Source organism: Adiantum capillus-veneris, chromosome 17 (assembly GCF_014529385.1).
Source record: "Adiantum capillus-veneris isolate H3 chromosome 17, ASM1452938v2, whole genome shotgun sequence".
Taxonomy (NCBI): Eukaryota; Viridiplantae; Streptophyta; class Polypodiopsida; order Polypodiales; family Pteridaceae; genus Adiantum; species Adiantum capillus-veneris.
In genome coordinates, this window is record NC_140947.1 from 27,093,735 (window position 1) to 27,154,682 (window position 60,948).

At 43.1% G+C, this 60,948-nt stretch overlaps 1 protein-coding gene across 1 annotated transcript; it reads left to right on the forward strand.

Annotated features, from left to right (window-relative positions):
• Nucleotides 1-18,161: 18,161 nt before the first annotated feature.
• On the forward strand, nucleotides 18,162-53,848 carry LOC147436962 (UDP-Glycosyltransferase superfamily protein). Its single transcript, XM_086486359.1, has 8 exons — nucleotides 18,162-18,356; nucleotides 21,681-21,797; nucleotides 21,885-22,075; nucleotides 50,813-50,918; nucleotides 51,618-51,780; nucleotides 52,449-52,609; nucleotides 52,679-52,845; nucleotides 53,442-53,848. The coding sequence occupies exons 1-8, from the start codon at nucleotides 18,284-18,286 to the stop codon at nucleotides 53,730-53,732; spliced, it is 1,269 nt and encodes a 422-aa protein (XP_086342485.1). The 5' UTR covers nucleotides 18,162-18,283; the 3' UTR covers nucleotides 53,733-53,848.
• Nucleotides 53,849-60,948: the final 7,100 nt, after the last annotated feature.

Below are 60,948 nucleotides of genomic sequence, written 5' to 3' on the forward strand. Positions count from 1 at the left end.
TGGTGTCGGTTAGGGAAGCCACCTCTATCTGAGAGTATTATCCAAGTCAAGGGTGTCAACAAGAAAAAAACTGCAGTTTTTGGAATCTGGCACACTTCTGTCAGTTATGACAATGGGGTTGTAGCTCAAGACTTTTTGGTCATGCCTGTTGGAACTATGGAGGGTAATATAAACCTAGGACGCACGTGGATGATAGCCACCAAATGCACTATTGATTGGGGGACAGGGGGTGTCACAACATAGAAACCAACTCTTAGCCCTGCCACGCAAGCCATAGTCCCTGAGATATTGCCTCTTAAGGAAATAAAACCCAAAACATTGCATGTCCAAGAGGTTGAACCATATGTCCCCATAGCCCAAGTCTCTAGAGCTTCAACTGATGTAGCTGAAATAAAGCTTGAGACACACAAGACCCATCCCAATATAACAAAGAAAACATACAAGTGGGTCCCTAAAGCTTCTTTAGCAACCATAGCCAATGCTAAAAGATAGGAGCGTGGTAAGAGACGTCCCATTCGCCCCAAGAAATGTAAAGAAATGTTGCATTGGATTCCTAAAAAACTATTGGAAGCCCAAGGCTACTATGAAGGAAATGATCAAATATGGGTGCCAAAACGTAAATTGTGCTCTTACTTGTCACCGGGCCCATGTGAGCTCAATCCTGTGGCTCCAAAACAAATTGAAGATCGTGGAAAGGAAAAAATCACGGAATGCGACACACTCGCTCCAGAGCTAGTTTGGGTACCAAAGAAAGAACGATTTGTTCCACCTAGCTCAGGAACAGGGAAAGCAAATGAAGCTTCTTGCTCTTCATGTAGTTCCTATACGAAAATAGAAGCTTCGACACAACCTCCACCTACCATTGTACATATCTATACAAGCAAGAAAGAGTTTACACCTCCCATTGTAAGTTCACCACCTACAACGATGTTGCAAATAAAATCATGGGAGAGTACCTTACCACCCTTGCAACTAGATGAAACGCATAGAGCAGTCGAAAACTATTGGTTAAAGCCTTCACCTATAACAACTTGGAACAACTGGTTTCAAAGGGTGACGACATCATTTCAAACGGTATGATCTACCCAAGGAAGGGGGGAGTGTTTGTTGACATCCATCATTCACTTGCTTCCCTCTTAACCTTTCTCCCTGACCTCTTAATCTCCAATCTTAGGCAGTGTATATATAAAGCCTTATACTCACAAAAACAAGATAAAAAAGTAAAAGAGCAAGAGCCATAACACAAAATCATAAAAACACATTATGCACAAGAACACGAATATTTGCACTCTAACCATCATCTATTTGCGTGTACAGATATGGCTAGTACGCTAGAGTTATCCACTCCTGCCTTGGGTGAGAGGTACCCTCGTTACTTTTCACAAATGTTTCACATGGTCTTTCCGGTGCTTGCATGTGAATGGGATTTGGTAAGTACGCTAGCATGTGAGAGGAATTTTGAGAAGTTAGAGTGGCTGATACGTCTCTTGACCACGAGTGGTCCATACTTAGTAGAGAGCGTTTCTCCCATTGCACAAGCCTATCCTTTTGACCAAGATGACTATAGGCCTTAGTAAACATGGGTACCTATGATGAAGAAGAAGATTTACATGACTACACGGATGGCACATATGGTCTCATGGATGATGACTTTGTTTATCTCGACGACGAGGATAGGGGTTTAGCCTTAGGGTTTCCCCCCAATCCCTACAATATCCTATTCCCTTGACTCTCTAGGGGAAGTGCAAATAATTAGGTTAGGATTACTTATGTTTTTTTTTGTTGTGTTCAATAAGTGTTGGTACCTTTTCCCACTGATGTGCCTCTTAGAGGTATTCTTTGTGTTTCTTAGTGTGTACAGGAACGTGTTGCTGTTGTTAGGATTTGAACGTTCATGGAATCTTTCTCTTGTTCACACTTCAAATCAAGCGCAACCATCAACAAAAACAGGTGTTTCTTGTCCATTAACATTGCCCCTTATCTTTTTTGCATCCATGTTTGTCTGCTTTAATTGTGGTTGGTAGCATAATATTCAACGCATTTGCTTAGTATCAAACATTAAATTCAATGTAATTTTTTGTCATAATCACTTGTTTAGGTTTAAAAATTAAGCAGTCAGACTAAGCTAGTTTGACCAAGTTAGGTGTTAGAGATCTTCTCTTAATACCATGGGGAATGCCTTCCTAATGATCAATGGTTACTTAGGTTCTTAATCCGATTTAGGCAGCATTGTGTGAAATGTACTAGGGCTTTCTAGTGGGCTTAGTCCCTATTGACCTTTAGCTTAAGTATTATAAAGGGATTTTACTAGTGTGATGAGCATGGGGAGGTGTAACAGTGTTATATGACCCCCCAAAAGTTACAAAATTAAAATGCTGAACACGAACAAACAAAAACAAATCAAAGTGTCAGAATGTAAAATCTTAAACTGGAAGAGACATCTCAGCTTGATTTGGTACTTCACTCACATGTATCGCCTATGGTACTAGAGCCCTAGAGGTTCTTAGTGTGGGCGCTTTTCCTTGAAAAGCAAAAAACCCAAGGCATACAAAATAAGCACACACATCAAAATTGAATCACTGTTGTGAAAAGACTTTGGGGGGTCAAAGAAAAGGTAATCAGTCAGGCGATGATTTCATGAGAAATTCCTTTTATCGTAGCTTAACTACAAGGTCTTCTAGGTATAGCCTCTAGTCAGCCCTCGAACATGAAATACTTGGCTCTCGCGATTAAACAACTTAATTGACCAGAGAAAGTTAAGAAGCTTACCCATGGTATTAATAGTCGATCTCTAGTGCCTTTCAACCGTTAAATTAGCGACCCCAGACTTGTTTAATTTTTTACCTTTACATCTGTTTATGCATTTGATTATATTGCAATTTAATGTTTATTGCTGATAAATTGTTTAAAATTCTGTTACCAATCAATTTGTCTGCCTAAAACTGCATATGCTTTTTAATCGCTTATGAGAATGCAATTACTGTGCCAATGTTGTTTGATTTTGCAGTGACTGAAGAAGGCTAAGGACATTCATCTCAAATGCTCTTCCACCTCAACGAACGAGCTTCAACTTAAAAGCTTCCGAGGACGAAATCTACATCAGGAAGGGGAGCAAGTTAACCCTCACGGCTCACGGACACCCTATCACCTACGACGGACGTTGTAACCTACGACGGACGTTGTAACCTATGACGGACGTTGTATTATTTATTTGGTAGAGTCAGGTACCGGGCTTGTCGGTCCAATAGGAAAAGGGTAAGAGTGATCGCCGATGAGAGGCGCACTCTAACTGGAACATTCAAGGGATTAGTTGGTTAAGCATGGGCGCCCAAGTGTGAATGGGGCAAGCTCGTATAAAAGTCAACTAAACCTAAAATTCACTCATTCTCTCATTTGTGCAATAGAAGAGTGCTCTTGCTCCATCCATCTTCTTCTTCTTCATCTCCTTGTGTGTGTGTGTATGCGTGAGAGAGAGAGAGAGAGTGTGCGATCGAGCATTGCGACGACGGCACGGCGGCGGTGAAGCGGTTGAGCGCGGCGAAGCGGCGGCTCCTTCTTCTTCACGGCGAGGAATCCTCCACGAAGCAAGCGTAGAGCGTGAGTGACACACCATCGCCTTCTTTGAGCTTACTAGTTTAGGCTTGTTGTGTGCTTGGAGCCATTTGTGGCTCGCACACAGTGTATCGGCAAGTTCCTTGCATTGACACGTGCGACATAAGCTCACAATTATTCATTGACTCAATTGGGCCAACTGTTGCCACTACAGGGCATGGATGCTAGGCCAAAGTCTATGACTAACGATGAGTGGGAGGACTTGGATGATCTTGCACGTTCGACGATCATGTTACACCTTGGTGAGTCTGTCTATCGCATTGGTTTGGATGCATGTACAACTAGAGATTTATGGTAAAGATTGTGCAATGCTTTTGGCACAAATGAGACAAGAGATGCCTACAGTTAAAGGACAATATTGCAAACATAGAGATGTTGTGTGTTGGCATTGTGGTCATACAAGGCATGTACATAGGTGTTGTTTTTGGCAACCGAGACAACGCATGAGACATCACAAGAGGGATGTTATCACTTTGGATGATGTGGGAGTAGATGTAGCATATGTGGCTACACATGATGGAGATGTTGACTTTGCTTCCATGTTTACTCTTGAATTTCTTTTGTCGATTTTTGATGACATAAGACCTTCACATTGGATACTAGATGCGAGTGCTAGGTTTCACGTCACGCCGAGTCGTGAGTGGTTTAGCACATATGGTGGTGGTATGGTTGGATGTGTGTGTCTAGCTTATGGTTCAGTGCATGACATAGTTGGTGCAGGAGATGCCAGACTATTGTTGCCAAGTGGTGCATCATACATGTTGCGAGATGTACACCATGTGCCAGGTTTGACGTAGGGCTTGATCTCTATGAGTCAGTTACGAGATAGCAGATGCCAGGTAGTGCTGAATGAGCACAGTTTCAGATTGCATCATGGACAGCTAGTCATAGCGAGAGGTGCTAGTGTTGGCACGATTCATGCGATGCGAGTACGTTACATGCAAGATGACATGGTGTTTGTGATTACGGAACCGTGCAGATAGACGAGGCATGTCTCCTTTGCGGATAGGTTGCATGATGCTCTAGTTTGTGAGCATGTTGATCCAGTTGTGCAGACAATTGTGCAGCAAGGCATGTCATTTGTGGATACGATGATGGATATGGATGGTTTGAGTGCTAAGGATTCAACTGTGATTCAATCATTCATGGATATGCTTAGGCCGAAGGCTGATGTGTGTGAGTTGGAGCGAGGCATTGCTCTTGCCACAGAGGGTTCAAGACAACCAAATGCTCTTGGTGCCAATGGGACATGCAATGAACACAAGGATGGATTCCAGGAATCGAAGTTCGAGTGTCAGGGTGATTGCCATGAGTGGAGTTGTGAGTCAGATTTGACTGAGATGGTCAGATTGGCACAGATTTCTAGGATTGCATTAGCATTTGGGAGTCTCATGTACGAGATACTGATCTCGAGACCCAAGATTTCATTTACAATAGGTAGCAGTCAGTCATGCAATGACTGACGGTGGCCTTGAGTATAGGGGCACTTCACAGCGTATGGTGAGATACCTACAGGATGTGTGCGGCTTTGGTGAGGAGTATGTAGTCGATCGCTCTATACTTCCTCTACAATTAGAGCTGGATGAACATAGATTTAGTGAGCCAGTGGGCGTTGGCCGAGGTCATACTTGTGATGGCCTTGTACAGGTTTTGTATGGTTTAGGACTATCTCAAGATAATTGAACAAATCACAATGAGACATAATGTGCTTAGTTGCAACACTGTGAAAGTACCACACATGATCCACAAATTCTACAATACATGCATCATGAATAGATAGGTCATAATGACATTACACACCAAAAGCCCATTGTGTATTTTGCACAACCTGCATGGAAGAAACATCTACAATGGTTGCATTTGACTCTTTCTTTTGAGCCTATTAAGCCTTAAGCTTAGGGTATTGCTTGATATGATGATCATTTATCTTGCAGGTAATTACATTTCAACTTCTTTTTGCCTTTGTCATAATAACTAATATCTAATTCTCCTAAATGATTTTCTCATGTTAAACTGATCATTTAAAATGGGGAAGTGCCAGGGGAGAAAAAGCTAGAATATTGGTTAAGCTGGCAAACCGGCCACAGTAGGGATCCAAAGGAGGGAAAATAGGGATCCAAAGGGGGGCCATCTGCAAAAGAGCTATGTGCATGGAAGAAACATCTGCAATGGTTGCATTTGACTCTTTCTTTTGAGCCTCTTAAGCCTTAAGCTTAGGGTATTGCTTGATAAGATGATCATTTATCTTGTAGGTAATTACATTTCAACTTCTTTTTGCCTTTGTCATAATGACTAATATCTAATTCTCCTAAATGATTTTCTCATGTTAAACTGATCATTTAATATGGGGAAGTGCTAGGGGAGAAAAAGCTAGAATATTGGTTAAGCTGGCAGACCGACCACAGTAAGGATCCAAAGGAGGGAAAATAGGGATCCAAAGGGGGGGCCATCTGCAAAAGAGCTATGTGCAACAATGGGCTCCAAAGACCTTAGGGTTCAACCCATTAAGACTTCCAAAATGCTAAGGTTCCAAAATTCAAAGGTTGTGTCCAAAGGTCAAAAGCCTAGGGAAATTGGATGCTTTGTGTGTGTCCCAAAAGTCTTTCTCAAGCCCTACAAAGGAGGGGGTGAGCCCAAGAAGTAGGGGATGAGAGAGAAACTCACACACACACACACAAGCTTCCTTTGTGCACAAGGGGAAAGAGGGACACATGTCAGCTCCCTAGCCCAGATGCCCACAAGGTGTACTCAAATCCTATTGGATGGCCTTGGAGGTGGACCAATGAGAATTATTCTAGAGTAAGTCTAGCTTAATTAATTTAAAAACACTTAATAAAAGAACCAATAAGAATTAAGCTCTCTAGAAGACTATTAAATAGTCTCCCTAGGGGTCCAATGAGCATTCAACAGCTCAATGGCTTGCCTGATTTCTATTGGCCAGGAGACAGAGGGGTCCAATGAGAGTTTAGTTGCATTAATTAATTATGAAAAGCTCTCACAAAAGGGGAAATGGGGACACATGTCAGAAGGCTATCACTTATGCTGCTTAATTTCCATTGGCTGAGCCTGGGGAGGTCCAATAGGGAGTGAGCATGAGAAAATAGCAAGAGGGGTCGACCAAGAGAGAGAGCGGGCTGATTTTTCAAAGGCATTATTCAATTACACACTCACAATATCTATGTGTGGAGTAAGAAGACTCTCTCTCTCTCTCTCTCTCTCCTTCTCAAGCTTTAATGGAAAGCTTATCACCTACTCCAAGCTCGTGAGAAGGGAGGCCTACACCAACAACTCTGGGCTTTGTGATGCAAATCCAACCAAGATCCAAGCTTCAATGCATGCTCATCTCCTTTGCCATGCTAATTACTAAGCTAAGCTATGCTAATATGGGTGATTATGTGAGGAGATGTACATCTTTCTCGTAAGACTACTCCTTCTTCCTCTCAATCTACTCTCATATACCGCCAGCTCTCACCATCTTCGAAGGTGTGTGAGGTCTTGGGTCTGAGACCATGAGGGAATTGATGTTGTGTTTGATAAGTGTAATGCTTAGTGCTTGAAGTTTCCAGCTTCATTGCACTAGCTAGTATTGAAGGAACACAAAGAATTGTATTGTAAAATGTCTCTCTTGATGGGAGAAACCATAATACAAAGCCTTTTGGAGGGGGACCGGCTCCATGCAAATCCGGTCCTCAACTATTGTCAATTGCTTAATTTCTCTCTCTTTTGAAGTATTGTTCATGCTATCTAACTAGGTGTTATGATTTTTGTTGCTCTCTCCACCCAAGCACTCTTGTTATTCTCATTAGGAATCTATTCTAATGAAATGCTCACTATGTGCATGCTATTTTCCACTACACACAAGTTACTAAACCATTAAATGTTACATTGGTATCAGAGCACAAGGTTTCTCTTTTCTTGCTCAAGAAGAGAGGTCCTCAAGCTAGCTATAAATGGTTGGTATTATTAATTGTCTGTGAGTAAGTAGAATAGGGATTTTTCATCCTTGTAGTGCGCCTGCCTTTGTGCAGTTAACGGGGCATCACTGTGGAGAGCTATGGTCTTAATAGTGGAGTCCTACGGGGCTTGCCTAAGGCTTAACCACTATGGAGCTATTAGAATCTTGACAGGAGCCAGTGTTGTTTTGGGGTTGAACGACCCTCTGTTCTATTCCTTGCAATTAATGGTATTCGAGCCACGGGTACAGTAGCTTGAGTGCTTTTCCTAAAGGGGTAAAGAGGAGTAGCAACTAAGGCTTGAAGTGCCAAAGTACACCTAAAGGTTGTTAGAATGGCTGACAATAGTAAAGAGAGTGAAATTAATGTTGATAACTTTGATTTTGCTAATGAGCAGGCTATTAATGATGCCATGATGCTTGTTAACTATCTTGTTTCTAGGCTTCAACAAGCCATGGGAAATCCATCCCTCCAAAGTGAAGTGCAACAGCAGCTTCGTGCTCATGGGATTCTCCAAGCTCCCCACCATGACGAGAGAACACCTAGGAAGCCTCCTTGTGAGACTTCCAAAAGAGGTCTCTCTCCGATTCGGGAAGAAGAAGAGAATCCATATGAAGGGCTCAAAAATTTTCTCCTTGATGACGCATCTCCTTCTCAAAGAAGAATTCAAGAGCCCCCAACGTAGGAACGAGAAAGAAGTGAGTCTCCTGCCACCTTGGCGGAGATGGCTCCACGAAGACGGCGGGCTAAACGCTCTCCATCACCTCCAAAACGGAGAAGACCATCGCACACTTCTCCACACCATAATTCAAAGAGGGATGACAAAAAGCAAGAGAAGAAAAAGGCAAGAAAGAGGACACCTTCTTCTCCATCTTCTTCATCCTCTTCCTCTTATGAAAGTGATGGTGAAGACAAAGAAGATCAAGGCAATAAAAAGGCAAGAAAGAGGTCGCCCTCTTCTCCATCTTCCTCAAATTCTTCACCTTCTGAAGAAAGTGATGGTGCAACCTTTGAACCATCAAAAAGAAGAGGCCATAGGAAATCCTATACCGCGTGGAAGAGGTCGTCCAAACTCAAGAAGTTCAAAGAGGGAGGGAAAAGCATCTCTTTCCTTACCTACGATGGCACCTTTGGTGCTACGGACAAAGTCTTGGCCTTTATCCAACAGTTCGATGCGGCGTTTGGAGATGAGGTCTCCATGGAGTCCTCTAAGCTACGCCATGTGGCTATGCACTTTCCAAAGTCCACCAGACAATGGTGGTCTAGCCTACGGGCCAACAGTGATCCACGAACATGGAAAGCTTTAAGAGCTTCCATTATAAAGCAGTTTTTGACCACCGATGCCAAAGACAAAGTACTCACTGAATGGCAAATCTTGAAGCTCTATCCCTATGAATCCATTCACAAATATGTAGACAAGTTTTGGGACTTACGACTCAAAGCCACTGTTTTCAAGAAGTTGGATTTTGGAGAGCAAAAGCGACAATTTTGTGCGGGCCTAACTGAAAAAATGGCGGACTCCCAAAGGCCACACACCATATCGGCGGTTATACACCATACTATGGTGGCTTCTCGAATCAATTTCCAAAATGGGGGCTAAAAGAAATTTTAAGCCCACAGAAAACAAGGGTTCCAATGAGCCTAAGGGGAAGGACAATGTCCAAAAGTCTCCTAAGGGCAACTCCAACAAAGCTAAGGAGAAGGGAGTTTACAAAGGTAAAAACAAACTCTTTCCTGAAGAGCTTGAGCGTTATCGCAAGGATAACCGTTGTTTCAAGTGCGGCGAGCAAGGGCATGCATACCGCACTTGTCCCCAAAAGAATACCCACCATGAACCTCCTAGAGCTACCTTGGTCGAAATCCAAGAGGAGGAAACTCACCACAAAGGATCTCCTCTATGCCATGCTTGAGGAAAGGTAAGAGAACATGATGCTTTTATTCTCTTTAACCCTGGTTCTACTCACAATTTCATATCCACAGAGTTGGCCACCAAGCTAGGCATACAAGCTTACGAGATGGGAGATGTCCTACCCGCAGATGGTGCTTTCAAGGGGCAAGAAGCTTCAGTCACTCCCTTAATTGGGAAATTGAGGCTCCATGTCCAAAGCTATATGGACAAAGAGGACTTCTTTATCTCTCCTCTCAAGCATGAGGATGTAATCCTAGGGGCACCATGGTTTGATTGCATGGCTGCCAATGTTAAATTCCCTAAAAGGAGAATCTCCTTTAAGTTCAGGGAAAAAGATATGTACATAGATGCTAAGGAAATGGGTAACACCATACCCCTTATACATACGCGAGCTTTCAATAAGCCAATAAAGAGCTCTATTTCCATGTACATGACTTTTGTTAAAGACTCTCAAAATGAACTTAATGTTTAGCAAAAGAAAATATACTCAAGCAAAAGGAATTAGAGTTATCTAATTTTCTCAAGGGGTTTCAAGATGTCTTTATTGACGACATCCCTTGTGAGCTACCTCCTAAACGAGGCAATGATGACCATGCAATTGAACTTCTTCCAGGAAGTTCACCGCCTGACAAACCTCCTTATAGAGTTTCTCAAGCTCAAGAAGAGGAGATTATGCGGCAAGTGCATGAGTTAGTCGAGAAGGGCATGGTTAGGCCTAGCTCATCTCCATTTTGTTCTCATGTGCTATTAGTGCAAAAGAAAGACGACACATTCATATGTGTGTCGACTATAGAGCACTAAATAGGACCACTATCAAGAATAGGTTTCCCCTTCCACGGGTAGAAGACCTATTTGATAAGCTACAAGGGTCTACCTACTTCAATAGGAATGACCTAAAACGTGGCTATCATCAAATAAGGATAGTTGATCAAGACATTGTACAGACTGCATTTCGCACTACGTTTGGTCTTTACGAATACATTGTCATGCCTTTTGGCTTGACCAATGCACCAGCCACATTCAACCGCTTGATAGAGAAGCTCTTCAGGCCTCACCGAACCTTTACTGGAGTGTTGTTTGATGATATCATCATCTACTCTAATTCATTAGACAAACACAAGCAACACCTCCAAGTAATATTTCAAGTTCTAAGAGAGAATAAACATTATGTTAATTGAAAGAAAAGTGAATTTTTCTTACAAGAGATTTAGTATTTAGGTCAAATTATCTCTCAAGATGGCATCCAAATGGATTCATCAAAGTTAGAGGTAATAAAAGGATGGCCTAAACCAAGGAAACTTCATGAACTAAGAAGCTTTATAGGTATGTGTGCATACTATAGACACTTCATCGAAAAGTTATCACTAATAGCAGGACCATTACATGACCTAACAAAGAAAAACGTTAGGTACACATGGTCTGCCAAGGAGAACAATGCTTTTGAAAAGCTCAAAGAAAAGCTTATCTCTCAACCTGTGCTTACACTACCGGATCTCTCAAAGCCATTTGAGGTCCAATGTGATGCTTGTGGTGATTGCCTTGGAGCTGTTTTGCTCCAAGAAGGGCACGCCATAGGCTATGGCTCGACCCTGTTGAGCAAGCTCTAGGCATATATGAAAAGGAACTCATCGCAGTTCTACATGCCTTAGACTCATGGAAGCACTATTTATTGGGGACTCCCTTCATTTTGCAAACGGATCACCAGAGTCTTAAGTACTTCATGACGCAGACCAAGCTCTCCGACAAACAAATGAGGTGGGCAAATTTTCTTTCGCAATTTCATTTTCATATTGCTCACATTGCAGGCAAGCATAATCAAGTAGCCGATGCACTCTCAAGAAGGCCGAGAGTGAATGTGGTTTCCATAGAAACTCACAATGATCTATCTTGTATGATAGATGAGTATGCTATTGATCCCGATTTTAGAGATGTGATTTCAGCCCTTGCACTAGGGAAGAAAGAGGAACCCTTTATTTTACAAGATTGTTATCTTCTCTATGGTAATAGACTATGTGTTACTAACTCACTCTGTGAGAAAGTAATGTATGAATCTCATGCTCCTCCTTATGCGGGGCATAGAGGGATTCAGTGTTCCCTAAAGGGGATTGAAATATATTTCTATTGGCCTACCATGAAAGCAAACATACAAGAGTATGTTCTAAATGTGTGGTATGCCAAAAGACAAAGTTTGATAGAGGGAAGCAACCTAGATTGCCAAAAGACAAAGTTTGATAGAGGGAAGCAACCTGGATTGCGTCAACCTTTGCCAATCCATAATTCACCATGGGAGAGCATATCCATGGATTTTATCTTTGGATTGCCTAAGTCTATCCATGGGAATACGGAATATGGACGATAGTGGAAAGGTTTAGTAAACAAGCTCATTTTATACCTGTCAAAAAGACTATAAAAGCCCATCAAATGGCAACCCTCTTCATTTCACAAATCTTCAAGTACCATGGCTTGCCAATGTCTATAGTGTCGGATAGAGATCCTAGAATGACCATCAGTTTTTGGAAGGGTCTCTTTGAGAATTTAGGAACAAGGCTAAATTTCTCTTCAGCCTATCACCCGCAAACGGATGGCCAAAGTGAAATAGCTAACCTAACAATTCTGGATCTACTAAAAGCCTATGTAACGGAAGTAGATCAAAGATCCCAATGGGAGAAGTACTTACCCTTAGTGGAGTATGCCTACAATAACAGTGTACATACTTCCACGGGAAAAGCACCTTTTGAGGTAATTGAGAGAAGATCAAAAAGTCCCCTGCTACTTAAGGTACACGAGAAGATCTTCATTGCAGATGAGTATAGCCGAGACCTACAAGAATCTTTCCAAAAGATTAAGGATGCTATCTCTATCTCACAGCAAAGGAAAAAGGTTGATGCGCTGTTGACAAGCACAGAAGAGCCCAAGCCTTTAAAGAAAATGATTGGGTCTTACTCAAATTTCCCAAGGATCGATTAAGGCACACGACGGGCAAGAATCCTACGGGACACCAAAAGTACTATGCTAAGTTAGCAAAAAGGTACTATGGTCCCTTCCAGATTCTTAAGCCAATCAATGAAATGGCCTATCAACTCAAGTTGCCCAGCCATTGGCTCATACACAATGCTTTCCATGTGAGCCTATTAAAGCCTTACAAAGGAGAGCCACCTCAAGAACCAACTACTGAAGACCCACCAGAGATCGAGGACCAAGAAGAGGTGCCGCAGCCCGAGTCCATTCTCCGACATGAAGACAAGGTACTAAGAGGCGGTAAGACTATCTGACGATATCTTATTAAGTTCAAGAATTATCCTTTTGAAGATGCTAGATGGATGCAAGGCATACAATTAAAGCATAACCTAAACCTTGTCAATGCTTACAATGCTTCCCAAGAGTAAGCAAATGTACAAATGTTTAAAATGAACAAAGTTTTTGTCTTATAAGACTCTCTTTTTCTTTATTGTGCACAAATGTGAAGTAGTATGCATGCTTGGATCAAGTTTGCGGAGACGATGTCTCCCAAACACCAAGTAGAGCTTGTCACTCTACTATGGAAAATTGATAGAACTAATGTGCAGACATGCTTGCGACAGCTTAGGCTCTCAAGCGCCAAATGGACTAGTCATCCATTCTGGAACGATGTTGTAGGGTAACATAGGGATCCTCTACCTGCTAGAAAAAGGACTAATGAATATGCTTTATCTTCTCTACCCCATAGTTGAGGACGACTATGATTTCAAGAGAGAGGTAATGTCATAATAACTAATATCTAATTCTCCTAAATGATTTTCTCATGTTAAATTGATCATTTAATATGGAGAAGTGCCAAGGGAGAAAAAGCTAGAATATTGGTTAAGCTGGCAGACCGACCACAGTAAGGATCCAAAGGAGGGAAAATAGGGATCCAAAGGGGGGGCCATCTGCAAAAGAGCTATGTGCAACAATGGGCTCCAAAGACCTTAGGGTTCAACCCATTAAGACTTCCAAAATGCTAAGGTTCCAAAATTCAAAGGTTGTGTCCAAAGGTCAAAAGCCTAGGGAAATTGGATGCTTTGTGTGTGTCCCAAAAGTCTTTCTCAAGCCCTACAAAGGAGGGGGTGAGCCCAAGAAGTAGGGGATGAGAGAGAAACTCACACACACACACACAAGCTTCCTTTGTGCACAAGGGGAAAGAGGGACACATGTCAGCTCCCTAGCCCAGATGCCCACAAGGTGTACTCAAATCCTATTGGATGGCCTTGGAGGTGGACCAATGAGAATTATTCTAGAGTAAGTCTAGCTTAATTAATTTAAAAACACTTAATAAAAGAACCAATAAGAATTAAGCTCTCTAGAAGACTATTAAATAGTCTCCCTAGGGGTCCAATGAGCATTCAACAGCTCAATGGCTTGCCTGATTTCTATTGGCCAGGAGACAGAGGGGTCCAATGAGAGTTTAGTTGCATTAATTAATTATGAAAAGCTCTCACAAAAGGGGAAATGGGGACACATGTCAGAAGGCTATCACTTATGCTGCTTAATTTCCATTGGCTGAGCCTGGGGAGGTCCAATAGGGAGTGAGCATGAGAAAATAGCAAGAGGGGTCGACCAAGAGAGAGAGCGGGCTGATTTTTCAAAGGCATTATTCAATTACACACTCACAATATCTATGTGTGGAGTAAGAAGACTCTCTCTCTCTCTCTCTCTCTCCTTCTCAAGCTTTAATGTAAAGCTTATCACCTACTCCAAGCTCGTGAGAAGGGAGGCCTACACCAACAACTCTGGGCTTTGTGATGCAAATCTAACCAAGATCCAAGCTTCAATGCATGCTCATCTCCTTTGCCATGCTAATTACTAAGCTAAGCTATGCTAATATGGGTGATTATGTGAGGAGATGTACATCTTTCTCGTAAGACTACTCCTTCTTCCTCTCAATCTACTCTCATATACCGCCAGCTCTCACCATCTTCGAAGGTGTGTGAGGTCTTGGGTCTGAGACCATGAGGGAATTGATGTTGTGTTTGATAAGTGTAATGCTTAGTGCTTGAAGTTTCCATCTTCATTGCACTAGCTAGTATTGAAGGAACACAAAGAATTGTATTGTAAAATGTCTCTCTTGATGGGAGAAACCATAATACAAAGCCTTTTGGAGGGGGACCGGCTCCATGCAAATCCGGTCCTCAACTATTGTCAATTGCTTAATTTCTCTCTCTTTTGAAGTATGGTTCATGCTATCTAACTAGTTGTCATACTTTTTGTTGCTCTCTCCACCCAAGCACTCTTGTTATTCTCATTAGGAATCTATTCTAATGAAATGCTCACTATGTTCATGCCATTTTCCGCTACCCACAAGTTACTAGACCATTAAATGTTACAGCTTTTATCACTAGACTTCTCATACCTGTTGTTGTTTGAAGGAGTGATAGCTATGGGGGCAGGCTTGTTACTTGTGGAAGCATTGGAAGTGGCAACATCGGCATTCTTCTTTTGTTGTGGAGCCACAAATGCCTATTCAACAACACACTCCGTAGCCCTATTTTTTGTGAACTGGGCCTCTTGCAGCAATATAGGGACAAGACCATTAAACTTCACATCATCTTTATCCTTTGTCACAAGCCTAAAGGTGGAGGCAAAAGTTAGATAAGAATCTAGCAAAGCATCAAGAAATGTCTACACAATTGTATTGTTAGGAATAGTCTCACCAATAGCAGTTCATAGTTTATTAAGATCTTTGATCCCTGTAAGAAATACATCCATATCATTCTCCTCTTGCATAACCTTTGAATTTAGCTCCTTATGTAGGTAAGAAACTTTTACCAAATTCGTATCCGCATGCCAAGAAGCTAGCCTATCCTATGCCTGATATGCTATTCGTGTTGAGCAAATGTTTGGAGTAATGGAATGTTTTAACGAAAAGTGCAATCAATGCATGAGCATGCACATCCTTAGCATCCCAACATGCCTGCTAAGCAGGAGGGAAAACAACAGTCGAACTGCTAGAACCTGCACCCTCATCCACGGAGCTTGTATACATAGAACATAGTCTTAAATCATAAACCTACACAATGTTCCAAATGCCTTTGCAAAAAGGACATGTTGCATCATATATGCCCAGAGTGGGTAGTTGTCCCCATCCTGAGTAGATAGCATGCAAAAAATATCATTGTTATAAGCCATAGTCTATGACTACACCTGATGCAAGAATTGCATGTATCAAAGAAAAAGTGTATAAAATCAACGTGAACCCACATTAGGCGCCGTGCTTGTTTTCTAAAAAATTATAATGTGGGAAAACTTGCGCAAAAGGACAACATAGCTTGTGGAATACTGTCATTAGTGGAAATGGATACTGAAATGAGTCCCAATCAAAATTTTGACGGCCCCAAGAATGAAATATCTCTCCCAAAGATCACGTCAACTTGCAAATCCTCACAAAAATCATCTCAATCAAAGAATGTGCGTCAGTGGGTTGTTGGTGATGTTGCCTTGGATGTCGAAGCCTACTTTAATACCAATTGTTGGAAATACGGTTATAGGAATGCACATGAAGATGGAGAAGATGAACGAGAAGCTCAAGGGTGAATACAAAAATAAGGCTTGCCCTAAAGTAATGGCGTGTATACAAGCTGTGGGAAAAAAACTCATGACGAGAGAAAAAAGTGCCCCGACGGTTCTAAGTGTGTTCACACACATCATGACCATAATATAGTAACATAGCTGCACCATCCATTTGTTTGTGCTTACTAAGACAATTAAAGCAAAACTTTTCCTTCTTAACTCTCTCAAACTCTTTGTTTGAGAGTAATCCTCTAGGCCCCTTTGCTTTCTTCAAGGATTCTCTTGTTGGAATTAATAATTTTCTTTTCTTATTAAATGCAGGTGATTGTGCATATGCTTGTGCAAGTGTTTTATTTTTTGCTTTCTTTTCATGTAAAGTATCATCGTAAATTTATGCATGTTGAATGTTTTTTTTTTTTTTGCAAAACTCACAATTGTGAGTAAATTATATTAATCAACCCAAAAAATTACAATGTCTTGTCATGCCCATGTTGAGCCATGACATCATCCAGGGACCATAATTACATCCCAACCAACTCGCCCCCTTATCCTTGATACATAAGGTCCATTATCATGTTCTTTTGAGAACTTTTAATTACTGATAGCCAAGAATTTTCCCCTATCCTCGGCATACCCTCTGCTAACAACAAGGCACAAGTAGTCCTAGACAATCCTCCGAGTATTGCTTGCGCCCGAGCGTCCAAATTAGCACTTTGCTTTCTTGTATAATTTCTGCGAAGCTTGCCACCTCAAGGCCTCCTTCAAACACACGACGTTTCCTTGTCTGCCATACATTATGCAAGAAGAAGTACCTGACGATTTGAGTGCTGATGAGGATGGCAGGACCCCCTGAATTCTTCCCTCCAAGGAATAGAAGTCTTGTAAAAACCAATTTTCCATGTTCTTTGGACCCAGTTGCATATTTTCCCTGCGAGGCCTTTGATAGTTAAGCAATCCATGAAGAGGTGGGCCAGATCTTCACTAGCCAACTTGCACCCTAAGCATCGATCTGACCCAATCCCTCTTTCCCGAATCTTCACCCCCGTCAGTAGAGCACCCCAAATTACCTTCCATAAAAATACCTTCACGTGCTGCAGAACCTTTGGCTTCCATATGTTCTCCATTACTTGCTCCCACCTTTCCTCTGGCCATTGGTTTTTCCATACCTTGTTAAGGGGGCTAGACCAATTCTTCATTTGCATCATTGTATGATAAATGTCTTTAGGATGGGGTTTCCCTAAGAGACTACTTCCGGGCCATTTCCAGTTCCAGTCAAACTCCGAATCACAGATAGGCATCACTATATTGTCAAGCTCTTTCCTCACTTTGTGAACCAGCAAGACCTCCAAGCTATTCAGTTGGAACTGGGTAACCAGCAGATCAACGGTTTTCCAATTCTTGTTGCCACTGTCCCAGAAGTGCCCTAGTCAATTCAGACCCTTATTATTCAGCTTTCTGGCTGTCTCTATCCAATAGGGAATTTGTGGCGGATCTACAACTTTGGTAAGCCAGGGGGATCATTGCAAAATGGTGTTCTACATGTTGAATGGCTTTAGACAAAAAGTTTAAAGTGATGGGTTTTATTGTTAGGTTGATATTCTAGATCAAGCCCATGGATAAAACCCCACACCTTCTAAGCTCACTAATACCTTTAAGCTTTAGAATAACTTCTCTTTCCTTTCTTTTTTCTTGTTTAACTCACATCATGTAGACCTCGTCCAAGGCAATGCTTTTACATTGTTTTCAAATTCAAAAACATTATTCAAACAAGCTTCACCTAAGAAAACTAAATAAAAGATATCATAGCAAGCATATACGTGATGAATGTTGCAACTTGCCCCTGTCAAAACATAGCTTAATGGAGGATGTTGAGGGTGAGTTGGACTGTTAATCGCAATGCGATACCAATGTTATGTGATTAGTGCTATAATTTAGAAGAGAGGGCAACATGTTGAGTTCACCACCCAACTTGAGGAGGCATGAAGAAAGCTTCCTCATCGCTCGAGTTCATAAGATTCAACGTACTTACGATCTTTGGAGGCCCGAGGGACTCCACCCAATCCCTTTTGCCCCCTAAATTTTGGTCTGCTTGTCGTCCATTTGCCAATAGGTATGAGATAAGTGAATATGTTTATATGAAGTTCGCTATGCACAAAGAGGGTCGTCGAAGTTCGCTAGGCACAAACAAAGAGATTGAACTCGGGACGTCGCCTTGTAGATTGATTTTGGTGTCGCAGTTCGCCTGCTTTGAAGTTGCTCTTTCGCTATAGTATGTTTGCAGACCATGTCCAACACGTCATCTCCATCATCTGAGAAGAAGCTGAAGATCGCAATTTGTCACCCTGATTTAGGCATTGGTAAGTTCACTCGACACACACACACACACACACAGAGAGAGAGAGAGAGAGAGAGAGAGAGAGAGAGAGAGAGAGAGAGAGAGAGAGCATTGTACCAAAAGCATGCAATGGATCCTGGATACAACGGTGAGAGTAGGAGATGGAAGAAGTCATTTGCAGGTTCTTCACAAGAGTCAAATGAATGCCAAATTTGGGGAGAGTATAGGGGAAATGGGCCAGCTTGCCAAAGCTCGTAAAACATCTATAACCTTAAAAGGCCTCATTATTGAGAACTGCTAACTGCAGTCATGTATATCCTGTGCACCCTAGCCCAAACTATACCATGAACAACCCATAGTACATTGCATATCGAAGGTGAGACCACATTGCACCTCAACAGCAGATGCACAATTATTGAAGAAAATGCCTCCCCTTGACAAGCTAGAGGAGAAAAGCTCTAACTTTGGAGTGACCGACAAATGGACAAGTTATTAAAAAGTAAAGGGCTGATTTTGGAAAAATAACCCACCAAGGAGATCACCACTGGCTAGGAACTAGAATGAGCATCATGGAGAGTAGAGACAAATGCTAAAAGACCCCCTTGAGGCTCGAGCACAAGCGTGATCAAAGGACTAAGGGCTGCTGAAGACAAGACTATCCTAGTGAAGAGTCCTTGTGTGATAAAGGAAGAAATGGATGGGAGAAGACAATATACCCTTGTTCTTGTGAGAAAAGATGAAAACATCCCATGGAAGTTGCATGCTTCCATCTGCAATAGCTAAGAGGATAAGTATCACAAGACAGGCACCACGTGCCAATAGAAAAGAACAGACTGAACAAACTTTTAGCACTTCAATAACAACTGAACTGAGAGAGACAGACGACACACGACACGGAATGGCAGAATTCCACCCCAGAGAGTATTGGCCCAAAACCTTGGCACTCCTTTCGGTATTTATTTATATTGCATCAGCTCAGTACAAGCCAGTACTCCAGACTCTGCACCTTGTCCAGGAAGCATGCCCGAGAATGAGCCCATGGCCTCATATTTAAAGGCCGTAGGCCCCAAAAGCAGTTTACAGTGAAAAGCCTTCAAACTCAAAAGCATCTGGTCCAAAAGCAATGCCAAAAAGCTGCCAACGTAAATCACGGAATTCCGTACAACTGTCATGTTAGCACTGTCACTGCGTTTTGCGGAAATCTGCCACGTCAGCACTGTCAGCGAAAAATCCAAAAAACTGCCACGTCATCAGCTGCTATGCAAATCCTTCTTTGTGTGTGTGTGGGTCTTGCTTTATTTTAATCGTTTATGTCACCTGGGCCCCATCGGACGGGGTCCCATAAGTTGGTAGGACTCTTTCTGTTGCTTGTTCTTCTTAGGGTTTAGGCCCCTCTGCCGTGATCTGAAGGTTGGCTCTCCTCTTTAGTGTCTGGACACGTCAGTAGTTTGTGACATCCCCCCTTCTTGAAAGAGAGTAATCGTCCGTGATTACAACAAATCTGCAAAACAACTCAAGTTAGCTGAAAAAAAATTTGAGGGACAATCCGAGGGACGATCAGGTTGCTCTTTCGATCAAGGAGTTGGCTTCTCCTCTGGGCTCTTTTGATCAAGGAGTTGGCTTCTCCTTTCGGCTCTTTTGATCAAGGAGTTGGCTTCTCCTTTCGTCTAGATTGGAACTCTTGATATTCCGGCGTAGTAAATTAGTCATCACACCTAGACCGCACTAATCTTCGTCTTGATGCACTAAAATTACATACCCAGGCAATCTCATCCAATTAGGAATATTCAGTAGTTGGCGCATCACAATGCAACACAAATGATCACATATGCATGTTACAAGACATAGAAACATAAAGCCGTCGATGAACACTCCCCCCGCAAATAACCATCTAGGTTCGGGCCATGAGCTGTTCAATGACTCCCTCGTCCCCGCAAATAACCTAAAAAGGTCCGGGCCCTAAGATATAGAGGCCTTTTACAACCAAACGCCCTCCAGACCTTTTGGGGCTCTGCTTTTGGCATCCCTTGTAAACTTTTACAACCAAACGCCCTCCAGACCTTTTGGGGCTCTGCTTTTGGCATCCCTTGTAAACCTTTAAATAAGTGGACAGGCTTCCCACTTCTCAGAGCATCTGGACGCAGAGTCTGAGAGTGAGAGCCTCCCACTCGCTTGCAGATTAATACAAAAAGAAATACCGAAAGGGGCGTTAGTCTTTGGGGCCAACATCTCTAGGCATGGAACTCCGCCGGGCCAGTGTCAAATCAATTGTGAACTTGAACTGTTTGAAGTGATTTCTTGTGGCGTTGCGGTAGATTCTCGACTTGGAGTCTCCAAGTCTGTTACATGTACAGGTGGCCAACCCACAACCATGGGCCAGTGCATGTGATGAGAAGCCTGTAAGTAGGAGGAAAAGCATGTGGAAGGGGAGCTGTAACCCCCGTCACCCGCACACCCCTGTGGAGGGCGAAAATCACAGCTTCTTTTAGAGAGCTGCCCTAGTCCTACCGCGTGATCTTCAAAGAGGGGTCACCCTACAATAGGCAAACATTGTTCAAGTCCGTAGATGCCCTAGAATACAGGGATACTAGGCCCAAAGAGTGCATGATCGGGCCATTCGAGAGATCCGACTATGGCATGAGGAGATCAGATAGAGGGAGATAGAGTGGGCTTTCTCAGACCCTGCTGCTATGCTATGAGGACTCTTCACCCCTTACCCATCTCTGCATGCCATACTACACCCCTGGTTTGGTACCCCTATAGAGCTAGCTAGTCTTTTGCTTATCATGGTTGTACTCCCCATGCATATAGCTCCACATTGATCAGAGTTAGAACTCCATTTATACACACTTACATGCCAGTTTATTTTATTTTCTAGCAGGTTTATTTTCAGCAATTTTGTCCCTTCTTTCTCGATAGCCTGAAGAGACACACACATACATTGTTCTGTCTCATAGGCTGCCTTTGTGCCTATTTCCAGGACTTTTGATTATTTACACACGTTTATGTTCATTATTATTTTACATTAGCTCTATACGGACAGGTGATTTTGTTACTGCAAGCTTCTCTCAGGGGAATATAAACATGTTTTGGATTCCTTTTTGTGTTTGATGAGCATCTTTGTGCTGTATTAAAGCAGCAGATAAGCAGGAATAGGATGACAAATTTCAGGTTATTTTAGAGTGCTTTGTCCAGATGTTTTAGCCCTTCTCATAGATTGTAGGTTCAGACCTTGGCTTTATCATGATGTATGTTCTTACAGAGTGGTTTCATGCAGTAATTTGGGCTTTAAAGACACGTAAGTGAGAGTAAATTGCGTGTTTTTTGGTTCACGTACTTAAAACAGGCGGTGCAGAGAGGTTGATAGTAGATGCAGCCGTAGAGCTTGCATCGAGAGGTCATTATGTACATATTTTTACAGCTCATTATGATAAGAACAGATGCTTTGACGAGACGAAGGAAGGTATAGCTTATGTCTCATTACAATCAGAAACCTTTTTGTCATATTTATCAATGTCATTCTTTGCTTAATATGATTATCTCTTTGCAGGAAATTTTTCTATAACAGTATATGGGGATTTCTTACCCCGTCATATCTTCTACAGGCTTCATGCTCTCTGTGCTTATCTCCGCTGCTTATATGTAGCTCTATGGATGATATGGCTATGGCCTTCATTCAATATCGTTTTAGTGGATCAAGTTTCAGCAGTGATACCTCTAGTGAAACGTACATATTCAAAGGTGTGTTTCAATTCATTTTTCAGACATTGCGCATCGAGAGCCAACAAAGCTGTATAGATCAAACGACTTCTAATTCGTTGTGTATCTGGATGAGTAGGCTTTTTTTTTATTGCTTCCCCTTTTCCAGCTACACCTTTGGTGGCTTGCATACTCAAACTTTGCTTTTGTAGTTGTTCTTGTTGTTGTTGACATCTTATAGTATTGCAAGCCTCCATGCCACATTTGGTTTGTGATAAAGGTTGGACATGTACATACACATCAAGTTGTTAGACTCAGTGCTAATTCTTTCTATCTTTCGTGGTGTGTATGCCCTATCAACTACCTCATTTTTGTGCTAATTTGATGATTCTTTTAGTGCTAGGCTTCATTATGGCTGAGTCTGCCCTTGATCTCCGGAATCATGACAGAAACTCAGTACGTTGATCTATGTGTTGATGTGTGCTCATGTGTGTGTGTGTGGTGTGTATTGTGTTTGGGAGCATATGTTAGTACCTAGTTCTACACCCACTATTGGGCACTGACGACGTTAGTGGGGATGTCATGGTATTTAGTCGATACTATGCATGATGGAGCTGATGGTTATATTGTCTTGTGGATGACTACCATGGGACCTCATTTTTGTGCTAATTTATCTGATTTAATGTTTCTTTATTGCTAGGCTTCATTATGACTGAGTCTGCCCTTGATCTCCGGAGTCATGACGGAAACTCATTACGCTGATCTATGTGTTGATGTATCTTCTTGTGTGTGTGTGTGTGTGTGTGTGTGTGTGTGTGTGGGGTTTGTTGTGTTTGGGAGCATATGTTAGTACCTAGTTCTATACCCACTATTGGGCACTGACGACGTTAGTGGGGATGTCGTGGTATTTAGTCAATACTATGCATGATGAAGCTGATGGTTATATTGTCTTGTGGGTGACTACCATGGGTCTATACCTTGCACTTTCCTTTAAGGGTGAATCTGGGCTTATCCTGGATTCATCTAGGTATACTTTTTTAGTCGTATAGCGGACATGCAGACTTCACATTGTGAAGTTTTCATCTGAGTTACGACCAGTTGATAATGTGCTAATTCTTTCTATCTTTCGTGGTGCGTATGCCCTATCAACTACCTCTTTTTTGTGCTAATTTATCCGATTTAATGATTCTTTTAGTGCTAGGCTTCATTATGGCTGAGTCTGCCCTTGATCTCCGAAGCCATGACAGAAACTCAGTACGCTGATGTGTTGATGTATGCTCATGTGTGTGTGTTGTGTTTGGGAGCATATGTTAGTATCTAGTTCTACACCCACTGTTGGGCATTGACGACGTTAGTGGGGATGTCGGTATTTAGTCAATACTATGCATGATGGAGCTGATGGTTATATTGTCTTGTGGGTGACTACCATGGGTCTATACCTTGCACTTTCCTTTAAGGGTGAATCTGGGTTTATCCTGGATTCATCTAGGTATATCAATGTTAAGGTACACTGTTAATCCTTGGAGGGCTGCAAGTGCATTAAGATTGGGAATCATTTGGTTTTGTTGAGGCAGGGTGGCAGATTTTGGTGCGTTGTGTATGTAGATTGAATTTGTGTGTGTGCACACGTGCCTGTACATGTGTTTTCCTATGACGGGTTTTGCATGCGTGCGTGTGTGTATGTAGAGTATGCATGCTTGTAGCTGGGCCTGAAAGAGGGAAATAAAAATTTTATTAATGTTTTCTAGAGGCTGACTTGGCCTATGAGACAAATCAATGTACAACTGTGGTATCTTCACTATGTAAGAAAGCAAACATGCTGTGACAAAAGACCAGAACTAAGACTCTGGAATGAGAGGGGGTAACCGACTAGAGTGTAGAATGGCTAAGGTGATAATATGGTAGTGTAGTGTAGAGGAGGAATGGAGCTCATAAGTAACAGCTGGAGAATGCAAACTATATGTGTATACAAGCATGGTATGCATAGCCTAACTAGCTCCATCTAGTGCCATAATGAGGATGTAATATGGTGTATGTGGGTGGTGGGGGTGTTAAGAGCTCCTTGAGGAAGGGGCCTGATTGGGGCTGAACCAATCTCTTTGTAACGTCTAGCTGTGATCTCTGTCATCTCTCAATGGTAGAGCTAGGGTATTTGTCAGGTGCAACAGAGTTGAAATGGTTGACAAGATCTAGACTTTACACTTTCCTTGCTTGAATGCGTGCTACTTCGACGAATGATTGTTCCTTTTATTTCCTTGAGGGGGACGGGGGGGGGGGGGGGGGGGGGGGAGAGAGAGAGGAGGAGCATCGTGTGTTTCCCTTTTCTGTTTGGTTTAAGTTCCGGCTTTGTGCGTGGGTTGATGTATATGTTTCTTGCATGTCAGTGTTTCTGAGAGAGAGAGAGAGAGAGAGAGAGAGAGAGAGAGAGAGAGAGAGAGAGAGAGAGAGAGAGAGAGAGAGAGTGTGTGCATGCGAGCGTGTGCGCCTGTTGTGTTTGTGCGTTGTGCATGCATGCATGGCTTCTCTGGCACTTTTGCTTCTCACTCAATCTGGAGCTCTTCCAAGCTGTCGGAATGGAGTTGTCGGTGATTGATTTGTGGGCCTTCTTCCCTCCACTGATGAGTCGTCTGGCAGAGTGCTTATCGGATTTGGCCTCCCCAACATTATCACTTGTTCCTCTGACCTGTCGTTCGTTGCTTGATAGCAGGCCTTACCGAGCAATTTGCCGGTTCCTCCGTACCTCAGCCTGTTCTGGCTTGTGGTGTTGCTGCAGCTCTCTCAAGTGTCTACATAAGCTTCTTCTCGTCCATCCTCCTTGCCGGTTCAGTTTGTTCCTAGAGCACTCTTACCCTCACTAGGAGGGGTTTTTTCCCTGGTTATTCTTGTTATATATTTGTTATAGCCTACGGCTGTTATGTTATGGTTTCTTCAGTTTCTGTTGGGCCCTGGCTATCTTCAGGTTCTATACCTACGTGCAGCCTTGTACTTTGCCTTCGGGGGTTTGTATCAGCTTTACTTCTCTATAGGTGGGCACGGTTACAGTGGGTCCAAGTAAGAGAGAATCAGCAATGTGCTTTCTTTTGAGAGAGAGAGAGAGATGAAATGTTATATTAACGTCTTCAAAAGGCCAAAATGACCTATGAGACCAGAGCGTTACAATGTGGTGGATTTGATACAAAGTCAGAGTAACAAAATGAAATGAAATGACAAAATGATGGAATATAAATACTGTGAAATCCTAAGCCGGTAGGTGTGAACAAAACAGCTAGTCGGGATAGCTAAACCACAAATCACAAGAGATCCAGCATTGGTCGCTGGCGGATCTCATCAATCTCCTCCATGGTCAGCAGTCTAACTGGGCATCGTGCATGTCGGGCCAAAGTGATCCAAATCCTTTGATGTAGCCTCCGTCGATGCTGTGTAGTCCTCTGCAGTTGTGGGCGTCTGGATCTCCCCAATTCAGTCGCTCGGATGATCAGTGTGCCTCTCGTGTGAGGCGACAAGATCTATTGTGGTTGTAACTCCTCCGGGTGTCCATTGTCTGCACTAAAGAAGTCTGTGATGTGTCTCTGAGATTGGCTGGCCTCTCCTCTCAGCAGGCTCTCTCTGTGTCTATGCAGCTCGAGTAGAAACAAACCCAGGCATCTCTGTTCTTCGTACCCCATGACTTTGGAGAGCTGTAAGGTGCAGCGGAAGTGAATGTTGAACTTTGCTCAAGATGAGTGCTCCGAACTGTGCTCAAGGTTTCTTTTACTTACGGAAGGGAGAGCCTTCCGTTCCTCTAGTGAGAGAGTGCAATGGACACAAACAAAGTGGATGAACACTGTGAATGGAAGTGCATGAGACTGAGAGATAGAGAGGGAAGAATACGACACCGGGAAGTTGTCAAACCCTCCTCCAAGGGCCCCACTCTCTATGGCGAGAGCGGTCTACTTATGATTGCACAATCTCTACAATGCTTGGACTTGCCGATGATGTCGACGACAATGATACGGGCTGAAATCTGAAAATGCTAAGGGCTGAAATCGCAAATCTTTATCTGCTGAATTTTGACTCTATGTCGGTGACGATGTCGATGACGACGGTACGACGACGACACGCTGAAAACGCAGATGCTGAAATTTGTGTTTTTTCCTCAGCATCTACGTTTTCCGGTCTGAATCTGTAAACCTTGCGGAATCTGACCGTGCGGCGAGGAACTGCTGTGGGAAGGTGAGATCTGCGAGGTTCGGTGGTTCTACTGTGGAGTTTGACTGCTGAAAACTGAAAACGCTGATGCTTGTGGGTATGCCGTTGCGAAGATATGCAAAAACGCTGAAGAGCCTTGCAGATGCAAAAACGCTAGGGTTGAAAATGGTCTTGCTGTGGAGAATCTGCTAAGCTGGGAAGTCTGCTTGGTCTGCTATCACCAAGAATCTGCAAGAGCAAAAACGCTGGCTGATCTGGTCCAAAAACGCCAGCCTTCTGTTGTGATGCAAAAACGCTAGGCCTCTTAGGGGCTCTGCTGAGAAGTTGCCTGTTGAGCGAGTGCTTCTGCTGCCTCTTCTGCCAGAAAGTGCTAGCGCTAGGTTTGCTTATATACAAACTTAGCAAAATTGACCTACCCACTTTTCAACAAAAGTCTCTTAAAAATATTAAGTGAAAAATGTCAAAAATAGGGAAAATAGGTCTATGCACTGTAAAAATGCTACTGATGGGATCTGACTGGAATTTGATGGTCATGTTGTGTGCAACCAGGGGATATGCATCTAATCTAAGTGTCTGGACATGCACGGTCTGCGAACAGACTCACAAAAGTGCCAGATCACTTCCTATTCTAGACTGACTTGACTGAATTGAACCCTAGTCATGCTGTAGCTTGTCCACGGACACATAGGGTTGGATGTGTCACGTGACATCCCCTCCTTTTCAAAGTGAGGTACTGGTACCGAATTGTATGGCGTCGAGGGAGATTGCCAATAGCATCCGGAATCCTGGAAAGGACTCTTCGCCGGCCCACTCTAATGTGTGAGTCGTGCGGTACTTGAACTTCATAAAGGTCTGCAACGCTTGCTTCTTTGGGCCTCGCCGAAAGCGACACAAAGTCTTCTGTGGATCCTTCAATGCTTCAACTTCGTATAGAGGCATGCTTTTTCCTTCTTCAAGAATCTCCATGGCTAAAAATTCCTGAAACCACTTCCAACACAAAACCATGAACATATCTATTCCATGTAAAGTGATTGGAAAAAATCTCGTCTTCCTCAAAAACTGTGCATGCAATGTAGATGAACAAATAGACGGAGTGCCAAATCGTTCACCACAAACACGCAAACAATGAGATCGAATCTTGTCTTTCTGATATAAATCAATCAACTGTGGCAATTCACAACGGAAATGCCCATGCTTGGTGCTCAATTCTTCTTGTGCTCTTTCTACGACTATGTCATGCCAAGGAAGAGACATGGAATGTGACTTCCTTGAATGTATACTTTTCAGCTTTTCATGAATAATCCGTATACATCCGTGCTCATTCATGAGTGAAACGTGCTCAACGTACAAGATGTCATGCCTGCGGAAAGGGATCACATAAAGACACTGACTAAAATACAGGAAATGATCACGAATGAAACACTCGAACAATGCGTGTTGACTAATCATTCGAACACATAGTACTTCCTGTGAGGGTTCTTTGGACCTAGGCTCGAGAGCGAAGATCGGTTCTTCGAGATCTATCGATTCTTCTTGTGGGGGTTCTATGGACCTCGACTCGAGAGCCAAGATCGGTTCTTCGTGATTGATCGAATCTGCAATGAGGTTAGCTTCACTAGAGAAAGTAGCAACTAACACATCATCTTCATGCAAATCATCATGCTTGTGAGAAATCACATCTTGATCATGCAATTCATCATGCTTGTCATTATTATTCAAATCATCATGCAAATCCTGTGTGTCATGCTCTGGAGAAGACGAGACTGAGAGAGTCTCCTTCTCCCAAATCCTTTCAATCTTCGCCTGCACATTAGAAATGAGAGATGAAGAATGAACAACTTTCTTGCGATCCAATTCTGTTTTTCTTTATGCGTACTTGCAATCAAATTCTTTGGCCTCCAAGCGCAATTGCTCGCGCTCACGCTCCATGGTTGCCATTCTTGCTTCGTGCCACGTTGTCATCATGTCCATCATTGTCTTGCACCAAGCCTCTATAGGATCTGATGCAATCCTTGGCGTAGATGGGGAAGGGGGAGGGTCAGAAAAACCTCCCGATGGGGAAAATTCTTCTTCGCCTCTCTCATGCTCATCACCTCCAAGTGAAGTATCCATTCTGCTTCGAGTGATGACCATCCACTGAAGTCTTGGGTTCTTGTGGGTTCTTGTGGTCTTAGGTTCTTGCGGGTCTTGAGGTTCTGTCACAAACGGGAGCGCATAACAATATAAAATACATTCGGATAAATAGGATTTATCACTTATTACTGAAGCAAGAGGATATAGAGAGAAATAAATAGAGAGAGAGATAGAGAGTGAGAAGATCGACACAGTACTGGGGACCAGAAGATGGGCTGGTCCCCCCCCGTAATAGTATCTTTATTACTGAGGAGAAGTCTATACAAGCACTTGAACCGAACGTATTACCACGTTCGTTCTAGAATAAGACTTGATGGTTCCTGGAAGCCTCAGCTTCCGATTCCTAGGGTAAAACCCTATTCCAAGGAACTTTCGTTCCTTATTCCAATTCCTCGAGAATCAAGGTTCTCGCCTCTGGATCTCACCTTCCAGACTCAGGGCATGGCATCCCTGCAACTCTTTTCCAACTCTCTTTCCAGAGTCCTCTTCCCGCAGAACAACTCTGCTTTCCCGGACACGAAGTCCTTACTTGGGAATCCCAACTTCCGGATCACAACTTGAGAGACTACCTCTCTCCGATCCGTGGATCTACTTCCCAAACTCGGGTACAAAACCCTTGGGCTGATCTGACTCTAGTTCCTCAGAGCGCTTTTCTCCTGCAGAGGCTCATGCCTTTCTCTGCTCCTACTCCCTCACGAAGAGGAAGTACACCTGCAATCAAATACTCAAAGATCAGAACATGAAAATTGTTACCTTCAAAGTCTCGACGTTCGAAACGCAACTCGATTCTCGAAAAGCAATTCCTTGGAAGAGATCTCTCCATAGAAAATCCTCTCTTCCAATCCTACACACAAAAGAGGTGTGTTCTCGGGTTCCTTCTCGTGAATCAGCCCCGTCTACGACGTTTATGGGCTGAAAACAGAGAAAAACAGCAACTTGTCGCGATGGAAACACGCTTCGTAGGCACTTCTTCGCGAGGGAACTCGCGCATTGGGTCTTGGCGACATCTGGTACACTTGGGGCAGCCATGGGCATCACCGGCAAGGTCTTCTTTACGGCTGAAATCTGCAGCAGCATCTCCTCCTTGCAAAGATTGGTCCTCCCCTCCGAGTGAGGGCACGTGATGCTTTTATAGCTCCTAGCCACGGGCACGAATAGTTGCTCGCGTAGAGATCGCGGCCGTTTTTTTTTTAAAATAAAAAATAAAAAAAATAAATAAATTTCTCTTTTCTGTTCTGCCAGAAAAAGGGAGAGAAAACGCTTGCTGATCTGTTGCCTTATTTATCAGATGGCTGCCCACTTATTAAGTGGGCGGCTGGCGTATTTTAAAAATAGTCTGAACTTGCCCAAAAATTCAATAAAACCTTATAAGTTAAAAACAATGCTTTCACAACACTTCCTAGGCGTCCCTGGATGCAATCACATGCACAGTTGCAATGCAGACATAGACTTCCTCGTGGGAAAGCATCTGCTTTCCCGAAAAGCAATCCCGCTTTCTCAGAAAGCATCTGTTTTTCCTCAAAGTTTCCTTTGAACCCATCTTCATTCAAGTGCTTGCTTTTCCTTGTGCACAATTCTAACACAGTTCGGAATTTCCTCCCGACTATGGATATTCCCTTTCCGATGCACCCGTCACCCACCTTGTGACGCATCAGGAATACCCATCACCTAGTCCTTTCCTACCGAACTTACGGTACAATCTCCTTCACGATGCTCTATGTCACCCATCCTATGACGCATCAGAGATGTCCGTTCCCGGATGGTCGGATACTTCTTTCCGATGCTCCCTGTCACCCATCCGATGTGACGCATCAGAAGTACCCGTTCCTGGTGGCCTTACAGATATTCCCGTTCTCAGTGTTCCCGTCATTACTTTAAATGACGCACTAGGAATACTCTGTACTCGGATGTCTCCAGTGAGAAAAACGCTCTCACTTAAAATTCCAATAATTCATTTAGAATTATTTTTTCCTTGGTGTTCCAAGCGAGAAAACCCTCTCACTTATAAATCCAATAATTCATTTAAAGTTATTTTTCTGTTAGATAAAGCCAATTTAGCAACATCCCTCTCACTTATAAACAGTTGTCCTCAACTGTAGAGGTCCAACTGAACTGTCGGGGAGAAACCGGAAAATTTCAAATCTTGCTCAATGGTGAGTTGAGCTAGTCCTTTCTCAAAAGAGAACTTACAAATTAAATTAAACAAAAATTCAATAATTCAATACTTACCTTACCGGTTCATGTCCTTCCTCTAGTACCTCGAGGATATCCTTCACCATCGTCAAAAGTTACGAGCTGTGGAAGAACTCGTCATTCGCGTCTTTCCAACAGATCGAACGTTTCCTCATTCGAGAGTCTGTTAACTCAATTCCACCTTCTCAATCCGAGAAGAATAATCCTCCTAGAAATCAATCTAGTTATCATCCTTACGCATAATCCTGCGCTGTTAGTCTAGAGGGTATTAAACCTCTTGTGTCCTCCCACATAGGGAATGCTCAAGTCATAGAGCATTGAGCTCAATGTCTTTTCTTTCACAAACAAAGTTTGCGATCACCTTAAAGAAGGTTCTTGTTTCGGGCCGTCGCTCAACGTAGGCGGACGGTTCCAATCTGAAGATTCTTTGTGCACGGCACACTTCCTTCCAATCTTTTCCTCCTTGCAACCATCAATGACGCCTCGCAAAATCTCAGGCAGATAGGATTCTAGCCATAGCATTTTCTGAACGTACGTTCAAACCTAGTTCACAATAGAGCGAACCCTCTTTGATTCTCAGGGATGTTCTCCCATATGTAATTCTTACCATTTTGAAACGGTTGGCGAATTATATTCTTACGAACAGAATAGTTCGAATTTATTCCAGCAGCGTGTAAATGCTACTTGACCCGCTCATGGAGAAACATATACCGCAACCAAAAGTTGCTCTGTAATGGTAAAAGCACATAGCGTACTCAATGATCAATGACCATCAGAAAATCTCTTCTCCGAAGAGAAACTCAAATAGAGATTCTTGTGTCGGAATATCCTTGCGCGCAAAAAAGCGCTCAAGAGAGTATAACAAACTCTCGTCCAGTTCCTTGGCATAGGTCTGCATCTTCGTGCATTATCCATGTACTCAAAAGTGTATATAATTCTTAAGCTGTGTTAAAGTTTCGGTGAACCTGGGAAATTTCCTTCCCTTCGTAAGATCCTTAGAGCGAAGACGCTCAACTTAACGATCCCTTGGCTCGATCTTAGAGCAAAACCCGCTCATCAAATAATCTAGGATTTTAATCCTTGGATTCCTCAAGCACAGGCCGTAGTTGTCGCTTGTTCCTTCCCTCCTAAAGAGAGTGTTCATTCACTTGTGCAAAAAGCACTACCATATCTTCCCTTACCGGGTAGGGGTGTTGGTTCATAAGGTACTCAAGCTTAATGAAAGCTTTTCTTTGTTGGAAAGCTCAGAATGGTTCCTTCATAATTTCCTACCCGCAGTAGCAGGTAATCTGTTCGAGAATTACCGGATACCAGATCAATCATGGACCTTTCGGATGGTTAAGCAAAGCAGTTCATTGTATAAAACAATGTTCTGACTCAACCTTACTCTCATAAACACTCGAGAGTGATTGTCTTGGTTAGACACGTGCATATCTCGTGCATAAAAGCAATAGGCAGTTGATGAGTTTCTCAAAGATTTAACTTTGATCAAAGACCTGTCCTCTCACTTAGAGTTTGAGGGTCTTCTATTCAAGCATTCAAGAGTTAGATTGAATTCCCTTACTCCAAACTTTCTCCGGATAGCAATGTATCCTTTGAGGAGAGGTAACAAAAATTCGTTGTTTCTGTGTTCAATGGTTCCCATCCCACTGTGGGGATTAGATTCTATGTACACTGAGGTGTACACTTCAGCTTGTACTACTGACTCCACCATCCACTACAAAGTATCTTGCAGATGCGTCTACAAAATTCGGGTAAAAGTCTTTCTTCATCTTTCTTTCCTCAGAGAGGGTCAAGAGTGGAGCTACCTTGGCAGGAGTGAACCACTACTTGCTTTGACTCACTCATGTTTCTATTGGGCAAACCGATCCCAATCTTCTTGGATGCCTTCTTCAAAGCATAGAAGAAAAAAATTTGTCAAAAAGTTCAGCCTTGAATTGAATCCAAGTCTTGTTGTAAGTTCCTTGCAGAGCTTTGGTATACCACCAAGTACTTGTAATCCCCTTGAGGTGTTTAATCACATGCCTCATCTTCGACGCTTTTTCAGAAATTGCCGTTAGCAAAGGCAACTTCAAACTTGTTGAATCAATGCGGTAGCTTTCGGGGCATCTTTCCTTCCGTCAAAAGTATCAAACTTGACTGGAAGTGTTCCTAGGTCTAGAGACCTTCTTCATATCCTTCCCGGAATGACGGGATTTCATGGCTATAGTTCTGGATTGACGTTCATGGATATTTTCTGGATTCTGAAGAATCTCGAGCATTCCGCTCCTTGGATTCTCTAGGTTCTTGAGCATCATGCTCTTGTCGCCTTCTCAGAGAATCCCAAGCCTTGTGTCGACTTCTTGCTGAGAGAAAAAAAATTCCAACTCTGCGAGCTTTTCCTTGCAAGACTTAGGGTTCCGCCTGCTTACTTCTCTCTTGGCTTGTCATGGCTTCTTCCCGTATCTTCCCAGAGTCGTCCTCCTTTACAGAGAAAGAGAGGAGACCATGCTCTGATACCACTGTCACAAACTGGAGCGCATAACAATATAAAATACATTCGGATAAATAGGATTTATCACTTATTACTGAAGCCAGAGGATATAGAGAGAAAATAAATAGAGAGAGAGATAGAGAGTGAGAAGATCGACACAGTACTGGGGACCAGAAGATGGGCTGGTCCCCCCCCCGTAATAGTATCTTTATTACTGAGGAGAAGTCTATACAAGCACTTGAACCGAACGTATTAACCGAACGTATTACCACGTTCGTTCTAGAATAAGACTTGATGGTTCCTGGAAGCCTCAGCTTCCGATTCCTAGGGCAAAACCCTATTCCAAGGAACTTCCGTTCCTTATTCCAATTCCTCGAGAATCAAGGTTCTCGCCTCTGGATCTCACCTTCCAGACTCAGGGCATGGCATCCCTGCAACTCTTTTCCAACTCTCTTTCCAGAGTCCTCTTCCCGCAGAACAACTCTGCTTTCCTGGACACGAAGTCCTTACTTGGGAATCCCAACTTCCGGATCACAACTTGAGAGACTCTACCTCTCTCTGATCCGTGGATCTACTTCCCAAACTCGGGTACGAAACCCTTGGGCTGATCTGGCTCTAGTTCCTCAGAGCGCTTTTCTCCTGCAGAGGCTCATGCCTTCCTCTGCTCCTACTCCCTCACGAAGAGGAAGTACACCTGCAATCAAATACTCAAAGATCAGAACATGAAAATCGTTACCTTCAAAGTCTCGACGCTCGAAACGCAACTCGATTCTCGAAAAGCAATTCCTCAGAAGAGATCTCTCCATAGAAAATCCTCTCTTCCAATCCTACACACAAAAGAGGTGTGTTCTCGGGTTCCTTCTCGTAAATCAGCCCCGTCTACGACGTTTATGGGCTGAAAACAGAGAAAAACAGCAACTTGTCGCGATGGAAACACGCTTCGTAGGCACTTCTTCGCGAGGGAACTCGCGCATTGGGTCTTGGCGACATCTGGTACACTTGGGGCAGCCATGGGCATCACCGGCAACGTCTTCTTTACGGCTGAAATCTGCAGCAGCATCTCCTCCTTGCAAAGATTGGTCCTCCCCTCCGAGTGAGGGCATGTGATGCTTTTATAGCTCCTAGCCACGGGCATGAATAGCTGCTCGCGTAGAGATCGCGGCCGTTTTAAAAATAAAAAATAAAAATAAAAATAAAAATAAATTTCTTTTTTCTGTTCTGCCAGAAAAAGGGAGAGAAAACGCTTGCTGATCTGTTGCCTTATTTATCAGATGGCTGCCCACTTATTAAGTGGGCGGCTGGCGTATTTTAAAAATAGTCTGAACCTGCCAAAAAACTCAATAAAACCTTATAAGTTAAAAACAATGCTTTCACAGCACTTCCCAGGCGTCCCTGGATGCAATCACATGCACAGTTGCAATGCAGACATAGACTTCCTCGCGGGAAAGCATCTGCTTTTCCGAAAAGCAATCCCGCTTTCTCAGAAAGCATCTGTTTTTCCTCAAAGTTTCCTCTGAACCCATCTTCATTCAAGTGCTTGCTTTTCCTTGTGCACAATTCTAACACAGTTCGGAATTTACTCCCGACTATGGATATTCCCTTTCCGATGCACCCGTCACCCACCTTGTGACGCATCAGGAATACCCATCACCTCGTCCTTTCCTATCAAACTTACGGTACAATCTCCTTCACGATGCTCTATGTCACCCATCCTATGACGCATCAGAGATGTCCGTTCCCGGATGGTCGGATACTTCTTTCCGATGCTCCTTGTCACCCATCCGATGTGACGCATCAGAAGTACCCGTTCCTGGTGGCCTTACAGATATTCCCGTTCTCAGTGTTCCCGTCATTACTTTAAATGACGCACTAGGAATACTCTGTACTCGGATGTCTCCAGTGAGAAAAACCCTCTCACTTAAAATTCCAATAATTCATTTAGAATTATTTTTTCCTTGGTGTTCCAAGCGAGAAAACCCTCTCACTTATAAATCCAATAATTCATTTAAAATTATTTTTCTGTTAGATAAAGCCAATTTAGCAACAGGTTCTTGAGTTCTTGAGGTTCTTCTTTTGCTTGCAATTTGTGTTAGAGAAGGATCTTCTCTTCACCCGAGTTCTGCTCTTTTGCGCGGGCGCACCCCTTGGCGGCCTTGCGCTCACACCAAGGTTGCTTTTTCCCCTCACGTCGATTGGCCGGCCGCTAAGTGCACGGTCCGCTCTCAATGAGTGAAAAGAGGCACAAGGGGAGGCTGGACAAGCCCTCTTTCTTGGGTTTCCTGTCACTCTTCAAAAACACGATTAGGAATTGACCCGCCCAAGAGGACTTGGGTTACGTGCGACCGCAACAAGCAAAAAAAGAATTCTTGTGGTTCTTTTCTTGAGTGATACAGAACATTGCCAAAGCTCTGATACCAATGTAAGGTGCAACGGAAGTGAATGTTGAACTTTGCTCAAGGTTCCTTTTACTTACGGAAGGGAGAGCCTTCCGTTCCTTTAGTGTGAGAGTGCAATGGACACAAACAAAGTGGATGACCACTGTGAATGGAAGTGCATGAGATTGAGAGATAGAGAGAGAAGAATACGACACCGGGAAGTTGTCAAACCCTACTCCAAGGGCCCCACTCTCTACGGCGAGAGCGGTCTACTTATGATTGCACAATCTCTCCAATGCTTGGACTTGCAGAAGATGTCGACGACGATGAGGACGACGACGAGACGGGCTGAAATCTGAAAATGGTTAAGGGCTGAAATCTGCAAATCTTTATCTACTGAATTTTGACTCTATGTCGGTGATGATGTCGATGACGACGGTACGACGACGACGCTCTGAAAACGCAGATGCTGAAATCTGCGTTTTGTAAACCTTGCGGAATCTGACCGTGCAGCGAGGAATTGTTGCAAGAAGGTGAGATCTGCGAGGTTCGGGGGTTCTATTGTGGAGTCTGACTGCTGAAAACTGAAAACGTTGATGCTTGTGGGGATACCGTTGCAAAGATCTGCAAAAACGCTGAAGTGCCTTGCAGATGCAAAAACGCTAGGGCTGAAAATGGTCTTGCTGTGGAGAATCTGCTAAGCTGGGAAGTCTGCTTGGTCTGCTATCGCCAAGAATCTGCAAGAGCAAAAACGCTGGCTGATCTGGTCCAAAAACGCCAGCCTTCTGTTGTGATGCAAAAACGCTAGGCCTCTTAGGGGCTCTGTTGAGAAGTTGCCTGTTGAGCGAGTGCTTCTGCTGCCTCTTCTGCCAGAAAGTGCTAGCGCTAGGTTTGCTTATACACAAACTTAGCAAAATTGACCTACCTACTTTTCAACAAAAGTCTCTTAAAAATATTAAGTGAAAAATGTCAAAAATAGGGAAAATAGGTCTATGCACTGTAAAAATGCTACTGATGGGATCTGACTGGAATCTGATGGTCATGCTGTGTACAACCACAGGATATGCATCTAATCTAAGTGTCTGGACATGTACGATCTGCGAACAGACTCATGAAAGTGCCAAATCACTTCCTATTCTAGACTGACTTGACTGAACTGAACCCTGGTCATGCTGTAGCTTGTCCATGGACACATAGGGTTGGATGTGTCACGTGACAAGAGCGGTCCAAAGCCCTCTCTGAACAAGCAATGGAAGCAGCCTCGTATCTCGTAGTAGACGGGGCAGTGGCATGTGTGTAACTCTGTCTCAGGCTCCATGTTACACAGGGGGTATGTCCTGGCCTCTGCTGGTACTCCGCTGTATCTCCCAGTCTCAATCCGCAGTTGGTGGATTGAACTGAACTGAACCCTGGTCATGCTGTAGCTTGTCCACGGACACATAGGGTTGGATGTGTCACGTGACAAGAGCGGTCCAAAGCCCTCTCTGAACAAGCAGTGGAAGCAGCCTCGTATCTCGTAGTAGACGGGGCAGTGGCATGTGTGTAACTCTGTCTCAGTCTCCATGTTACACAGGAGGCATGTCCTGGCCTCTGCTGGAACTCTGCTGTATCTCCCAGTCTCAATCCGCAGTTGGTGTGAAGATGTGCGTATCTGGCCAAGAGCACACCGTATCCCATGGGACAAGTGGGTGTCCATGCATCTGGGCCTAGTCACGAAACCGTCCGCCATAGGCTGGAGAAGATGTTCTTTGTAGAAAGCCGTCTTCGTGCCCAGCTCCTGTGTTGGCTGTATCCATGTCCTTCTGGTGTCTAGCTGAGTCAGGTCCTAGCGGATGAGCGTGGTGATCTCGGACTGTGTAAGAGTTATGGAGGGTGCGTCCAGTGAGTACTGGAAGGGGGGCAATCTGTCTATGCTGAACCCATGCGCCTGGAACCATGATGTCATCTCCCCATACCAACATGCTGCATCTCCCTGCATGGCTAACTGTCGAGAGGACTCGAGTGCAAGACGGGCGTATCTGTCTTTGGGAAGTTCCCATACGCGGTGTATGAAGGAGACAACCACTAGTGGGGGGGCAGCTAGCTTTGCTCAGATAATGGCACGTGGTACTGAAGCCTTGGCTCTAATGAGTCGCGAAATCATAGAGACCAGGGGCTTCTCCATGTTCCCCCATCCATGAGTGCGACCTGTTCTCCCATGATGGTCCAATGAAGGCCCCCAAATCTCAGCTCCATAGAGCAATGCAGAAGCCACTATTGTGTCAAAGAGCCAGAGCTTTGTCCGAGGCTCTTGAAACTGAACCTGTGAACACATCCTCTCCAATCTACCAAATGCCGAATGGGCTCTGGTCAATCTAGTCTCTGCCGCTCTCCTTAATGAGAATGCTGGTCCACTAAAAACCACTCCAAGGTAAGTGTAAGCATTTGTATACTCCACCGTCTCCTGGCCATATGCGAATGCGGGCGCTGACCTCCTGATCCACTGTGGGGTGGTATTAAATACCATGACCTTGGTTTTACCAAGGTTGAGAGAGAGAGAGAGAGAGAGAGAGAGAGAGAGAGAGAGAGAGAGAGAGAGGAGAAATGAAATGTAATATTAACGTCTTCAAAACGCCAAAATGACCTATGAGACCAAAAGGTTACATGTGGTGAATCTAATATCAGGTCTGGGTACAAAAAGTACAAAGAACTGAAAAGAAAATATTGGGTAGGGGTGGGGTGAAAGCTAAAACAAAGGGAATACAAAGGGTGAGCTGATACAATGGAGCTCTCTGACAGTAGAGGCATCATATACATATTCATGAGTATCCGAAGTCTAGAGAGGTTCAATGTCCTCCAAGGTAAGCACTTTGTCGGGACGGCTCCTATGTCGTGCCAATATGGTATGGATCCTCTGTCGCAATCTTCGAGAGGGCCCCCTCATCCGTGGGTGATGGGACCGTCCCAACTCTATCGCCCGATCAAGCAGTATGCCTATGGTGCCTCTGGTGCTGCTATGCTGTGGGGGCTGCTTGAACTCCAATGTTTGTGACTGAAAGAAATCTGTAATCTACCACTGTCGCTGGATCTCTCTCATTGTGCCCCTCTTCAAGAAGTCCTCTCTGTGTCTGCGAAATCTCTAGTAAGTATAATATGAGGCATCTCTAATCCTGGTATCTCATGACTCTAGAAAGTGGTCCAAAACCCTCTTTGAATAGAGAGTGAAAGCGGCCTCGTATCTCATAGTATATTGGGCAGTGACATATGTAATGTAGCTTTGTCTCGGGCTTTATCTGGCACACCTAACAAATCCTGGACTCAGCGGGTACTCCTCTAAGTTTGCCTGTTTCGATCTCTAGCTGATGTGAGGATGTGTGTTAGGTGCAGCGGAATGATTGTTTGCGCTTTGCTCAAGATGAGTGCTCCGAACTGTGCTCAAGGTTCCTTTTGTTCTTATGGAAGGGAGAGCCTTCCGTTCTTAATGAGAAAGTGCTATGATCACAAACAAAGTGAATGGACATTGTGCGTGCAAGTGTATGAGACTTAGAGATGAAGAGAGAAGAGAGATACGAAACCAGAGACGTTGTAAAACCCTCCTCCGAAGGCCCCACTCTTGTCAGCGAGAGTGGTCTACTTATTGATTGCACAAGTGGTACAATGACGATGCAATGGACTGATGCAATGTGGGACTATGTCGGTGACGACGATGGTGACGACGTTGACGACTTTAGGGCTGAAATCTGTGGTCTTCTAACTGCTGAATTTTGGGGCTGTTTCGGTGGCTGAAAATGACTGTTTTGACTGCGTTTTCGAGGGCTGAAAATGGGGGTCTTCTGCATGCATCTAGGGCTGAATCTGCTGCTGTCCAAGAAGGCTGAAAACGCTGACCATCTGCTGTATCAAGGGCTGGAAACCAAAAACGCTGGCAAATCTGGGAGCTTAAGCAAACACACTATGCCAATCTGGGAACTAGTTGGCGATGGTAGAAAAACTGGAAACGCCAAACTCTGGGGAACAATGGTTGATGATCAAAAACGCCAATGCTGGGTATGGGCGATGATGAGGACCAAAAACGCTGGGGGTACTGATGGGGGTTCTTGCTGAGAAGGTGGCTGTTGAGCGGGGAGCTCCTGCTGCCTCTTCTGCCATTTAGTGCTAACTTGGGTTTGCTTATATACAAACTTAGCAAAATTGCCCTACCTACTTTTGTTGGAAAGTCACTTAAAAATAATAAAATGAAAAATACCAAAAATAGGGAAAATAGGCTAAATGCACTGTTCCCTAACTGATTCTAATGGATTCTGATGGGAATATTGATGATCATGCTGTGCGCAACCAGAGGATATGCATCTACACTAAGTGACTGGGCATGCACGGTTTACGAATAGACTCACAAAAGTGCCAGATCACTTCTAATCTAGACTGACTGGACTGACTGAACCCTATTATGTTGTAGCTTGTCCACGGACACATAGGGTTGGATGTGTTACGTGACATCCCTCCTTTTCAAAGTGAGGTACTGGTACCGAATTGTATGGCGTCGAGGGAGATCGCCAATAGCATCCGGAATCCTGGAAGGGACTCTTCGCCGGCCCACTCTGAGATGTGGGTCGTGCGGTACTTGAACTTCATAAAGGTCTGCAATGCTTGCTTCTTTGGGCCGCGTCGAAAGCGACACAAAGTCTTCTGTGGCTCCTTTGATGCTTCAACTTCGTCTAGAGTCCTGCTTCGTCCATCTTCAAGAATCTTCACAGCTGAAAATTCCTGAAACCACTTCCAACACGAAAACATGAACATACCTATTCCTTGTAAAGTGAGTGGAAAAAATCTTGTCTTCCTCAAAGACTGTGCATGCAATGTAGATGAACAAAGAGACGGAGTGCCAAACCGTTCACCACATACACGCAAACAATGAGATCGAATCTTTCTCTTCTGATAAAAATCAATCAACTATGGCAAATCACATGGAAATGCCCACTCTTGGTACTCATACTTTCATGTGCTTGTTCGGAAACTGTGTCATGCCAAGGAAGAGACATGGATTGTGACTTCCTTACATAGATACCTTTCAGCTTTTCATGAAAAATCCGCATACATTCGTGCTCATTCATGAGTGAAAAGTGCTCAACATACAATATGTCATGCCTAGGAAAAGGGATCACATAACGATGTTGACTAAAATACAGGAAATGATCACGAATGAAACATTCGAACAATGCGTGCGTATCAATCATGCGAACACATAATACTCCCTGTAAGGGTTCTTTGGACCTAGGCTCGAGAGCCAAGATCGATCCTTTGTGATTGATCAAATCTGCAACGAGGTTAGCTTCGCTAGAAAAAGCATCCACTAACACATCATCCTTGTGAACAATCACATCTTTTTCATGCAACTCATCATGCTTGTGAGAAATCACATCTTGATCATGCAAAACATCATGCTTGTCTTTATCATCCAAATCATCATGCTAATCATTGTCAATCAAATCATCATGCTTTTCATCATCGTGCAAATCTTGTGTGTCATGCTTTGGAGAAAAAGAGACGGAGAGAGTCTCCTTCTCCTGAATCCTTTCAATCTTGTCCTGCCTATTAGCAATGAGAGATGGAGAATGAACAATGTCCTCTCCATGAATGACAATGGGAGAATCACTTTGGCATTGAGAGTGAAAGTGTTAGCCTCAAAATCAATGAGAGGGTTATTATCACGAAACCATCGAATGCCCAAAATCATATCACATCTTGAGAGAGGAGAAACAACAAATATTCTAGTGAAGGCAGCTTGTTGAATTGCAAACAACACATCAAGGCACTCTTCCGTGATGAGAGCGTCCATACCGGGAAGAAAGCTAGAGACCTCCATAGGAGATCTCGGACTAACTTCAAGGCGGGCTCTCTCAACAAGAGAGGGACTGAGCACATCATGCATACTACCTGGGTCAAACAATATGACAAAACGTTGCCCCAACGTACGACCATAACATTTAATGAGAGAATCATCAATGGGAGGGTCATGAGAAACTTGGGGCACACTCGTGTTATCATTAATTGCATTGACAGAGGAAGTGGGTTCTGTGGATTCTTTAGATTCATTCGATTCAAACTTAGGACATGTTCTTTTTATGTGACCCTTAATGTGACAATGAAAACAACGACCTTCCTTAGAATAAGTGCTTTGCTCTTTCGACGTGATGTATCTTCCTACAATTCCTTGTGCTACCTTTTCATATGGAGTAAGCTTAGGTTTAGCAATTGTGTTAGCCTTACCCTTAGATTCATTGGAAGAATTCTTTTCTGAGAGACTGTTGGAAGATTGGTTAGAAGAGTTACCATTCTTACCGTTCTTACCGTTCTGAGGGTTCTGAGAAGTCTGCGAGGTACTTGTGGAAGTCTTGTTCTCCTTAGGCTTTCCCTTGTTGTGCTTCATCTCCTGTGCGAGAGCAATCGCTACCGCCTTGTTGAGATCGATTGGATCGAGCACCTCGACATCATACTTGATAAACTCGTCCAATTCAAAGAGAACAGCCTCTTTGCGCTCATTATCCGATTTACGTAATTGAGTGCCTTGCTGCAAAATACGATTAGAAAAAGACATGACTGGCATACCATTTTGCTTGAGAGCACGCCAATCGTCCTTCAATTGTGCAATGTACTGAGGTGGCATAAACCGTGCCTTGACCTTGTCTTGGAAATCAGCCCAATTGAAGGAAAGGGGCGTGATTTCGTCGGCTTCCTCTAGATGCGCGGCTAGCTGTGCCTCTTGCCATGCGTGGTACCAATTGATGGCATCACCGGCAAGGTACATAGCTACCGTCAAAACTTTGCTATTTCCTGTCTTCTTAGTTGTCGCAAAATAAGCATTAAATTGATGCAACCAGAATGAATAACCGTAGCATCCATCTTACCATCATACTTACTGAAAGTCAACTTCTCTGTGACTAGGTTGTTGGAATCCGCATCATGGCTTGCACCACTTGATGAACTCTCACGATCTTTGGGTGGTTCGGTCTTCGAGGCTAGCACTTGTCGAAGCAATTCTTGAGTGCGTAGGTCTCTTTGAGCTTCACGCTCGGCCTCCCTTTCTGCTTTTCGTTCATTTCATTCATCGCGCTCGCGTTCGAAAGCAAGGCGATTGGTTTGTTGTTGTGCCAACGCAACTCGATTTGCTTCTTGTTGTTGTATTGCATTTCTTTCCTATCGTTCCAAAGTAATGCGAGTCGCTTCTTGTTGTGCCAGCATCATGTCCATCATTGACTTGACCATCATCTCCATAGGAGTTAGTGCAACTCGTGGCGTAGATGGCGAAGGGGGAGGGTCAAAAAAATTTCCTGGTGGGGAAAAATCTTCGCCGCCTCTCTCATACTCATCACCTGTATGCGAAGTATCCATTCCGCTTCGGGTGATAACCATGCACTATGATCTTTGGTCACGAGGAACTTGGGTTCTTGAGGGTCTTGGGTTCTTGAGGATCTTGAGGTTTTCCTTTTGCTTGCAAATCGCGTTTGAGAAGGATCTTCTCTTCACCCGAGTTCTAATTCTTTCCGTGGGCACACCCCTTGGCGGCCTTGCACTCACACCAAGGTTGCTTTTTCCCACCTCACGTCGATTGGCCGGCTGTTAAGCGCACGGTCTGCTCTCAATGAGTGAAAAGAGACACAAGGGGAGGTTGGACAAGCCCTTCTTTCTTGGGATTCCTGTCACTCTTCAAAAAACACGATTAGGAATCGACACGCCCAAGCGAACTTGGGTTCGTGCGACCGCAACAAGCAAAAAAAAAGTTCTTGTGATTCTTGTGGTTCTTTCCTTGAGTGATACAGAACATTGCCAAAGCTCTGATACCAATGTTAGGTGCAACGGAATGATTGTTTGCGCTTTGCTCAAGATGAGTGCTCCGAACTGTGCTCAAGTTTCCTTTTGTTCTTATGGAAGGGAGAGCCTTCCGTTCTTAATGAGAAAGTGCTATGATCACAAACAAAGTGAATGGACACTGTGCGTGCAAGTGTATGAGACTGAGAGATGAAGAGAGAAGAGAGATACGACACCAGAGACGCTGTAAAACCCTCCTCCGAAGGCCCCACTCTCGTCGGCGAGAGTGGCCTACTTATTGATTGCACAAGTGGTACAATGACGATGCAATGGACTAATGCAACCTGGGACTATGTCAGTGACGACGATGGTGACGACGTTGACGACTTTAGGGCTGAAATTTGTGGTCTTCTAACTGCTGAATTTCGGGGCTGTTTCGGTGGCTGAAAATGACTGTTTTGACTGCGTTTTCGAGGGCTGAAAATGGGGGTCTTCTGCATGCATCTAGGGCTGAATGTGCTGCTGTCCAAGAAGGCTGAAAACGCTGACCATCTGCTGCATCAAGGGCTGGAAACCAAAAACGCTGGCAGATCTGGGAGCTTTAGCAAAACCGCTATGCCAATCTGGGAACTAGCTGGCGATGGTAGCAAAACTGGAAACACCAGACTCTGGGGAACAATGGTTGATGATCAAAAACACCAATGCTGGGTATGGGCAATGATGAGGACCATCTTCGTAGAAGGCCATCTTCGTGTCCAACTCCTGTGTCGGGCTGTATCCATGTGCTCCTGGTATTTAGCTGAATCAGATCCTGACGAGTTATAAGGATCAAAGATGTCTTGGACTTGAGTTACACAGGCATAGAGACATTTTACTGAGGAGAGTTGGAGAGAGACAGTCCCAGAGACGGATTACACATTATTGGACACCCAGAGGAGCAACCAAAGGAGTAGCTACCATTGTAGAGCTCTGCCCGCACTCATACTACCACTACTGGCATTCTCATAGACCGAGCATTGGAGCTAGGGAGATCTAGGCGACCGCGATTGAGGAGAGGAGCTACACAGTATCGACAGAGACTACAGCAGAGGATTCGAGCCATACTTTCTCGACGTCCAGAGTGCAGATGAGGATGGATCTCTACCATATCTTCTCCCCCCCCTCCTCTCATTGCTCTACACATTGTACTGGGCACATTCACACATTCCCAGCTTGTAATAGTTGTATTTTTTGTTTCGGTTCTTTTTTATCCCGGACATGGTATCAGATTCACTATGTTGTAACAGCTTGGTCTCATAGGTCATTTTGGCCTTTTGAAGACGTTAATATATCATTTCATTTCTCTCTCTCTCTCTCTCTCTCTCTCTCTCTCTCTCTCTCTCTCTCTCTCTCTCTCTCTCTCTCTCTCTCTCCATCATTTGTTTTAGTGGGATATCCAGAGGATATGGATACAACCTATACAAGAGCTGCACACGAGGATGAATACATATAGAGAGCATTTTCTCCAGCTCACAGACGATGGGTTCCTATCTAGGCCTTCCTACGTGGACACTCACTTGTACCACGGCTTACAATGTGCTATTGAACAGATTCAGACATCATCACACTAATTGGAGATTGAAACTCACTGATTTTGAGGCATTTCAGCTGAAGCTAGGTTGTGACAGTTGTGCCAGAGAGAGCCAGAGATAGAGCTCCACTATATATAACGGCCTCGTATCTCATAGTACACTGTGCAATGACATATGTAATGTAACTCTGTCTCTGGCTCTAGATGATGTAAGTGGCACATCCTGCTATTTGCTGGTATCCCTCTGAATCTGTCAGTCTCAATCTCGAGCTGATGTGAGGATGTCCGTATCTGGCCAATGGCACAACGCAAACCATGAGAAAGATGTGTCTATATAGCTAGGTCGAATCACAAACCCATCCCGTGTGAGGTGGAGAAGATGCTCTCTATAGAAAGCCATCTTCGTGCCCAACTCTTGTACCGGCTCTATCCATGTCCTCCTCGTGCCCAGGTGGATCAGATCCTGATGAATGAGTCTACTTATCTCCACCCGTGTCAGAGACATCAAGGGTGCTTGTAGAGAGTACTGAAAAGGAGGCAGCCTGTCCATGGTGAAGCCATGTGTTTGAAACCATGATGTCATCTGTGCATACCGCTGTATCCCCCTGTAGAGCTAATTGTCTGGAGGACTCTAGGGCCAACCTGGCATATCTATCACTGGTAGTATCCCATAGGCTGCGTACAAAGGAGATTGATTTGGTAAGCGCCTCAATCTCCATAGGGGGGGGCAACTAACTCCGCTCGAATGATATCAAGCGGTACGAAGGCCTTGGCTCTAATCAGCCGAGATCATAGATACCAAGGGCCTCTCCATACATCTCCAACCATCTTGGCCTAAAGAAGGTCCCCAAACCTGCACCCCATATAGCATAGTAGAGGCAACCAAAGTGTCAAAAAGCCATAACTTTGTCCTAGGTTCCTAGACGTGAACTTGTGAACATATCCTCTCCAATCCTCCCAAAGCCGTATAAGCTCTAGTCAGTCTAGTCTTTGCTACTCTTCTCAAAGAAAATCTCGGCCTAGTAAAGACTACCCCCAGGTAAGTGTATGCATCTGTATACTCCACAATCTCTTGACCATATGTGAAAGTAGGTGCTGATCTCCTGATCCAGGTGTGGTGCTAAACACCATAACCTTGGTTTTACCAAGGTTTACACACAATCCACTATCCTCTACAAAACTGTGTAGTGCATCCAAATGTCGCTGCATACCCTCTGGTGAGTCAGATATCAACACAATATCATCAGCATATAACAACAATGGGATCCACGTCCTTGCCAGTTGGGCACCTCTGTCTGTTACCAACGTGTGACTACTATCTATCCTTTTTGTTGATTTCTTTCTTATTATTTATTTACTTTCACTTTTTGGAAACACCCCTCGGGAAATCTAACTGCCCTGCATTGCATAGCTAGTGTGGAACTATCCAGAGGGAGTCCAGGCCTGAGGGCAAGAGAGCACTAAGGTTGGACAAGGACTATGGTTAGCCAAAGTGGGGTCATTGACTAGCCAAAGTGGAATCCTTTGCTATAGAGGCTACATTTCAATTCTGGGTGTGGCTGCAGTGTACAAAGGGGGTCAGATGACCTAGAAAGATACAATGGCAGCACCTCCTAAAATTTAGGGAAATGCTATTTTGGGACCTGAAAATGTGTTTGCGTCATTACCTCCGGAATGACAAGGGGAACATTTTAGTACTCTGCCATGAAGTCAATTGGGCAACCGGTTGGGAGATTTTTAGGCGGCAACCCCGGAACGGGAAATAGGCTGTAAATGTGCCAAGTGGCACATTTCTGTGCACTTTCCTCATGCAAGAAGAAGTGGTGCTGAATTTATAGCTGGGAGGCTCATTCTGCAGTTTCCTGTCACAGGTTAAGAGCTATGGAGTGCTTCCTTTCCCTCTTATGTACAATGCGGTGCCAGGAGTGATGCCCTGCACGCTACGCACTGCCCTCTCTCTCCTCTATGGCAGTATGCTATGCCCCTCTAGTGGGCTTTTCAGTTGACCAATGTACAGTTGTGTGGGTTCATAGCGCGATTGCCGAGGCAAGAGCCTCTTGCACAGGTACTGGATTAGCTAGCGGCTAATCCCCCGTAGGTACAGGTGAATTCGGAGAGGTTTCACGCTAGAAAACTCGTCCGATTCAAAGGGCAAGTAGCCCTACAGGTGCGGGAGCTCGAGGACTTGCTACGGATGCGACCGGCACGCGAAACGGAGCCCGAAACAGTATATTACAGCCTGCTGTGTATTTTTGCAGGTTTAGGGTTTTGGCCCTAAACGGTCCCTAATACCCCCAGGAGGTTTGGGGACGCGAGGGGACCGCTGTACAGGTGATATGGTACATTTTTGGGGCTGAAAACAGAGAATTCAGCATGCTGCAGATTCTCGCCAGGTTTTGCAAAGTGCCCGTATGCGTCGGAAAAGTCATTCAATGCGTGGGAATACTAACTGTGAAGGGTCCTAGTACAATTATGTTGCCGAAATTGGGCCGGAACAGTTGAAATTGAGCCAAGTTTGTGGGGGGCAGCTTGTAGGGAACCACAGCGTTTATTCCCTCTTTTAAACAATAAAGAAATACCGAAAGGGGCGCCTAAGTTAGGGGCCAATCTGGTGTCGGTCCTCTCATACAGGTGCAATCTAGCAGCCTGTATCCCTCTCCCCTTTGTTGTGTCTTGAAAGTACAGGTAAAGTGGGCGACAAATTAAATGGGTGAAAGCAAATAAGGTTTAAGTCTAAAGTCTACCGCCCTTTTTGGATTAAACAGGCCGGTTTCATGATCCCAGTCAGTAGAGTGGTGCACTCCTCCACTGAGAGGCCTGTACTAGATGTGCCAGTTGTGCCTTCCCATAGAGGGTCCCATATCTCCTTTGTATAAACGAAATCAGTCTCTGGTGTTAATGTATTAACGGGTGTGTGACCTGCCTCCTGATGTCTGGGTTGTACTATATTGAAATGAAACGGACAGTGTCAAGAGAGCATGATCCACCGCTACGCCCACTAGCCTAGCTCCCACTGTGAAATCCTGAATGCAAGGGACAAAGCTCGGTTGTCATAACATAGTCCACTGTACTAGCCCCATGTCTGTGTGGAAAGCATGTGAAACCGGCTGCTCCAGGAAATCGCTGTAAGCCATTAAGTATGGCTAACCCATGTGTAGTCGTCATCTCCATGAGGTATCTCCCATACTCCGTCTGCTCTCTGTCAAGTGAGCATCTGTCAAGCCCCAACTCACCCACATCCAGCTCTCTAAGCATCTCATGTGAAGTGTCATAGAAGACTGTCTAAGAGTTGCCCGTTCGGGCATTGAAGTCCCCTAGGAGAATGGTATCACCATCCCTAGAAAACTCCCATATGTCACCGTCGAGTATAGAGAAAGGCGACTGCCCTCTGGACGCAGCATATACTGACGTACTGGGAGGAAAATAACATATGGCAATGTATAGAAATCGACCTGTATCAGCTCTCAGCTCCTGAACCTCTACTCTCATGCTCAGATCTCGTAGTTGTCCTGTGGGCTGTCTCCCATCGACATGTGGCATCACCTGTCCAGGGGCCTGGTGAGTCTCTGAGAAGAATACAATGTCCTCGTCTTTGAAACTGTCCTCAAATGCACCAACGTCCAACCTCATAGACCCATTACAATTCCAAGTAGCAATCTTCAGTGTGGTCCCATAGGTCTCGCACTGTCATGCAACGCGCCGCTCTACAATCACCACTCGACCATCTCTGTAGAAGGCTATCTTTCCCTTCTCCCTTGCCGCTGTAATCTCTGGCATTACCTCTCTCATATGTGCGAGCTGTGAGAGAGTAAGGTCATCGCCAAGGAAAATACCGGTCTTCTTGAGAGTAGGCCTCTTCCTCAAGAATTCCTTCTTCTCTTCCAAGGAGGGAAAGCGTAGTATGAGAGCTCTCTCCTTTGAAGACTCTCCCGGGCCATCACTTTTCTTGCCTACTCTCCATGCCTTTGTGTGCAAAGGCTTCTCCACCCCCATCATGGATGTGAGGCTTGTGACCTCTTTCTCCACATTGTTTATGTCCTTGAGGCCGGTCACTCTCACATGTAGAGCCTGCATCCGCCTTCTTTGTTCCTCTTCGAGGGTCATGTTGATAAGCGTCGGTGTACAAGGAGCTTCCTTATCTTTCCCTTTCTTGGCGACCTCAATCCGTTTTTCGGCCTCGTCGGCCTTCTTCTGTGTCTTTGTTATCATATCCGCCCATGAAGACGTCTTCGCCACATTCAGTTTCTCTTCCTCTTTGATCATCCTTACCTTGTGTGTGGGCATGAATGCGGTTTTTTGAATGGTTGTCTGTGTGTGTTTGTTCTGTTTACATGTGTATGTTTGTGTCTGTTTTTTCTGTTCGCGAGGGAGTATGTGTGTGAGATTCTGATGTGCGGGTGTGTGAGTTTCTGCTGTGTTTTGTGGTTGTTGTGGATTTGCATGTGTGTGTCTGGTTGTTGGTGTCTGTGTGTTTTGTATGTTTTGTGAGTTCATGGCTGGTGTCTGCGACTGTGCTCTCGACATACACTCTTCACTGCCTCCTCTTCAAGAACAAGCTCAGCATGGTGGGGCCGCTGCAGATCGTCCGTGACATTGACCGCACTGCTCCTCTCCCGCTTTCGACTTGTTTGACAGTGCACTTTTCGGATTTGGCCCACCCGGTACTGCTACCTGTTCCTCCAACCGGATTTGTGGAAGTTACAGCAGGCTTCGTCGTGTCAGGCGACTCTTCTGGTCTCCTTTGGCTGGCCTTTCTTCGGGGTTTGCAATGGCTCTCTCTGGTGCTTTATCAGCTTCTTCTCGCCCATCCTCTTCATTGCTGGGCTGGATTCTTCTTAGAGCTCTGCGGTTTTGGATAGCCTTTGCTATCCCCTCACCATCTACTGGTGGACTCCATCTTCGACAGTGCTGAGGTGCCTATCTTTCAGAGGCTGGTGCAGCTCCATCCTCCTCTCGGCTCTCACCTAGTTCCAGGGGCACTTTTTACCCTCACTAGGAGGGGTTTTCCCCCCCTGGTTTTTTCAGTTTTGTAGCCTGCAGGCATTAGTCTCCAGTTTTTACAGTTTTTGATGGGCTTCAGTTTGCAAAGGTTCTATGCCATTTGGCAGCCTTGTACTTTGCCTTCGGGCGGTTGTATAAGTTTTACTTCCCTTGTAGGCGCACAGAGAGAGAGAGAGAGAGAGAGAGAGAGAGAGAGAGAGAGAGAGAGATTGAATTATCGTCCACGGAGGTCAGATATGACCTATGGGACCGGACACAAAAACAGTACATTGTCAGATACATCTCAGTTAATGATTGAGGGTCCATCGAGGGGTGAACAAAAAGAGAATATAAAATGACCAAAGCCTAAGGAGGGGTAGATGAGGAGGAAGCCGGTTTGGGAGTTCGAAACTCCTGGATAATAGCTTTGCCTCCTCGATAAACTGCGCCTCTCGCATCTTTTGTAGTTCTGCCTTCTTCTGCTTGAGTTGGGCGGGAGTAAGGTCTTTTGCAAACCAGATTTCAGTGTCTTTAAGAAGCCTCGATTGCTCGAGGAGTTTGATTTGGTCCGCCTTGGTCTTGAAAGTGACGATTGCATGGTTCGTACGGTGTTCATGTGTAAGGGAGTTGATTGTGACTAGATCCCACTGTATCATGTGGGTTGCGGATTGGATGCGGGCAAAGGACTCGTTGTTGAGATCCCCCTCACCTTGCCAGTTGCTTGGAAGCCCACCAATGCGGACATTGAGAGCTATACTATCTTGCCGTTGTTGTTCGAGTAGCGTGGACGTCACACGATCGTCGACCTTGTGGAGGATGACTTGTTGCACTTGATTCTTGACCGTATTGGTGAGAGAGGTCTCCACCTCTGCTTTTGTTTTGTTGATCTTGACTTCCATCTGTTCCATCGCTTCCGTCTTGGAGTTCTCTACTACGGTGAGCCTAGCCTCGATGACCACCAGTCTTTGTTTCAGCTCATCGTTCTCCTTGCGGAGTCTTTCGACTTCATGTTGGAGAGAGAGAGAGAGAGAGAGAGAGAGAGAGAGAGAGAGAGAGAGAGAGAGGCTTTTCTTTCTTTGCAGGTCATATTCTATTGCCATTTTCCTGATCTTCTTCTTGCCAAACATACAAACCGTCTTAGGAAACTTTACAGGGCACCAATTGATTGGGTTGAAGAAGAGACAACAGGTAAGCAATCAGTCGTTATAATGAAATGGTTAATATGCTGGGAGCGGATATGCTGAACAAGTAAATGTAACTGGAGACAGAAATTCTATGTAACTATAAATGTTTATTCAGTATAACCTCAATAAACTGCAAGAGCGTTAGGATTTTCTAGATTGACGGCTACAAAGAAGCTTTTGATCTATATGAAGGCTCCAATCATGCCCCGTCTTTCTCCTCCAACATTGTGGTTTTGTTAATTATGTGTAGCTCTGTATTCATCAAATTATGCATGGCCTATTCTTATTGTTAGTATTTTTTTTGAAAAATTGCCTGGTGTGTGCATGTGTGCATGCACTCATAGTCCATAAGATTTTGTTTTGGATTTAATTGTAAAGGAGGGCCTCTTTTTGATGCGCCTGTTGGAAGTGTGTTTTCCTATCCCTCTGGTTGTACTATATTGCATGAGAATTTGAAAAGTGTTTCTAACAAAGGATGATACTTTTTTATGGAACTTTATTATATAGAATGTGTTCTGCTAGTTACTCAAAGAGGAGTCTCTCTAGGTTTTCACAAAACTGTGTTTGTCAAAGATTTCCTTTTTATTTGGCTTCATAGAGCTCTGCTGCTTTTTGTAGAAAGTATATTTCAACCAGGGGTTATTTCTTAAAAGAGTTCCTTCTGTGAAGGAAAATGATTTACCATTGATTGATGTTCTTGCAGGAATGGCTGATTGTGTACTGGTTAACAGCAAGTTCACAGCGTCTACATTTGCTTCAACATTCAAAACTTTACATGCAAAAGGAATCAGGCCTGAAGTCCTTTACCCTGCAGTCAACATTGATCAATTTCAGATCACCTCGTTAGTGCTGCAAAATAATCAAGAGTAATGGAACTACCATCTTTAACAATCTTAATGTGTGGCTGAGTTAATGTGATTGTCCAAGGTACGTAAAGTCCCAGACTAGGCACTTATGAATTTGTGAACTAGGAACCCTCCTGTTGTCTGGATAAGGATCAATTGTAATGTCTAGAAAACACGAGTAACGAGTTTCTGTTTCTGAAGGGGTGTAGGCATTTTGTCCAACATATGGACCTACAATGTACATCATTCCATTGCTTCAAAAGGACGTTGTAGCATGTACTTGCCATCAGGTTGAAGTCTGTTGTGTTTGTTGCTTGGTTCTAAGATTTGGAATGCAGATGAGAAATAGTTGTGTAGATCTAAAACCACAACCTTCACCATGCTTAGAAATGTAACTTCGTATTTTCTTGGCTAAGACTTTCTGCTTCGTCACAATGCTTATAGTTGTTCCGCCAAGGGGTGTTAAGGCTCTACCTAGGTTTAGAGTGCGCTTTTTGGCCATTTATTTGCTTTAAAAGGGACATTTTGCTTTTCGGCCATTTATTTGCTTTAAAAAGGACATTAAAAGCAGAAAAATCATGTCTTGTCAAGGAAACATGGTAGAGAGAGCTTAGCATTAACGTTACTTCAAGAGGGTAGATATCATCTGTTCTTTGTTGTACTCAAAAGGTTTCTGTTTCTCATCTTAGGCCCTTCTTTCTCTCCATCAACCGTTTTGAAAGAAAGAAAAACATAGGCTTGTCCATAAAGGCATTTGGTTTATTGCTCGATTCAAACAATCAAAAGCAAGGTGATAGCAGTCAAAAGCAAGGTGGTAGCAGCTACAGAAGATTGAAGCTTGTGATTGCAGGTAATTGTGGCTTCAAGGTGGTGATGACTTACCGCTTCATGAAAAAGCTAATTGCTCTTTTACTTGCAGGTGGCTATGATATAAGGTTGAAAGAGAATCGTGATTACATGAGAGAACTTATGGACCTTACTGAGGAAAAAGGAATCAAGGACCATGTTGTGTTTATGCCATCATGTTCCACAGAAAAGAGAGACGAGCTGCTCGCTACTTGCTTATGCCTTATCTACACGCCAACAGTAAGTGCTGAAGTATGGAAGTTATTTTTTTCTATTCAGAGAAATGGTAGTATGTCCATTTCAGTCCATTATTCTCTAGCTTTTAGGACAAGCTTATGAGGATGTGGGTGTTAGCATAGTTCACCAAATAAAAGTACATGTCTTTTTTGGATAATGGTGGGCTGGGAGGTGAGTGAAAACCAACCAGGTGTTAACTTGGTTGATTGGAAGGGTAAGATGACATTGTGGGTGCATTTGCAGTTAGAAGCTGGAGGTGAGTGTTGCTAGCACAATGTAGAGAGAGAGAGAGAGAGAGAGAGAGAGAGAGAGAGAGAGAGAAGAAGAAGGAAAGAATTTTAACGTCGTAGGAAACTATCCTGAGAGAGAGAGAGAGAGAGAGAGAGATCCATTACAAGTGTGTATGTCCTTGTACATCATGGTTCAAAAGTATAGTAGTTTCGTGGCACTTTACATGTGCCTCTGTGTTACATTAACCCAACTATGCATGGCTGTGAAGGAACTTGATTAATATCATATCCCATAAAAGAAAGTTTGTACCTTATTAAATTGTTATTGTATGACAATCAAGATTCACAACATCGTCTTATCTTGGACAGGATGAGCATTTTGGAATTGTGCCTTTGGAAGCTATGGCAGCACAAAAGCCTGTCATTGCCTGCAATAGCGGAGGACCCAAGGAAAGTATAGTTCACAGTGTGACGGGGTTCCTATGTGAGCCAACACCTGAATATTTCTCCTCAGCAATGAATATCATACTTAGTGACCCTCAAATGTCCCGTCAAATGGGCATGTCTGCTCGAGAGCATGTGAAAAAACATTTTTCTAGACATGTCTTTGGGGTGAATTTGAATGCCCTTGCCGTCAGACTTTTGAATCAGAGTGGATAGATAACAAGGTAATCAACACAAAACACCATCAACCCACTTAAGAAGATGAAGGTTGGCATCTTGTTATTCACCAGTCAAAATATACCATTCATGAATAGCTTAACTGATGGTGTCCACTCTCTCTGTCTTTTGCTCTGGGGTGCTTTCAACATGACTATTGGAAGATAGTTGTAGTGAACTAGTCATACTAGCGGTACTGGCACGAAGGTGAATGGGAAGCACACCTCTAATTGGAAGAAAACATTATCAAAGATTATCGTTTTACAGCACTCACTACTTTTTTGCTTTTTGGAGCCAAGAAGATAAAAGTAATAAAATAGTGAATTCTTAAAGGTGTATGTCACACTTGGTTGAGACCAAAGTTGACCCAAGGGTTAATGTGAATTTCTCTAAGCCCCTTTTATTTACAATGATGGAGGATATCATTCATTTATAGGATTCAACTTTGAACAATTGTAGCTTCGCATTTGTCTCCAAGGTTTTTACTCTATTTCTAATTTTTCATAAACATAGAATGTATGTTAAGTTTGTAATATACCAAGATGTTTCTTCATTAACAAAAAAAATATGTGGCACTAGATTGTTGAATTCTTCTTGTACCTTTGCCCTTTTACAAGGAGTCGCATTACATATACAAGTACTTGTGTTATACAACTTGGTCGCATTGAAGCTTTTATTTCCCATTTGTGTAACCAGCATGAATGAGTATATGAGTAAGCAAATTAGTATATGAAGAAGGGTGACTCCATTTATGGTTATTTAACGAAGTATAAAACATCTCAAAGAGCAGCTGATTGTTGTCGATAAAGTTGTTCCATATAGTTCCATTGTGTAGATTGTCTTAGATTCCTACTAGAGTTGCTTCAATTGGGAGAGTTAAGATGATGGATGGTTCGAATGCTCTTAAGTTTAGAGTGCTGGTTTTTTATCCTCTACAAGAGGATTAGCCCCAACAAAACATGTCTAATATGCATGAAACGTGAGTTGGTCTATGTAATTTTTGCAGATTGCCAATGATTCTTTACATAATCTACTTGAATGTAATGTGGATTCTCAGTGAAAAATGTTAAACATTAGTTGGCTGCCATGCAATCACAATAAAGTGCTATTGTCACAAAAAAAAGTCCTTAGATTTTGATAAAAAGGCTACTGGTACTAAATGGGACTTAATTTGAAACATAAGCCTAATGGTGGTAGTGAATGCTCCAAAGAAAGGCTTGTTGCAAAGGCTTATGCACTTGAACAAGTTGTAGATTTTGATGAAACCTTTGCTCTGACTTCTCTTATGATAGCCATTCATAGATGTGTGCATTTGCAATGCAATACAGTAGAAAAATACATGTGTTGCAATAATTCCAAATGGTAACCTACAGGGGGAGATGTTTGTAAGGCCTTCTTGTTGATGAAGAGAAGTGTTGGGAACTTAAAACTAGTCTCTACCATCATTTAAACAAGCTTCTAATTTTCACAACCAAAATGATGAAGTGAAACTTTGAATTTAAATATGATTGATTCAACACGAGTCTAGCACATTAATGGTACACAATTGATGATGTGCTACACGAGAAACCAATTTTATTAGGGTTTCAAATTCAATGTGAAAATGGTTGTAGTAACACTAATGGAACAATTTATCATTGGCTTGTGTCACTTGTGGGGAGTTTAGCAATGGCTTACGTCTCTTATTATTTTAGTTCCTAAATGGTTTCCTTTTGTAGGTTTGGACTTGCATTCATGATTAAATCATATCTTTGTGGAAGTCTTTAAAATAATTAGAATTTTAGCTTTTTGCAAGTGTAAGAAACATCAAAGGGGCTTATCTTTCTTTGCTAGGATGAATGTCCTTGAGAGTGAGTGGATTGGAATTTAATGTAGTGGGGAGCAAAGGGATCCATGGCACATAAATGTCACAAAATCCCAAGTGTCATGGTGTGGAATGAATAGCGTGTACACAAAACCCACCTAAGTGTGATAATTAGACCATATGGCTTGGGTCGGGGGGGTTTGCGAGTTTGAGTTGCACCATGGCCATGTTGACTTTCCCCCAAATTTGCATTTTGGTTAGGTTTATTTTACCTTCTGCCTTGAGATTCACGCAATACCCGTCATCATTGATCCCTTCTCTCACTAGGTGTCAATATCATGGAATGAGTGTCATACTTTTTGGTTTTGTGAATCGAGCATTGCAAGTTCAATGTGGTATATGATAAGACATATACTATCATTGGCTTAAGGAGGGATCAACTAAGACTCATGATTCATCCATGAGCAACACCCAATGATGCTTTTTTGTTAATCCAATAAAGGGATCCTCCCCTTCCTACCCAACAAGAGAATCGACCAGGAAAGAGTCATCAAAGCCACTCAAGTTTAGAATGCTCACAAGAACCAATTAATGAACTTTGTATCATTTTTTAAATTCACCAGCATAAATGGGGACCACTTGATTAGATATTAAAATGACTATAGCCTTTAATGTCTACATGTGCTACATGAACTAAAGTTTATTGTGTTGGAGTGGTACTTGAAAATCACCATTCAAGCTATGAAGAAAGGTTACTTGTCGAGATAAAAAGGAAAAAGCACACACCACAAAGGAACATGGTATGATGCTAAGCAGGACTAGAAAAAAACATTTTCCTATCCAAAGAAATTAAGGGCAAACTTGAAAGTTCCCCGGTTTTTACATCAAAATTTGAAGCTCGATATTTACAATATTGTAAAACTTTACCGTTTTTATTCAACACAAGCTCAAAATTTGGCCAGGACTTTTGCAATTTCAACCGATTGAAAATACACTAAACCTCCAGTTTTTCCTAACACTGATGCCAAGGACTACGAGTCAATGAACCTTGGGTAGAGGTTGGTCCAATCCTTTTACTCTCTACAAGATTTTATCCCATCTCTTCCTCTCCTCTGTTTCTATTTGGAAGCTGGTGACAATTGGACCTGTCCTTTAAAAAACTAAGCTAAAGCAAGACGGAGAGACATTAGTGGCTTCTCTAAATAAAATCATTAATGTTTAGATTCCCACAACCCCCCTCTTGCCTTCCTTATTCACTTGTAGACATGCACATGTGTGTGTGTGTGTGTGTGTGTGTGTGTGAGAGAGAGAGAGAGAGAGAGAGAGAGAGAGAGAGAGAGTGTGTGCATGCGCGCACAAGGAGTTTTCGATGACGAAGAAGGGGTAGAATGTTGTACACACTTGATGCACACAACACATCCTTGTTGAAGGATTGTTATTCCCTTGTATTCCTACTTGCTCTAGTTTTCTAAATCGCCATCTAAGCTCTACCTTCAGAGCGCATGGGTGGATGACCCCATCACTTTGTAATAGTGTGCTAATCTAAAGTTTTTGATTTGCCACCACTAATCTACTTTGCAACGTATCTCTCTCTACTCTCCTTGCTGCTAGATCCTTATTGTATGCCGCATTTCTCACAAAGTTTTCCCTTATGTAAATTTTCAATTTAATAAAGAAACCCTTCGTATAAATAAATACGATTGATCATCTCTTTAAAAAAGATCCTAATATAAATAGTATATGTTCCAACTAAGAGCAGAGGATGTTATTAAAAAGCAAACTAGACTAAGTTGTGACCATTTCAATCAATTTTATATATTTTCCAACATCTAAACATACTACATGTTACAATACATACCTAACAACATTTTTCGACAAATCATTTTATTATAATGTAAGCACTAATTAAATGTATAGCTCTTCCAATGTCTACAACCGGATCCATCTACAAATCCATCTATAGAAACTATGTGGTTACAACAAAACACTTAAACAAACTACTATATACAAATCCGAATTTACTTAAGTAAACATTAAAGAAACTATTTGCATTGAAATGAAAATTTCAAAGCCAATTATTTGAACTTAAAATGAATTTGAAAAACAACTAACTATGCATTTTTAAAATGTAGTAAACAAGAAGATAAAAGTGAAAGGATTGAGTGTGATTAGCTCTAAGGTATGTTGTACTTTGGTTGTGTGTGTGTGTGTATGTGTGTGTGTGTGTGTGTGTGTGTGTGTGTGTGTGTGTGTGTGAGAGAGAGAGAGAGAGAGAGAGAGAGAGATGCAAAATGAAATTTAGTTGACTTGTAATTAATCAAAAATCCACAACCATAGTTCAAATCCATCCAATTGTAGCATCAGTGAGTAGAATTAAGGTCAATTTTCATTCAAAATTTAACCACAATGCTTGTATATTCTACACGTCTTTGAGTTAACCAAAACGTTCCTCTTTCCATCAAAACGCCATACAATATAACCATTGTTTGCAATCTCTAACAAAACTTAAAATTTTCTCCTCTTTCCATCAAAATTGTTGGACTCACTAACACATGCCACTCATGCTATGCACACATGCTATAGATTGTAACCCACATGCTTCTTGTTGTACCCCACATGCCACTTGTCTTCTATCATATGTGGTGCATATCCCTCTACCTTTATTTCCACCTCTCATCTTGAGCTTATAAAGCCACTATGCAAAGCTTGTATTAAATCTCTCTCAATTCTCTAATCAATAAAGAAAGTACATTCCATTGAGTACACTCTATTCAATTTATCTATTCTCTATTGCTATGGTGTCTACACAATGATGAATGTCACAATGATTTATCCACTATAGTTCTTACATGTGGTATCACAACTAACACGTACTTAGCCTTTCCTAATTACATTGGTTATATCCCTATGCTAGACTTAGCATTACCTCTCTTTAAGCACTAAGTTGATTCATAACACTTTAGGCTAATTGCTACTCATTTGTAATTATCTCTAGCATTGGTCTTTGGACACGTCTATATGGCCACTACCCTTGCCAATTATTAGTGGTAATTGTAATGAGCATTAGGTTATATATATAAAAAATTCTTTATTGAACTTGCTTTGATTGCATTTTTACGCTTGCATAATACTATTACGTGCATGAGAAGTCTCCTTCAAGATCTCTCCAACAAATACACCCATGCCTTATCTACCCCAAGCATCAAGCAATGGTGATCTTAATTAAATCTTTATGTTTTTCTGATTGATTTTCTACTCATAATCATCTTGATTGTGTGTGTTCTCCTTGAATGTGTGTGTGAGTGTGTGTCTTTGACGGCAAAAGGCCTCTTCGATGCTTATTATATAAGTCCTACTGGTGGTGGAACCCTTGTCTCACTAGGGTCCAAGAGACGTCTATTTTGCCAGCTTGTCGTAATGCCTTGTAGCTCTCAACTATTCGATCGCGCCCCTACAAAGCCCTTTGTCTGTCAATCAAAAGCCCCCCTTTGAATGTTTTGCTATTACCCGCTCAATCGGGTTTGAATATTTCCTCAAATATGCTTCATAATCTCTTTTTAGGTCCACGGGCCTCTGCTCCTGCGTGCACCCTCAAGGCTTCAACCTTAGCCGAAGGCCAAATCTCACCACTTCAACTCAATTTGAGTATTCATTCAAATCTGCCCATTTAAGGCACTACTCCCATGGCCCCTTAGCCTCACACCCTTTCATTGTTGGCCAAGCTTACCTTCCCACAGTTCCTTTGTCCTCTTATTGGTGCTATTTTGGCACTAATGCCCCAGTTCCACAAAAGAAGCAAGAGGAGCTTCCAAAGACATTGAGCGTCAATGTCTCAACATATTTTTCAGAGCATTGGAATAGAGATTCAAAAACTGAAATTATTTCTCCTCAAATGGCTCCATTTTTTCTTGTTTATAATGATGACATAGCTATTCTTTGGTTGTAAATCTCACTATGTATATTATATTTGAGCTGAAGGATTTACCCTATTGCATTTTACAAATTCATAAAAGGTCAGCCATTGCCAATTTTGATTTGTTAAGATAGCCCTATATGCACAATGTCCACCAAGAATATAGAAAAATTCAATGGCAAAGGGTGCACACCTGGAAGACCAAAGTGAAGGGGATGCTCATGAAGAAGAACGTTTGGAGCATTGTGAAGCCACCACTCGTTTTAGCGAAAGCCTCAAAAAAAACTTTGAATGCTCAACAACAACCCAAAGACGAGCAAGCACTTGGAATCATCATGACGACACTAGGATATGACTTCATCCACCACATTAATGATGTTGTATCCACTATTCATGGTTGGCAAACCCTAAAGCGTCTATTGGGTGCTTGAGGTAAGCACTCCAAGATGACCCTTAAATCCAGCTGTGGTCTCACCATGCAAGGTCAAGATGATGTTGCTAGCCTTGTCAACAAACTTAAGAGTCTTAACCCAACTCATTTATGTTAAGGTACAAGTTTGAGATGAGGATAAAATAGCCATTGTCATGAAAATTATTTTCTGACTTTTATAAGCATTTTCCATCTTCAATTGGCAACTTAAGTATGGGAAAAATAAATGAGACAAGAGAAATTGATTAACGCACTTATAGATTTATTTAGGTCAAATGCTTGAGACCAAAGGAGAAAAGTCTGTAAAAGAGCAAGGATAATTGCTATTTAATTATCTCAAGTCAAAGGTACAAGTCAAGATAGGATAAGTTTATCCCGAGCAACCTTGATCAAAGGTACATGACAAAGGGGACTAATTAGAGCAATTATAGTAGTCTAAAAATAAAAGCTAGCCATGTAAATTATAATTAATTAAAGTTACTCATTAGATTCCCAAGTACGAAGTTAAAAATCCTTAAGGTAAAGTTAAAACTTACGAGTGTCGGTCTAAATTTAGCAAGTTTCGAGACTAGCTTTGGGATACCTCCAAAGCACTATGCTAAAGTTTTGCAAAGGAGGTGAAGCTCTAAAGCCCAAGGGTGAGTAACATTTACTAGAGTCTGTCCTAATTTAGTAGGTTTAAGATTTGCAGGTAGGCTCTAGCTTGGGTTAGCTTCATAAAGCCTCCTAAGGATAGTGCAAATGTCTTGCATATTAGCTAGGCAAATTAAAGAGAAAATTCCCCTTTCATAATCTATTTCTGAATGTGATTGAAAGAAAATATATTCTCTAACATTGGTATCAAAGCTAAGGTTTCTATAAAAGGTTTAGGTTTTTCATTGCCATAGGGTAAGTGGGACTAGGATTTATTGTCCCGGTTGTTTCCCTCCCCAAAAGTGGGTGGACAATTTAATGATTTTTGGCTTCCATAACTCCTGCATACAATAATGGAGTCTTGTTAGACTTGCCTATGGCTAAACCATTATTGAGCTATTTGCCGCTTTTGATAGGAACTGGTGTCAACCTGGCA

Excerpts from the sequence above, each read along its gene's own strand:
- LOC147436962 (XM_086486359.1), top strand. The coding sequence starts at position 18,284 with ATGTCCAACACGTCATCTCCATCATCTGAGAAGAAGCTGAAGATCGCA. Across the intron at positions 18,357-21,680 it reads TCACCCTGATTTAGGCATTG|GCGGTGCAGAGAGGTTGATA; the intron begins GTAAGTTCACTC and ends TACTTAAAACAG. Across the intron at positions 21,798-21,884 it reads CTTTGACGAGACGAAGGAAG|GAAATTTTTCTATAACAGTA; the intron begins GTATAGCTTATG and ends ATCTCTTTGCAG.